The 72,089-nt window shown below is 38.2% G+C and overlaps 1 protein-coding gene across 2 annotated transcripts; it reads right to left on the bottom strand.

The window, feature by feature from the left end:
• Positions 1 to 17,006: 17,006 nt before the first annotated feature.
• LOC100368849 (PHD finger protein 10-like) lies at positions 17,007 to 60,711 on the bottom strand. Of its 2 annotated transcripts, XM_006823281.3 has the most exons (14): positions 60,663 to 60,711; positions 57,718 to 57,848; positions 49,974 to 50,104; positions 40,373 to 40,456; positions 40,108 to 40,244; positions 35,643 to 35,771; positions 28,664 to 28,773; positions 22,499 to 22,625; positions 20,263 to 20,394; positions 19,904 to 20,029; positions 19,399 to 19,507; positions 19,167 to 19,279; positions 18,906 to 18,981; positions 17,007 to 17,220 (listed from the first exon to the last, which is right to left on the bottom strand). In XM_006823281.3, exons 1-14 carry the CDS (start codon positions 60,693 to 60,695, stop codon positions 17,132 to 17,134), a joined length of 1,527 nt encoding a protein of 508 aa, XP_006823344.3. In that variant the 5' UTR covers positions 60,696 to 60,711; the 3' UTR covers positions 17,007 to 17,131. The 2 variants fall into 2 exon arrangements, with proteins under 2 accessions (XP_006823344.3, XP_085351923.1); XM_085495797.1 differs by lacking the exon at positions 19,904 to 20,029.
• Between the last annotated feature and the right edge of the window lie 11,378 nt (positions 60,712 to 72,089).

The following is a 72,089-nucleotide window of genomic DNA, read 5'->3' as shown; positions in this document are numbered from 1 at the left end:
CCTTGCTTGTTTATAGTATGTACATGCCTTTCTTGTTTATAGTGTGTACATGCCTTTCTTGTTTATAGTGTGTACATGCCTTGCTTGTTTATAGTGTGTGCATGCCTTGCTTGTTTATAGTGTGTACATGCCTTTCTTGTTGATAGTGTGTACATGCCTTGCTTGTTTATAGTGTGTACATGCCTTGCTTGTTTAAAGTGTGTACATGCCTTGCTTGTTTATAGTGAGTACATGCCTTGCTTGTTTATAGTGTGTACATGCCTTGCTTGTTTATAGTGTGTACATGCCTTGCTTGTTTATAGTGTGTACATGCCTTGCTTGTTTATGGTGTGTACATGCCTTGCTTGTTTATGGTGTGTACATGCCTTGCTTGTTTATAGTGTGTACATGCCTTGCTTGTTTATAGTGTGTACATGCCTTGCTTGTTTATGGTGAGTACATGCCTTGCTTGTTTATGGTGAGTACATGCCTTGCTTGTTTATGGTGTGTACATGCCTTGCTTGTTTATAGTGTGTACATGCCTTGCTTGTTTATAGTGTGTACATGCCTTGCTTGTTTATAGTGTGTACATGCCTTGCTTGTTTATGGTGTGTACATGCCTTGCTTGTTTATAGTGTGTACATGCCTTGCTTGTTTATGGTGTGTACATGCCTTGCTTGTTTATGGTGTGTACATGCCTTGCTTGTTTATGGTGTGTACATGCCTTGCTTGTTTATGGTGTGTACATGCCTTGCTTGTTTATAGTGTGTACATGCCTTGCTTGTTTATAGTGTGTACATGCCTTTCTTGATTATAGTGTGTACATGCCTTGCTTGTTTATAGTGTGTACATGCCTTTCTTGTTTATAGTGTGTACATGCCTTGCTTGTTTATAGTGTGTACATGCCTTGCTTGTTTATAGTGTGTACATGCCTTGCTTGTTTATAGTGTGTACATGCCTTGCTTGTTTATAGTGTGTACATGCCTTGCTTGTTTATGGTGTGTACATGCCTTTCTTGTTTATAGTGTGTACATGCCTTGCTTGTTTATAGTGTGTACATGCCTTGCTTGTTTATAGTGTGTACATGCCTTGCTTGTTTATAGTGTGTACATGCCTTGCTTGTTTATAGTGAGTACATGCCTTGCTTGTTTATGGTGTGTACATGCCTTGCTTGTTTATAGTGTGTACATGCCTTGCTTGTTGATAGTGTGTACATGCCTTGCTTGTTTATAGTGTGTACATGCCTTGCTTGTTTATAGTGTGTACATGCCTTGCTTGTTTATAGTGTGTACATGCCTTGCTTGTTTATAGTGTGTACATGCCTTGCTTGTTCATGGTGTGTACATGCCTTGCTTGTTTATGGTGTGTACATGCCTTGCTTGTTGATAGTGTGTACATGCCTTGCTTGTTTATAGTGTGTACATGCCTTGCTTGTTTATAGTGTGTACATGCCTTGCTTGTTTATAGTGTGTACATGCCTTGCTTGTTTATAGTGTGTACATGCCTTGCTTGTTTATAGTGTGTACATGCCTTGCTTGTTTATATTGTGTACATGCCTTGCTTGTTTATAGTGTGTTCATGCCTTGCTTGTTTATAGTGTGTACATGCCTTGCTTGTTTATGGTGTGTACATGCCTTGCTTGTTTATGGTGTGTACATGCCTTGCTTGTTTATAGTGTGTACATGCCTTGCTTGTTTATAGTGTGTTCGTGCCTTGCTTGTTTATAGTGTGTACATGCCTTGCTTGTTATGGTGTGTACATGCCTTGCTTGTTTATGGTGTACATGCCTTGCTTGTTTATAGTGTGTACATGCCTTGCTTGTTTATAGTGTGTACATGCCTTTCTTGTTTATGGTGTGTACATGCCTTGCTTGTTTATAGTGTGTACATGCCTTGCTTGTTTATAGTGTGTACATGCCTTGCTTTTTTATGGTGTGTACATGCCTTTCTTGTTGATAGTGTGTACATGCCTTGCTTGTTTATAGTGTATATGCCTTGCTTGTTTATGGTGTGTACATGCCTTTCTTGTTTATAGTGTGTACATGCCTTGCTTGTTTATAGTGTGTACATACATGCCTTTCTTGTTTATAGTGTGTACATGCCTTGCTTGTTTATAGTGTGTACATGCCTTGCTTGTTTATAGTGTGCACATGCCTTGCTTGTTTATAGTGTGTACATGTCTTGCTTGTTTATGGTGTGTACATGCCTTGCTTGTTTATAGTGTGTACATGCCTTGCTTGTTTATAGTGTGTGCATGCCTTGCTTTTTTATGGTGTGTACATGCCTTTCTTGTTTATAGTGTGTACATGCCTTGCTTGTTTATAGTGTGTATATGCCTTGCTTGTTTATGGTGTGTACATGCCTTGCTTGTTTATAGTGTGTACATGCCTTGCTTGTTTATGGTGTGTACATGCCTTGCTTGTTTATGGTGTGTACATGCTTTGCTTGTTTATGGTGTGTACATGCCTTGCTTGTTTATAGTGTGTACATGCCTTGCTTGTTTATAGTGTGTACATGCCTTGCTTGTTATGGTGTGTACATGCCTTGCTTGTTTATGGTGTACATGCCTTGCTTGTTTATAGTGTGTACATGCCTTGCTTGTTTATAGTGTGTACATGCCTTTCTTGTTTATAGTGTGTACATGCCTTTCTTGTTTATAATGTGTACATGCCTTGCTTGTTTATGGTGTGTACATGCCTTGCTTGTTTATAGTGTGTACATGCCTTGCTTGTTTATAGTGTGTGCATGCCTTGCTTTTTTATGGTGTGTACATGCCTTTCTTGTTTATAGTGTGTACATGCCTTGCTTGTTTATAGTGTGTATATGCCTTGCTTGTTTATGGTGTGTACATGCCTTGCTTGTTTATAGTGTGTACATGCCTTGCTTGTTTATGGTGTGTACATGCCTTGCTTGTTTATGGTGTGTACATGCTTTGCTTGTTTATGGTGTGTACATGCCTTGCTTGTTTATAGTGTGTACATGCCTTGCTTGTTTATAGTGTGTACATGCCTTGCTTGTTATGGTGTGTACATGCCTTGCTTGTTTATGGTGTACATGCCTTGCTTGTTTATAGTGTGTACATGCCTTGCTTGTTATAGTGTGTACATGCCTTTCTTGTTTATAGTGTGTACATGCCTTTCTTGTTTATAATGTGTACATGCCTTGCTTGTTTATAGTGTGTACATGCCTTGCTTGTTTATAGTGTGTACATGCCTTTCTTGTTTATGGTGTGTACATGCCTTTCTTGTTTATAGTGTGTACATGCCTTGCTTGTTTATGGTGTGTACATGCCTTGCTTGTTTATAGTGTGTACATGCCTTGCTTGTTTATAGTGTGTACATGCCTTGCTTGTTTATAGTGTGTACATGCCTTCCTTGCTTGTTTATAGTGTGTGCATGCCTTGCTTGTTTATAGTGTGTACATGCCTTGCTTGTTTATGGTGTGTACATGCCTTGCTTGTTTATGGTGTGTACATGCCTTGCTTGTTTATGGTGTGTACATGCCTTGCTTGTTTATAGTGTGTACATGCCTTGCTTGTTTATGGTGTGTACATGCCTTGCTTGTTTATGGTGAGTACATGCCTTGCTTGTTTATGGTGTGTACATGCCTTGCTTGTTTATGGTGTGTACATGCCTTGCTTGTTTATAGTGTGTACATGCCTTGCTTGTTTATAGTGTGTACATGCCTTGCTTGTTTATGGTGTGTACATGCCTTGCTTGTTTATGGTGTGTACATGCCTTGCTTGTTTATGGTGTGTACATGCCTTGCTTGTTTATAGTGTGTTCATGCCTTGCTTGTTGATAGTGTGTACATGCCTTGCTTGTTATGGTGTGTACATGCCTTGCTTGTTTATGGTGTGTACATGCCTTGCTTGTTTATAGTGTGTACATGCCTTGCTTGTTTATAGTGTGTACATGCCTTTCTTGTTTATAGTGTGTACATGCCTTTCTTGTTTATAGTGTGTACATGCCTTTCTTGTGTATGGAGTGTACATGCCTTTCTTGTTTATAGTGTGTACATGCCTTGCTTGTTTATGGTGTGTACATGCCTTGCTTGTTTATGGTGTGTACATGCCTTGCTTGTTTATGGTGTGTACATGCCTTGCTTGTTTATAGTGTGTACATGCCTTGCTTGTTTATAGTGTGTACATGCCTTGCTTGATTATAGTGTGTACATGCCTTGCTTGTTTATAGTGTGTACATGCCTTGCTTGTTTATAGTGTGTACATGCCTTGCTTGTTTATAGTGTGTACATGCCTTGCTTGTTTATGGTGTGTACATGCCTTGCTTGTTTATGGTGTGTACATGCCTTGCTTGTTTATGGTGTGTACATGCCTTGCTTGTTTATAGTGTGTACATGCCTTGCTTGTTTATAGTGAGTGCATGCCTTGCTTGTTTATGGTGAGTACATGCCTTGCTTGTTTATGGTGTGTACATGCCTTGCTTGTTTATGGTGTGTACATGCCTTGCTTGTTTATAGTGTGTACATGCCTTGCTTGTTTATAGTGTGTACATGCCTTGCTTGTTTATAGTGTGTACATGCCTTGCTTGTTTATAGTGTGTATACATGCCTTGCTTGTTTATAGTGTGTACATGCCTTTCTTGTTGATGGTGTGTACATGCCTTGCTTGTTTATAGTGTGTACATGCCTTTCTTGTTTATAGTGTGTACATGCCTTGCTTGTTTATGGTGTGTACATGCCTTGCTTGTTTATGGTGTGTACATGCCTTGCTTGTTTATAGTGTGTACATGCCTTGCTTGTTTATAGTGTGTACATGCCTTGCTTGTTTATAGTGTGTACATGCCTTGCTTGTTTATAGTGTGTACATGCCTTGCTTGTTTATAGTGTGTACATGCCTTGCTTGTTTATAGTGTGTACATGCCTTGCTTGTTTATGGTGTGTACATGCCTTGCTTGTTTATGGTGTGTACATGCCTTGCTTGTTTATGGTGTGTACATGCCTTGCTTGTTTATAGTGTGTATATGCCTTGCTTGTTTATAGTGAGTACATGCCTTGCTTGTTTATGGTGAGTACATGCCTTGCTTGTTTATGGTGTGTACATGCCTTGCTTGTTTATGGTGTGTACATGCCTTGCTTGTTTATAGTGTGTACATGCCTTGCTTGTTTATAGTGTGTACATGCCTTGCTTGTTTATAGTGTGTACATGCCTTGCTTGTTTATAGTGTGTATACATGCCTTGCTTGTTTATAGTGTGTACATGCCTTTCTTGTTGATGGTGTGTAGATGCCTTGCTTGTTTATAGTGTGTACATGCCTTTCTTGTTTATAGTGTGTACATGCCTTGCTTGTTTATGGTGTGTACATGCCTTGCTTGTTTATGGTGTGTACATGCCTTGCTTGTTTATGGTGTGTACATGCCTTGCTTGTTTATAGTGTGTACATGCCTTGCTTGTTTATAATGTGTACATGCCTTGCTTGTTTATAGTGTGTACATGCCTTGCTTGTTTATGGTGTGTACATGCCTTGCTTGTTTATAGTGTGTACATGCCTTGCTTGTTTATAGTGTGTACATGCCTTGCTTTTTTATGGTGTGTACATGCCTTTCTTGTTTATAGTTTGTACATGCCTTGCTTGTTTATAGTGTGTATATGCCTTGCTTGTTTATGGTGTGTACATGCCTTTCTTGTTTATAGTGTGTACATGCCTTGCTTGTTTATAGTGTGTACATACATGCCTTTCTTGTTTATAGTGTGTACATGCATTGCTTGTTTATAGTGTGTACATACATGCCTTTCTTGTTTATAGTGTGTACATGCCTTGCTTGTTTATAGTGTGTACATGCCTTGCTTGTTTATAGTGTGTACATGCCTTGCTTGTTTATAGTGTGTACATGCCTTGCTTGTTTATGGTGTGTACATGCCTTGCTTGTTTATAGTGTGTACATGCCTTGCTTGTTTATAGTGTGTACATGCCTTGCTTTTTTATGGTGTGTACATGCCTTTCTTGTTTATAGTGTGTACATGCCTTGCTTGTTTATAGTGTGTATATGCCTTGCTTGTTTATGGTGTGTACATGCCTTTCTTGTTTATAGTGTGTACATGCCTTTCTTGTTTATAGTGTGTACATGCCTTGCTTGTTTATAGTGTGTACATGCCTTTCTTGTTGATAGTGTGTACATGCCTTGCTTGTTTATGGTGTGTACATGCCTTGCTTGTTTATGGTGTGTACATGCCTTGCTTGTTTATGGTGTGTACGTGCCTTGCTTGTTTATAGTGTGTACATGCCTTGCTTGTTTATAGTGTGTACATGCCTTGCTTGATTATAGTGTGTACATGCCTTGATTGTTTATGGTGTGTACATGCCTTGCTTGTTTATGGTGTGTACATGCCTTGCTTGTTTATGGTGTGTACATGCCTTGCTTGTTTATAGTGTGTACATGCCTTGCTTGTTTATAGTGAGTACATGCCTTGCTTGTTTATGGTGAGTACATGCCTTGCTTGTTTATGGTGTGTACATGCCTTGCTTGTTTATGGTGTGTACATGCCTTGCTTGTTTATAGTGTGTACATGGCTTGCTTGTTTATAGTGTGTACATGCCTTGCTTGTTTATAGTGTGTACATGCCTTGCTTGTTTATAGTGTGTATACATGCCTTGCTTGTTTATAGTGTGTACATGCCTTTCTTGTTGATGGTGTGTACATGCCTTGCTTGTTTATAGTGTGTACATGCCTTTCTTGTTTATAGTGTGTACATGCCTTGCTTGTTTATGGTGTGTACATGCCTTGCTTGTTTATGGTGTGTACATGCCTTGCTTGTTTATAGTGTGTACATGCCTTGCTTGTTTATAGTGTGTACATGCCTTGCTTGTTTATGGTGTGTACATGCCTTGCTTGTTTATAGTGTGTACATGCCTTGCTTGTTTATAGTGTGTACATGCCTTGCTTTTTTATGGTGTGTACATGCCTTTCTTGTTTATAGTGTGTACATGCCTTGCTTGTTTATAGTGTGTATATGCCTTGCTTGTTTATGGTGTGTACATGCCTTTCTTGTTTATAGTGTGTACATGCCTTTCTTGTTTATAGTGTGTACATGCCTTGCTTGTTTATAGTGTGTACATGCCTTTCTTGTTGATAGTGTGTACATGCCTTGCTTGTTTATAGTATGTACATGCCTTTCTTGTTTATAGTGTGTACATGCCTTTCTTGTTTATAGTGTGTACATGCCTTGCTTGTTTATAGTGTGTGCATGCCTTGCTTGTTTATAGTGTGTACATGCCTTTCTTGTTGATAGTGTGTACATGCCTTGCTTGTTTATAGTGTGTACATGCCTTGCTTGTTTAAAGTGTGTACATGCCTTGCTTGTTTATAGTGAGTACATGCCTTGCTTGTTTATAGTGTGTACATGCCTTGCTTGTTTATAGTGTGTACATGCCTTGCTTGTTTATAGTGTGTACATGCCTTGCTTGTTTATGGTGTGTACATGCCTTGCTTGTTTATGGTGTGTACATGCCTTGCTTGTTTATGGTGTGTACATGCCTTGCTTGTTTATAGTGTGTACATGCCTTGCTTGTTTATGGTGAGTACATGCCTTGCTTGTTTATGGTGAGTACATGCCTTGCTTGTTTATGGTGTGTACATGCCTTGCTTGTTTATGGTGTGTACATGCCTTGCTTGTTTATAGTGTGTACATGCCTTGCTTGTTTATAGTGTGTACATGCCTTGCTTGTTTATGGTGTGTACATGCCTTGCTTGTTTATAGTGTGTACATGCCTTGCTTGTTTATGGTGTGTACATGCCTTGCTTGTTTATGGTGTGTACATGCCTTGCTTGTTTATGGTGTGTACATGCCTTGCTTGTTTATGGTGTGTACATGCCTTGATTGTTTATAGTGTGTACATGCCTTGCTTGTTTATAGTGTGTACATGCCTTTCTTGATTATAGTGTGTACATGCCTTGCTTGTTTATAGTGTGTACATGCCTTTCTTGTTTATAGTGTGTACATGCCTTGCTTGTTTATAGTGTGTACATGCCTTGCTTGTTTATAGTGTGTACATGCCTTGCTTGTTTATAGTGTGTACATGCCTTGCTTGTTTATAGTGTGTACATGCCTTGCTTGTTTATGGTGTGTACATGCCTTTCTTGTTTATAGTGTGTACATGCCTTGCTTGTTTATAGTGTGTACATGCCTTGCTTGTTTATAGTGTGTACATGCCTTGCTTGTTTATAGTGTGTACATGCCTTGCTTGTTTATAGTGAGTACATGCCTTGCTTGTTTATGGTGTGTACATGCCTTGCTTGTTGATAGTGTGTACATGCCTTGCTTGTTTATAGTGTGTACATGCCTTGCTTGTTTATAGTGTGTACATGCCTTGCTTGTTTATAGTGTGTACATGCCTTGCTTGTTTATAGTGTGTACATGCCTTGCTTGTTTATAGTGTGTACATGCCTTGCTTGTTTATGGTGTGTACATGCCTTGCTTGTTTATAGTGTGTACATGCCTTGCTTGTTTATAGTGTGTACATGCCTTGCTTGTTTATAGTGTGTACATGCCTTGCTTGTTTATAGTGTGTACATGCCTTGCTTGTTTATAGTGTGTACATGCCTTGCTTGTTTATAGTGTGTACATGCCTTGCTTGTTTATATTGTGTACATGCCTTGCTTGTTTATAGTGTGTACATGCCTTGCTTGTTTATAGTGTGTACATGCCTTGCTTGTTTATGGTGTGTACATGCCTTGCTTGTTTATGGTGTGTACATGCCTTGCTTGTTTATAGTGTGTACATGCCTTGCTTGTTTATAGTGTGTTCATGCCTTGCTTGTTTATAGTGTGTACATGCCTTGCTTGTTATGGTGTGTACATGCCTTGCTTGTTTATGGTGTACATGCCTTGCTTGTTTATAGTGTGTACATGCCTTGCTTGTTTATAGTGTGTACATGCCTTTCTTGTTTATGGTGTGTACATGCCTTGCTTGTTTATAGTGTGTACATGCCTTGCTTGTTTATAGTGTGTACATGCCTTGCTTTTTTATGGTGTGTACATGCCTTTCTTGTTGATAGTGTGTACATGCCTTGCTTGTTTATAGTGTATATGCCTTGCTTGTTTATGGTGTGTACATGCCTTTCTTGTTTATAGTGTGTACATGCCTTGCTTGTTTATAGTGTGTACATACATGCCTTTCTTGTTTATAGTGTGTACATGCCTTGCTTGTTTATAGTGTGTACATGCCTTGCTTGTTTATAGTGTGTACATGCCTTGCTTGTTTATAGTGTGTACATGTCTTGCTTGTTTATGGTGTGTACATGCCTTGCTTGTTTATAGTGTGTACATGCCTTGCTTGTTTATAGTGTGTGCATGCCTTGCTTTTTTATGGTGTGTACATGCCTTTCTTGTTTATAGTGTGTACATGCCTTGCTTGTTTATAGTGTGTATATGCCTTGCTTGTTTATGGTGTGTACATGCCTTGCTTGTTTATAGTGTGTACATGCCTTGCTTGTTTATGGTGTGTACATGCCTTGCTTGTTTATGGTGTGTACATGCTTTGCTTGTTTATGGTGTGTACATGCCTTGCTTGTTTATAGTGTGTACATGCCTTGCTTGTTTATAGTGTGTACATGCCTTGCTTGTTATGGTGTGTACATGCCTTGCTTGTTTATGGTGTACATGCCTTGCTTGTTTATAGTGTGTACATGCCTTGCTTGTTTATAGTGTGTACATGCCTTTCTTGTTTATAGTGTGTACATGCCTTTCTTGTTTATAATGTGTACATGCCTTGCTTGTTTATGGTGTGTACATGCCTTGCTTGTTTATAGTGTGTACATGCCTTGCTTGTTTATAGTGTGTGCATGCCTTGCTTTTTTATGGTGTGTACATGCCTTTCTTGTTTATAGTGTGTACATGCCTTGCTTGTTTATAGTGTGTATATGCCTTGCTTGTTTATGGTGTGTACATGCCTTGCTTGTTTATAGTGTGTACATGCCTTGCTTGTTTATGGTGTGTACATGCCTTGCTTGTTTATGGTGTGTACATGCTTTGCTTGTTTATGGTGTGTACATGCCTTGCTTGTTTATAGTGTGTACATGCCTTGCTTGTTTATAGTGTGTACATGCCTTGCTTGTTATGGTGTGTACATGCCTTGCTTGTTTATGGTGTACATGCCTTGCTTGTTTATAGTGTGTACATGCCTTGCTTGTTTATAGTGTGTACATGCCTTTCTTGTTTATAGTGTGTACATGCCTTTCTTGTTTATAATGTGTACATGCCTTGCTTGTTTATAGTGTGTACATGCCTTGCTTGTTTATAGTGTGTACATGCCTTTCTTGTTTATGGTGTGTACATGCCTTTCTTGTTTATAGTGTGTACATGCCTTGCTTGTTTATGGTGTGTACATGCCTTGCTTGTTTATAGTGTGTACATGCCTTGCTTGTTTATAGTGTGTACATGCCTTGCTTGTTTATAGTGTGTACATGCCTTCCTTGCTTGTTTATAGTGTGTACATGCCTTGCTTGTTTATAGTGTGTACATGCCTTGCTTGTTTATGGTGTGTACATGCCTTGCTTGTTTATGGTGTGTACATGCCTTGCTTGTTTATGGTGTGTACATGCCTTGCTTGTTTATAGTGTGTACATGCCTTGCTTGTTTATGGTGTGTACATGCCTTGCTTGTTTATGGTGAGTACATGCCTTGCTTGTTTATGGTGTGTACATGCCTTGCTTGTTTATGGTGTGTACATGCCTTGCTTGTTTATAGTGTGTACATGCCTTGCTTGTTTATAGTGTGTACATGCCTTGCTTGTTTATGGTGTGTACATGCCTTGCTTGTTTATAGTGTGTACATGCCTTGCTTGTTTATGGTGTGTACATGCCTTGCTTGTTTATAGTGTGTACATGCCTTGCTTGTTTATGGTGTGTACATGCCTTGCTTGTTTATAGTGTGTACATGCCTTGCTTGTTTATAGTGTGTACATGCCTTGCTTGTTTATAGTGTGTACATGCCTTGCTTGTTTATAGTGTGTACATGCCTTGCTTGTTTATAGTGTGTACATGCCTTGCTTGTTTATAGTGTGTACATGCCTTGCTTGTTTATAGTGTGTACATGCCTTGCTTGTTTATAGTGTGTACATGCCTTGCTTGTTTATAGTGTGTACATGCCTTGCTTGTTTATAGTGAGTACATGCCTTGCTTGTTTATGGTGTGTACATGCCTTGCTTGTTGATAGTGTGTACATGCCTTGCTTGTTTATAGTGTGTACATGCCTTGCTTGTTTATAGTGTGTACATGCCTTGCTTGTTTATAGTGTGTACATGCCTTGCTTGTTTATAGTGTGTACATGCCTTGCTTGTTTATAGTGTGTACATGCCTTGCTTGTTTATATTGTGTACATGCCTTGCTTGTTTATAGTGTGTACATGCCTTGCTTGTTTATAGTGTGTACATGCCTTGCTTGTTTATAGTGTGTACATGCCTTGCTTGTTTATGGTGTGTACATGCCTTTCTTGTTTATGGTGTGTACATGCCTTGCTTGTTGATAGTGTGTACATGCCTTGCTTGTTTATAGTGTGTACATGCCTTGCTTGTTTATAGTGTGTACATGCCTTGCTTGTTTATAGTGTGTACATGCCTTGCTTGTTTATAGTGAGTACATGCCTTGCTTGTTTATGGTGTGTACATGCCTTGCTTGTTGATAGTGTGTACATGCCTTGCTTGTTTATAGTGTGTACATGCCTTGCTTGTTTATAGTGTGTACATGCCTTGCTTGTTTATAGTGTGTACATGCCTTGCTTGTTTATAGTGTGTACATGCCTTGCTTGTTTATAGTGTGTACATGCCTTGCTTGTTTATATTGTGTACATGCCTTGCTTGTTTATAGTGTGTACATGCCTTGCTTGTTTATAGTGTGTACATGCCTTGCTTGTTTATGGTGTGTACATGCCTTGCTTGTTTATGGTGTGTACATGCCTTGCTTGTTTATAGTGTGTACATGCCTTGCTTGTTTATAGTGTGTTCATGCCTTGCTTGTTTATAGTGTGTACATGCCTTGCTTGTTATGGTGTGTACATGCCTTGCTTGTTTATGGTGTACATGCCTTGCTACATGCCTTGCTTGTTTATGGTGTGTACATGCCTTGCTTGTTTATGGTGTGTACATGCCTTGCTTGTTTATAGTGTGTACATGCCTTGCTTGTTTATAGTGTGTACATGCCTTCCTTGCTTGTTTATAGTGTGTACATGCCTTGCTTGTTTATAGTGTGTACATGCCTTGCTTGTTTATGGTGTGTACATGCCTTGCTTGTTTATGGTGTGTACATGGCTTGCTTGTTTATGGTGTGTACATGGCTTGCTTGTCTATGGTGTTTACATGCCTTGCTTGTTTATGGTGTGTACATGCCTTGCTTGTTTATGGTGTGTACATGCCTTGCTTGTTTATAGTGTGTACATGCCTTGCTTGTTTATAGTGTGTACATGCCTTGCTTGTTTATAGTGTGTACATGCCTTGCTTGTTTATGGTGTGTACATGCCTTTCTTGTTTATAGTGTGTACATGCCTTGCTTGTTTATGGTGTGTACATGCCTTGCTTGTTTATAGTGTGTACATGCCTTACTTGTTTATGGTGTGTACATGCCTTGCTTGTTTATGGTGTGTACATGCCTTGCTTGTTTATGGTGTGTACATGCCTTGCTTGTTTATGGTGTGTACATGCCTTTCTTGTTTATAGTGTGTACATTCCTTGCTTATTTATGGTGTGTACATGCCTTTCTTGTTTATGGTGTGTACATGCCTTGCTTGTTTATAGTGTGTACATGCCTTGCTTGTTTATAGTGTGTACATGCCTTTCTTGTTTATAGTGTGTACATGCCTTGCTTGTTTATAGTGTGTACATGCCTTACTTGTTATGGTGTGTACATGCCTTGCTTGTTTATGGTGTGTACATGCCTTTCTTGTTTATGGTGTGTACATGCCTTGCTTGTTTATAGTGTGTAGACATTTAGGAAAACACTATATGCACCTACATAATTGTTCGATAATAACCACTTCTCAATTTAAGTTTTCCTGTCCTTTCCTTTTCAAATTTATACATTTATATAATATTTCATAGCATCCATTGTCACTGCGTCAAAGCAAACATACTTCCTAGGTTAGTTGTGGTGGGCATGTTCTAAAGCAGAATTTGAGACAGTGTTGCATGTCCAATTCATGCCTGATTTTACTACATATATTTTTGACAGATAATAACACCTTTAACACAATGGAATAGCTAATATACAAAATAAACTCCAGATACTGGCAGAGTACACATCAAAACAAGAATGTACATATTTTACCCAATGTTATTTTATACTGTTATTTATTTTGCATAAAAATGTATTTTATCTGAAGTGTGTGCATGTTGCATTCATACGGAAAAAGAAAGCCTCGATATAAAAGCTTCAAAATACTTTTAGTTTACCTGGTATGTCATTGTCACTGACTACGAACAACTTATTTGTATTGATTTGATATCTAAAACTCTTCTTTCTGGAGGTTGTGGCTTACTTGGCCAGGTACCCTTAGTAGATCCACTATCAACATTAATTAGTTAATTTTTCACTAGGCTGTCTGTGTCAATATAGTTTAAATGGCTGTTGCTGACGCATAAATTCTGCGGTACTAACTTCTTTCCGTTAGCATTTATACTAGTCCGATTTCTACCACAACATGTTTCAGTGTGCGTTCTAGTTTTGCAACAATTATTTTGAATTAAGGATCAGTGATTTGTGATGTGTCATTTGGTAATTTATGCATTCTAACAGGAATTGGTTATATTCTTCAAGCCATGGTCACATTTGGTACTATAATAAATTATTGCATTAGTCTTGCGATTGGTGAAGGAGCAAACTCTGTTGGTAGGTCTACTGAGGCTGCCAAGCCAGGTTGGACACTAGAGGGCGCCACTTATGGTGGCCATGTGTGGTTCTGCCAATGTACTGAGAGATAAAATCTAGGTCAGGGGAAGCCCCATGACCCCAAGATTTTGTTCCCTTACGTCACGCACCACGTGACCAAGGTAATGTGGCGACGCCACCTCAACTTGACCTTCACTCTGGTTCCTTTCTCTCCGCATCGAGGACTAGACCAACGCTACGGAAAGAGTGGGGTGGTTGGGGGGGGGGGCAAGGAGTCTATGGTGGGTGTGAACTATGTGAATGGGCAGGTTCCGAGAACCCTCTGCCTAAATTGAGAATATTAACTCCCTTAACATCCAATTTGCCATGTGCAAACTCTTCTTATATTATACATACGTTCTCAATGGAGGGGGACAAGGCCGACCTGTAGTCAACGATCACTGCATAGGACAAACCCACTTCGTCAAACAGGTGGACGAAGGAGTTTGCTACCTGGCCAATAGAGGGATTGCATGGATCGATCTCCCTTACGCTACACCAATCAGTGTATGCTCGCCACCTTGAATTGTAGGCAGCGTTGGTGGGATCCCTGTTCGCCTTGGCCAGGACGTTGGCAGCCCGCTCAGACAAGACTTTTGTCTGTGCGAGTCTACTGAGAGCCTCTATGCGTGTAAGAGATACACTGCTGGGCTCGTTGGAAGTGAGCCGTCCGGTTGGGACAGCAGGTCTGGAAGCACTACTGGTGTTTCGACTAGCATTTCCAACAGACATGGAAACTAGGCCTTAGTTAGCCAATTGGGTGCGACCAGTGTCAATATGCAGGTGTGCACCTGTTGAAGTTTTCTCTGGTACCTGACGAACTAGCGGGAAGAGAGGAAAGGCGTACACATCTATGTGGGGCCACAGGATTGATAAGGCATCCCTGGCCCAGACGTCGGCAGGAGTGTTATGTACGTCGGGAGCTTGGCGTTCCGGGGTGTGGCAAACAGGTCTATCTTTGGACCGTCCCACAGCCGAAAAACAGCCTGGAGACTACCCACTGAGTCCTGTGCGTGCACAATAATGCGTTCCAGCAACTCTGCCTTCAGGGTGTGATGTATCATCTCGGATTGAGCTGGCAAGAATGCCCATGGAATGCGGTCGTCCCCAAAACAGAAATTCGCGGTACCGGGGTCTGGGGAATGAGCCTTGGGATCTGGTTGGGGGAGTTTTGTCATCCCACCTTTTGGGGTCTGATCCCGAAACCACACCGACCGGGTAGCATTTGGTCCAGCGTTGCACAAGATTTACCCCACCCGGGGCCTTAATCGTTACCTCCTCTGCAGCTGACCAATGTCCGCCCATCAACACCGTCTGCACACCCTGCGCCCCACTCAGCACTCGGCCGGACAGAGGGAGACGTGCCGATGGGGTTGCTTTGGATCCCGACGCTTGTAATCCCATAAGTGTTGAAGCAACAGTAAGTGGTTGCCTTAGGATCGAGGGTGGGGGTATATACATCGTATCACTAGGATCGATGATACTCCACATCACCCCAACTGCGTGGCTCACTGAGTCGTTACGGATGGAAGACTCTGAGGGACCGCCCAAGGTACCGGCTGTATCTGATGCGAGTGAACTGTCTCCTTTCAATTTAATATTTGAGCGAGAGCGTGTTCGACTGTGCATCGCTCGTGGGTCAGCAAGAAGGGAGTCAAAACCCACAGCGGAGCCCGGACTCCAGGGTAAATTCTTGAGTCCGGTACCGCTGGCTGGCTGAAAGTAGGGGGGAGACACAACGTGTGCCCTGACCCGCAATCGGAGGCTTGGCTACCAGCCTGAGGTCCCAGAGGAGAGCCAGTGCAACTAGCCTGAGCCTCGGCCTCACCCAAATCAGCGGGACAGTCGCAGCTGGGAACGGGGGTTCCCCGGAAGAGACATGTTTTGAATGCGAGCGATGCTTTTGTGTTTCTTCCTGCTTGCCGACTGTGGGGCCGCAAGTGGAGACAGCTCGCTCCGACTGCATCTGATCTACCTGGCCTGCCAGGGACGCAATTTGCCCCGACAGTCCTTCGACCAAAGCTCTCATCTCACAGGCAAACCCGGTGCCGTGCGAGCACAGATCCACAAAGGGACCCGCAACGGGCCTAATAGGAGGAAACACCACCAGGGGCACACCCTCGCTGTAGCCGACTAAATCGGGTAAACCATCGCCTGAAACAACAGACTGTGAGGATGCCCTCTGATCAGCGGGGGAGATCCAAAAATATCAGTACCTCCAACGCTGGGCCTCCTACTCGACGTCTCAGTACACAAAGTATCGGTAGCCGAGCTTGAGGACTTTTCACTCATGCCAACACGCAACACACTTTAACCAATTTTTACTGGATGCGCGACCTTGCTGTGAAAATACTAGCGGCGCAGTCAGTCTCAGCGATTTGCATGGCTCTGGAAAATAGCATTTCCGATGTGGGTTCTATGCTGGTAAATTCTGATTATAACTACTGCACAATCGCTTCAAAAACGAGGAGACAAAACCGGCGGCGAGCCTCTGGTGCTGTCATTACATTTATCCATATCTAAACACATTGGTAAAGCATAAAATGAACACAACATGCATGAGGGAAGCGAAATACAGTTGGAAAAGATGACGCAAATAAAACCAACGACCTGGTTAATTGTGTCGCCAGGTTTTATTTTCTTTGTTGTGAAAAATTATACACACAAAGGGGGAAATTGACACGGGGGTAAAAGAATAAGAAAAACCTATCCTACCAGCCACAGTGTCAGCTACCGCAGGCAGGCTTTCCAGGCAGAGCGATGCGGAGATAAAGAAAGAGTGAAGGTCAAGGTGAGGTGTCGTTGCCACATTACCTCAGTCACGTGGTTCGTGACGTAAGGGAAAAAATCTTGGGCTCATGGGGCTTCCCCTTACCTAGATTTTATCTCTCCGTCATTGGCAGAATCGCTGATTAATGCCTACAGTTCAAAATAGTCGGTAATTGAACATAGTGAATTTAGACAATATCAAAATAATTCAAGTTAGTGTATTTATTTAACATCAATTAATAAACAATACAACTCCAATTTAATTGAAAACATATATATATAGGGTTGCGTTTTAATTAAACTGAATATGGTTTAACCTTTCATGGGAGACCTGTGTGTGTTTGATGTGTGCATATGCTTTATTTGTTCACATCAATTCAGAAAATTGACAAATAAGAAATCTAATTTTATTCATTCCAATGATTAGTACATATCAACAAGTACAAAGACACAATCCTTAAAACATTGAGATGTCAAACTAATAAATAAATAAGCAGAGTGTTATTTCTGTTATTTCCTACGACCGGTTTTTCTACCTGATCTTGTAGTTGTTGGTGTAGATGAAATGTCCTTTCTGCAGCTTTCACATGTCCATTGACCTAGGGAGTAAAGGAATATTCATTATTCACTGGCCTAGGGAGTAAACATAATATTCTTCCCTGGATTGAGTGTTACACTACTCATTTGCAGCAGGAATTACACATTGAAAAGTGAGAGCTAAATCAGAAGCATGATTGGTTGTCAGAGATGTTAACTATTGAACTGTATCATCAAATCATTGTGTAGGAGAAACTAAAAATCAAAGAAAGCTTAGAAAGAACTCCTGTGTGCCGAGAGTATGAAGACACATTAAAATTTAATTCAAAATTACTTGTACTTGAGATATTGATAGAATAGCTGAAAACTAATTATGTAAATCAGGTAACTGATATGAACAGATTTGAGTGTAAAACTAATAAGGCCTGCGTAATGTAATATCTATGTACCAAGTTTCATTGAAATGTGATTAGAACAAAAAAACTATGAATTATTATTAGAGAATTAATATGAACAAATTTCAACCCAAAATTAATCGGGCTTGTCTATTGTTCTAGAGCATTTATGTACCAAATTTTAGTCAAATGTGATGATCAGTAATTGAGATATCAGTGTTAATTAGCATAAATATTTACCAAAAACTAATTGGGTCTCTGCATAGTCCTAGGTTCATTGATGATGAATACTCTATAAAAGTTTCATTAAAATCCAATTAGTGGTTTTTTATATATCAGTGGAACATTCAAAGAAAAAATGTACTAATTATGCGAATTAGGTAATTAATATCCACAATTATTTACCCTAAAACTAATCAGGTCTCTGCATAGTCCTAGAGGATCTATGTAGCAAGTCTCATTGAAATATGATGATTAGTACTTCAGTTATCAGGCAAAAAGCTGAAAATTAACTAATTATGCTAATAAGGTGATTAATGTGCACAAATATTTACCCCAATTCTAATCAGGTCTCTGCACAGTCCTTAAGTAACTGTGTACCAAGTTTCATTGAAATGTGATGATTACTACTTGAAATATCAAAAGCTGAACATTAATTAATTATGCAAATTGGGTAATTAATATGTACTGATATTACCCTAAAAACTATCAGGTCTGTGCAGTGTCCTATGATATCTATGTACCAAGTTTTATTGAAATGTGATGATTAGTACTTGAGGTATCAGTAATTAATATTGCACAGATTTTTACCAAAACCTAAGCAAATCTGTGCATTGGCCCTGAGCATCTATGCACCAAGTTTCATCAAAAATCAATGTATGGTTCTCAGTGGAACAGACACACAGACAGACACACTAACTGCAAAGACTCCCTTTTTGTGCTTCGCACACGGGAGTCAAAAAACATACTCAGTGTGAGATGAATAAGATTGTGAAACAAACACGCATACATGAGTGTCCCATGATATATTAAATTTTAATCAGACCGTGCAATTCAATTATAATATGGTTTAGAATGCCATGAGATTCATAAAATGACATTCATCAAGATCTGGTTACAAATTGGTAGAAATGCTTGATTTGGGTGGGAACTTTTAGCACTTGAGTTCACAAAATCACAAAACTAAGATTTTGTTTTTGTGCCATGTTTGATTCACATTTGTCTAAGAATGAGACCAGATGAACAGACAGATCTAACCCAATCCCTGTTTTTTAGATAATTATAAATATAGAAATGAGTTTGTGCATACCTTATTGCACTGTACTCATCTAATGTGAATACTGTTAGCTTACCTGTTGGTATACTCTTGAGTCCGACACAGAATGTATGGTGACCACGGTCACAGTCGTCACAAAACATCATTTTATCCTGTAATGAAAGAAGCATTATTTAATATTATCATATATCATTATCTGTTTTGTTTATTGCTGACACTGTTAGAATGTAACAGTATTCAGGTCAAGAAAGATAGGTACAAATATACCAGTATATAAATTGAATAAATCTTATTTACATACAAGTACATACATATAAATAACATATGCAATACTTACTTCATGTGTAGGATCACCACATAATGTACATGTTTTGCACTCCATACACTGCCATGGATATGTCTTGATCACATGTACCAAAGAATCATTCATTTGTAAGCATGTAGGGTGACCTGTGAGCAATTATAGTAATGTTATGTACACACTCAACTATGCACCTATTCATTTTACTACAGACAAATATGTACATCATATATTATTATTGCCTACAATATAGGAAAACATAACTTACCACTATTGTCACATTGAGAGCAGTGTACTAATTGTTCTGTGAATTTTTTCTTACTACTGTCCTTGCCTTTTAAACAGATACCACAAACAGCATCAGGTATATCCTTGGGCTGGAAAACAATTATTATGGATTAGCAAAGAAAATAGCAGCATTACTGGACAATCAGCTAAACAAAATTTTCAGCTAATTTTGTGAGATACTTGCAAAAGCCACATGAGAACAGAGAACATGAAGTGCAGAAATTCAGGAAATACAAATGTTAAGGTTACACGTAAGGAAGGAGAGTATAGAAGGAAGAGAAAAGAGCATGCAAAATAGTGTACTATTGATTAGACACAAAAAGTGTCAGAAACTAGAAAATAGTTGAGTTAATTAGATGAGAACAGATTAGAATATAGAATGTAGGAAAGACACAAAAAACAAAACATGGAATCAGCAAGTAACTATATTGGGATCAAAACATATTGGATAAAGTTAATACAACGGAGCGGGAGATATTGGACACCTCTTTCTTGGATGTGTCTGTCTCAACATTCTCCGCCCCAGGCTTTATCTCTGCCTCAAGCTCTTTCCCTGCCTCCAGCTTAGAGACTTTTTTCACCTTATCCTCCTTGCACTCAGACTCAGGAGGCTGACAGCATTATGAAAGAGAAAAACAATGAAAGAACTATTACTTTGAGGAAGTACATAGTACTGAGGAAAGAAGTTAGTTGGGTTTATGTCCCTACTACTGAGAACATCATGGCTATTGTTGCTTAGAGTGCATTTGTGCTGAGCCACAATGAATTTAACCGTAGATGGAGATGACGGCACCTTACACTACTAATGATGGTACAGTGGAGAAGCATGTCATAAAATTATTACCTTGTATTCACCGTTTGTTGTTTTCTTTGCTTCCTGCTTGCTTGATTGACCCATATCAGAATCAGAATCACTTGATGTACTACCGCTGCCAGTACTGCTACTATCACTATTAGAATCATTCGGGTCTTTTACCTACAGCAATCAACATAAAATTACGTTTGTATTTCCTCAATCGTTGACCAACATATTCAAGAACACACTTGTATTCATTTGCAGATGATGAGGTACATTTGTATTCATATGGAAATTGTATGTTTCCACTTGTATTCATATTCATATTGTAAACTCCAGTACTTTTCATAACTTCAACAGTTGTAAGGAGTTAAATTAAAAATCACTCGTTGAAAAGTCAGCCAAGGGTGGGGTAAAAACCAAAGCTTCTCTTGTGAGATGTACTGACTAATGACCTCCACTGTATAGAAATGAACACACTGTTACAAATGAACACATACAGGTATGCAGGTTGTATTCATGTAAATAAACAAGTCATTGTCAATGACACGTCCCCGTTCCGTTCATATTTGAGTGACATATACATTCAAAGCAGATCATGACCGAAATGCACCTGCATATGTACAACACATTGTGCTAAATCTGAACAAAATCCATCCATGCATGACTGAGATCCGGTTCTGGAATTGTGAAAATATGTGATTTTGATGCATTTTCGGCCTTAAAATGGCCATCATTCCGCTATTGTTAAGCAGATCATGAAACAAATGCACATATCTATTTGTGACATGATGTACCATGTGTGTGTGAAGTTTGAACTTGATCAATCCAGACATGTCTTGGATACGGATCCAGAACTGAATTCTTTAACAAAATGGCCGCCAGTCGGCCATTTCGAATTTGATCCGAAAAAAAAAAAAGACGTGCATCAAGGTCCTATTATGTTTAATGTATGTACCAAATTTGAACAAAATCCATCCATGCATAACTGAGATACGGGTCCGGAATAGTGAAAATGTGCGATTTCAATGCATTTTCGGCCTTAAAGCGGCCCCCATTTGGCTATCGTTAATGAGATCATGAAACAAATGCACATACATATTTGTGACATGATGTACCTTGTGTGTGTGAAGTTTGAACTTGATCAATCCAGACATGTCTCGGATACGGATCCAGAACTGAATTCTTTAAAACAAAATGGCCGCCAGTCGGCTATTTCGAACTTGATCCGAAAAAAAAATGACGTGCAACAAGGTCCTATTATGTTTAATGTATGTACCAAATTTGAATGAAATCCGTCCATGCATAACTGAGATCCGGGTCCGGAATGGTGAAAATGTGCGATTTCAATGCATTTTCGGCCTTAAAGCGACCGCCATTTGGCTATCGTTAATGAGATCATGAAACAAATGCACATACATATTTGTGACATGATGTACCTTGTGTGTGTGAAGTTTGAACTCGATCAATCCAAGCATGTCTCAGATACGGATCCAGAACTGAATTCTTTAAAACAAAATGGCCGCCAGTCGGCCATTTCGAACCCGATCCAAAAAAAAAATGACGTGCATCAAGGTCCTATTATGTTTAATGTATGTACCAAATTTAAACAAAATCCGTCCATGCATAACTGAGATCCGGGTCCGGAATGGTGAAAATGTGCGATTTTGATGCATTTTCGGCCTTAAAATGGCCGCTATTCGGCTATCGTTAATGAGATCATGAAACAAATACACATACATATTTGTGACATGATGTACCTTGTGTGTGTGAAGTTTGAACTTGATCAATCCAGACATGTCTCGGATACGGATCCAGAACTGAATTCTTTAAAACAAAATGGCCGCCAGTCGGCCATTTCGAACCCGATCCAAAAAAAAAAATGACGTGCATCAAGGTCCTATTATGTTTAATGTATGTACCAAATTTGAACAAAATCCGTCCATGCATAACTGAGATCCGGGTCCGGAATGGTGAAAATGTGCGATTTTGATGCATTTTCGGCCTTAAAATGGCCGCTATTCGGCTATCGTTAATCGGATCATGAAAAAAATGCATGTGCATATGTCCCATATAAGGTGTGATGTATGAGTGAAGTTTGAACTTAATCGGTCCATGCATGTTCAAGATACAGGTGATCACGGACGCACGGACGCAGGGACGCACACAGGGCAAAACATAAGTCCCCGTTTTCGGACTGCGTCCGAACGGGGACTAACAAAGTGATTTACAGGAATCAGACAAACTGAGAACCCACTAATAGAATTTCCTACACAAAACTTACACTGGGGACATCAACAACAGAAGAATCTTCAGAATCCTCACCATCACCAACAATTAATTCGGGTGGTAATGGCGGACCATATATGGCAGTGTTTATTGGAAAATAATTTAATTCATCTGATGAATACCTGTAACAAAAAAATACCACATGATATGTTAATTTAACACATAAAAACTGCAAGTTTAGGTGATAGCAACACAATAATATGTTACTATCATTTTATGGCTAAGTTTAGTTCATTCAAAGATATGTATACATGTATCTGGGACAGGTACAATTGTCAATAATCGTTTACCAGGAGATAATTAATTTTTGTAACTGAAAATTTTGTTAAAGTGATTTCTGAGTGGATCTTCCTACTTGTGTTATTTCCAAACTTGAATCTAATTAAGGTAGTGAGAAGGGTTTGAATAAAGCATTCTCTGTCTGTTGTTTCAATCAGAACCAAAATTTAACGTATATGATTCGAAAGCATACATATAGAGGGACAAGTTCGCACAAATTGGACAGCCATTGTTTACATAAGTACCATGTGACAACAAAAATGGCGAACCTTGTAAAAATAACTAAATCCGTGATTGCGAGAGCACACTGCGGAATTTCCGGATGAAATTTATGTCATGCATGAGGTATGTAAATCTGTCGAAATGGACATAGTGCGAGTGGTTAGTGCTAGTAGCACTAATCCGAAAAAGTACTAGATCTAGTGCTAAAATGGCACTAGATCTAGTGCAAAAACGGCACTAGATCTAGTGCTAAAATGTACATAGTGCGAGTGGCATTGATATTGCGTTGTCAACGACGTCAAGACATCCCGTGATTCTCTGAAAATAAATTAATATTTACGTAAAATTGTTGTATCTTTCATTCATTGGAAATGTGCTACAGTGGGAAAATTGAGAATGTCATTGTCCACGTTTGTCGTAATACTAATAGACCTTTGGAACAACGCGATCGGCCGGGAAACTAGCTGAAACAGTGATACTGCAGGTCGAACTGCGCAATTTTTACAAATTGTGAATAGATATACTGTATGAAATGGTATTGTGGGGAAGTCCCGGGTCCCAGTAAAGCTTGGTGGGTTGTGCGTGTACTGCGATTTTCACGCAATCCTGTTGTTACATTGTATCATGGAGGAACTAACGGAATATGATGTAACCTCGCCGATTTTTTTATTTTTTTAACGTGATCATATTATGTATGTCTAGACACTTTCTCTGCAATAATATTTTTTAGAAGCCCTTAGGATTTTTTGTTGTAGACTCTCGAAATCTTGTTCTTGTTACAGTTGCTAATAATTAAAACATGTGAAGTAACAAGTTCATCTGTTGAATTTCCGGTTGTGAAATACGTATTTTAACCCTCACAGCTAAACAAACCCAGTGTATGGTCGCGTTAAAAAAAAATGGGACCAAGAAATCGTCCAGGGCGATTTTTCGGCAGTTTTTAAATTTATTTTTTAAAATATTTTGTCGTAATTTATCGGACATTTCAATCGTTCCTGACGCCTAAATCAGTCTATTTAAGTTTTTATTCAAGAGCGTGTTTATTTTGACTAGCGTAAGCTCCGTTTGGACAAAGAGCTGTTATCACTGTAAACAATGTGAAATTATTCTTCTTATGCTAAGTTCATCTTTGAAAACAACTATTTTTTTATTTAAAAAAAAAATCATGCCATTTTCCCACCAAAATCCAAGCCAAAAGAGCGTACTACAACATCGGCAAATCTCTTCCGCGTTGCGTTCAATAACATTAACATATTTAAATGAGCTATGGTGATTTGAACGCGTTGGCATCGTCCAGCATTTTGATTGGTTAATTTGCGATTTGACCTATTAGCTCAACTCATGCAAGAGAAGCGCATGGCGGATACCCTACCGCATCGACCGTTTATATCATTTGCTTACGATGAAACTAAGTTGAATTTTATTTGAATTTCATAAAAATTATCGATTTTTTTTTTTTTTGCGTTATTATAATCACTACTGACTAATAATCAACGTTTGTGAAACGTAGCATGTCCGGATTGAGCATCTGTGATCGCTTGCCGGGATTGTTAATTGTGTTCGTTTTTATTAGAAACGTCGTTTAAAATATACTTTTGTTACCAATAAAATAAAAACAAATGTATTTGAAAAATGACACTGGGCGACACTTTAATGACATTTCAGGTGGTCTACTTTTTAATTCAGCAATAATTATTAATTATTGTTAATTCTGCAATAGTTTCTTTCGTCTTGGGTGGCCCAACTCACGGCGTAGAAAGTCTGTGTAGTTGGATACAATGAAAATGTCCCCCCAAAATAATTGATTATTTTTTTTTTAATATTTTGAACCCCAAATAAGCGCACATCAGCCGTGAAATCCCCAGGGCGATTTTTCGGATGGGCGAATTTACGGCAGAATCCGGTATTATATAAAGAAAGTATTATTATGGACATCTCACGCATATTGCCAATGTTTTATACTGTTTGCAGTTTGCATATGAAAGTGGTTGTTGATGCCCCTCCTATTATTCGACGTCGTTGACAATGCGATAACAATGCCACTCGCACTGTGCACATTTTAGCACTAGATCTAGTGCCATTTTAGCGCTAGATCTAGTGCCATTTTAGCACTAGATCTAGTACTTTTTCGGATTAGTGCTACTAGCACTAACCACTCGCACTACGCCTATTTCGACACATTTACATACATGCATGCATTGTCCGTAATCAAGTCCATTGAAATGTATACCCGGTAATCAAAAGACCTATTTTTCTGATTTCTACGCAGGTTTGTTTTTTTGTTCGCTAATTAGTTCATACTTGGCACCTTTAACAGACTATTATTCTGTGACAAAGAATTTTCTTAAAAAATCCAGACATATTTTGCACTGTCATTATCTTTTGAACAATAAGTGCGAGTTTGAATGTCATAGCCTGATGCACTTGATTTGATGGTGGTCTCAATGAGCCATACTGAATCAAATCTTAAACTCAAGAAAAACACGAAAAACAGTTTGGGATAGTAAAACAATGCAGATTTGATGTATTATTATAAACATACACTAAGAATGACCAAACATATTAAACACTCATATCATAGAACCCATTAATCGTGTCAAATAACGAATAATTTCAAGCGCGAGTGTGAAAATTGAAGAATATGTCTCAGTTTCATACTGCTGTAGCATACGAAAGACATGACTTCCATTGTTATGTAAATGCACGAGGGATAATCCTCTGAAGAACATTCTGTCCCAGTGTACATGCTGACTGTTTACAAACAAGCTAATCCTTCGAGTGTCTCTGATAAGAAATCTAATAAATTATCATGGTGAAACAAAATGTTTGATGTTTGAAGAAAGAATTTGCTGCAACAAGAAGACCATAGTGAGACCCGGGAGCAAGACGACGTAGAAAACATAGACTGGCAAAGTCGGGACTTCTTTTTTGTTTTACAAAATTAAATAATAAATTGTTCTTTTAGCATGATCACGAAAACTAACCTGACCGCTAAAGAAATCCCGACTGGACGCATCTGCAGGTATTTGACTGCTATTAATTATTCATGATGCCATTGATTATTCATGTGTGAAATTAAACATGACCTTTTAAAGGTTGATTCGATTCGATTGCAGACATGGATACTTCCATCCATGTTTACTGAAAACAAGTCGATTTAAATGTTCAATGTATATAAGTAGACTTTCAAAATCGCCGAGACCTCAGAAGTGAAAGGTCACGTACATTAACATAGATAAGATATGACGTATATAGCTGCACTCTGATTCGTTGTCAGCAACTTTTAATTAGCATAATCACCGGAGTGATTCCACTCTGGTTTTCACTCCAATGCAGGGGGTCGGCTGCGTCCAGTCGGGAATTCTTTCGCAATCACGCTAGTTTTTGTGCTCGCGTTAAAAAGCCTAAATTGACAATTATATTTTTTTTTTGTAAAACAAACTTTGCCAGTCTATAGAAAACAATCCCTTCTTTAGTTACTGATCATGAATTACTGGGGAGAGAAATACAAGATGATTGGTAAGTATTGCCCAGTTATGGCTTTATGATGTTAGTAAAATTGAATATGGGCTTGGAAAACTAAAACAATTTAAAAAAATGTTTTTTCGACTTAAGCTTGACAGACAATAATGCTGACAATGGACGTTAGATAAACACGCATTGTTTGCGACAGGAAGCTTATCACTCGTTATATTGGAATTGTCAACAACAGATAAACATTATGCAAATATCCGCGAAACGGCCAGCAGTTGTAGTTATTTGTGTAAGCGTTCAAAACACTAATCTGAGCAGCGTCTTTCCGACAGTTCAATCTTTTGAAAAAACTGGGATGATATATCAAGATCTAAAGTAACCGCTTTATAAATTTTTGAAAAATCAAGAAAAAAAACGAAAATTTTTCTTCTCTGCTAATTTACATATTCACTTGTCATACAAACAACTACCGGTAGTAATTAAACAGAATTGTCAGACAACAGTTTGCAAAAGTTAGATTGTCTAAGTTTAATCAAAAGTGATTCTATTGTATCAAGTATATTACAAAATCAATCAAAGAAAGCTTAGAAAGAACTCCCGTGTGCTGAGAGTATTGAAAACACATTAAAAATTAATTCAAAATTACTTGTACATGAGATATTGATGGAAAAGCTGAAAACTAATTATGCAAATCAGGTAACTAATATGAACAGAACAGAACAAAACAATTATGAATTATTATGCTAATTAGAGAATTAATATGAACAAATTTTAACCCAAAATTAATCAGGCCTGTCTTTTGTCCTAAAGCATTTATGTACCCAATTTTATTCAAATGTGATGATCAGTAATTGAGATATCAGTGTTAATTAATTATGTTAATTAGGTGATTAATAAGCATAAATATTTACAAAAAACTAATCAGGGGTCTGCACAGTCCTTAAGTAACTATGTACCAAGTGTCATTGAAATGTGATGATTACTACTTGAAATATCAAAAGCTGAAAATTAATTAATTATGCAAATTAGGTAATTAATATGTACTGATATTACCCTAAAAACTACCGTATCAGGTCTGTGCAGTGTCTTATGATATCTATGTACCAAGTTTCATTGAAATGTGATGATTACTACTTGAAATATCAAAAGCTGAAAATTAATTAATTATGCAAATTAGGTAATTAATATGTACTGATATTACCCTAAAAACTATCAGGTCTGTGCAGTGTCCTATGACATCTATGTACCAAGTTTCATTGAAATGTGATGATTACTACTTGAAATATCAAAAGCTGAAATTTAATTCATTATGCAAATTAGGTAATTAATATCTACTGATATCAGGTTTGTGCAGTGTCCTATGACATCTATGTACCAAGTTTTATTGAAATGTGATGATTAGTACTTGAGATATCAGTGGACATGCCAAAAATTGATTAATCATTATGCAAATTAGGTAATTAATATTGCACAGATTTTTACCCAAAACTAATCAAATCGCATTAGTTTGGAGCATCTATGTGCCAAGTTTCATCAAAATCCAATGAGGGGTTCTTTAGATATCAGTGGAAGAGTCATGGAACAGCTAAAAATCAGCTAATTATCATGCAAATTAGGTAATTAATATGCATGGGGTTTTTACTAATCAAATCTGCGCATTGGCCCAGAGCATCTATGCACCAAGTTTCATCAGAAATCAATGTATGGTTCTTGAGATATCAGTGGAACAGACTTAACCTGTGTTTCTAGAAAACTTTGTTCTACATTAAATTTCTCATAATCAATAGAATTTAGATGCATATCATTATCTGTTATAGATCTTTTGATATAACCTCAGTGTCATGTTCGCTTAGACGCAGCAACCCCCCCCCCCCCCACACACACACACTTTTTTTTTTACTAAAGTTTGCTTATGGGCAAGGGATTGCAAAAGTTGATGCAGATGCAGGACTAATGACAACATACACGCACTCAGTCATCTTCAATGATAACGAAAAATAAAAACTGACAATTTCCTGGAAAGTCTGACAAATCCATAATGGAAAATACCAGTTGGAATGATTATGCATTGTAAGAAAGTGGGATAAGCAGGTTGTTTACTGATTACAGGATAGCCAATCAGGAACAATGCATTTATCTACTAACTCTTTTCCATTTCACATGAAAAAACAAAAGCTAAACTTACTTTCGGTAATATTCTTGGAATTGTCCTGGTATCAGTGCCACAGGGTAAGCACCAACCTTGGTGGCTTCTTTGGGCATTTTTAACATCCTACCAGTGGGTACCTGAAAAATCTGTAACAAAGCATTAAAAAGTGATACAGGTAATCATTATAGAATTCATATAATAAATAATAACAAAATAAAACCAATAACAATAGTATATTTTAGAATCAGAAAATGTAAGCTACTGTAAAAGCATTCATTTTCACTGGTGTTTAATTTCACTTTTTTGATCTTTGAACTTATTCACTAAGTTTTAAATTCATGAGACTATGAGTTCTATTGCTATTTTATATGTTCACATGAGTTTAATTTAGAGCGTTTTAACTTATCAGCGAAAATAGTGAAAGTAAAACCCAGTTAAAAACTACCTTTACAGTATTGATTCTTAATTTAAATAAAATTTGACAATCTGCTTCCAAACATTACCTTTGGACAGTGATTAGGGCTCAAAACACTTGGCACTAGATTATGGAGAATCAGATTGAGAAGATAAAAATGTTATGTTTCTACCTTCAGTGCACGTAAACAAAACCAGCATGCTAATTGGAAAGATTAGCAGATTCCCATATCAACCCCTGTGTGGCTTTCAGATGCATACTAACACCTATTTACACATAGTACCTAGAAGATTAAGCTGTTATATTTGAAACCGAAATTGTCATCTAACTATAAGGCCATCACTGATTGGCTGCTGAGCTGGAATGACAATTTTTGGTTTCAAATACCCCAGGAAAGTGTTCTATGTTCTTCATGTAATTAGGTGTTGGTATTTAAGGGATTTTTCCACACAAAAACTCAGAATTCGGCTGAATTTTGTTATCGGTTGGCTTGATATAAGCCTAAAGAATCGTAGTTCTGTGAAAGATTGGCATTTTTGTCCTGATTTGTAGTAATCTGTAGGAAAAAGTGAAAATTGGAAATGTATTTTCTGATATGACGTCTATATTAGAAACCGGTGTTCCAGAGGGCTCCGTTTTAGGGCCATTATTGTTCTCAATGTACATGCGTCCATTGGGCGAGTTATTGCGACGTCACGTCACGTCATTTTTACGCTGATGACACACACATTTATTTATTGGTTTCTGAAGATGATCAAATTCGCGCTCAAGTGATACTTCAAACATGTATTCAAGATGTTAGCGATTGGATGTCTTGTAATTTCCTACTTTTGAATGTGTCGAAAACTGAATTTGTGTCCATGTCGTCTCGGAGTTTCTCACAAGACTTGTGTCCTTTGTCTAGTATCGCAATTGGTGAAGAATTGGTTAGTGCTTCGTCAAATGCTAAAAACATAGGTGTCTTGTTTGATTCGCAGCTATCTATGGAAACACACATTTCTACTATTTGTAGATCTGGATATTCCCATCTAAGAAATATTAATCGTATTCGTAAATCATTATCCCAATCTGATACTGAAAAGTTGATACATGCTTTCATATCTTCTCGCTTAGACAGCTGTAATTCATTATTGTCTGGTCTCCCTGTAACTAAGATAAAACCTCTTATTCGTGTACAAAATGCAGCAGCACGCCTTGTCACTCGTGCTCGAAAATATGACCACATTACAGACATTTTTATTAAACTTCATTGGTTACCAGTTGTACAAAGAATCAATTTCAAATTACTTTTACTAGTGTATAAATCTTTATATGGTTTTGCCCCAAATTATCTATGTGAAGTAATCAAATTTTATGTATCGAGTTGTAGTTTAAGATCTGAATCAAAGTTTCTTATTAAAACTCGTCAGATGAGTAGTAAAAAGTCCAAGGTGTTATACAAAGACCGTGCTTTTGAAAATTTAGGTCTTAAACTTTTTAATGAATTACCTCTGTCTGTTCGTTCTAGTTCCTTCAGACATTTTTAAATCCAGACTGAAAATGCACTTATTTAAATGTGCTTTTAATATTTGACTGATTGTTTATTGTATCAGCGCCTTTGATCTTCATATGTTGGAATTGTTGCGCTTAATTAAATAAAGTTATTATTATTATTATAATCTGAAAAACGTGTTTCACAACTTGTCTCTTATTTAGTTTTGCGCTGCATTCAAGCTAGTAAATATCGTATTTATTTTATTATCACGTGTGAGCCAGCTGACTGTGAATGTACCGTATTACCCCGGGCACGCGCCCCTCCCTGGGCAAGCGCCCACCCCCCTGTTTTCACAAAAGTTACATGTTGGGGACATCTTTGGTTAAACGCCCAGGGTGATTTTTAGCCAAAAATGGGGTCAACAATAAAGTTTTATTCGTCAAAAACGAACGCGTTTGATTTATTTAAATAGTGTGTTTGTTACGGTAGTTCCCTTTTTGGAGTGTATGGTGGCCCTGAAAAGGGCCGTTTTGTTTGTGTTTTTGCGTAAAAACTCATTGGAACTTAACGACGTAAGATGAACCACGCAGCATGTGGCGCACACGTTCTGCTTTCTCTTCATTCACGATGAATCCAATATTGCAATAATCCATACCTTGGTGAGTGGTTTGAAGCACTTAGCTTTGGTTTCAAAACGTAGCATTTCGCTGACTGTGAATCCACAGTCCGCTGGCATCGGTGTCGCTGGGTGTATATGATAGAGGGAAGTTGTGCAACCAAATTTGCAGAGTTCGTAGTTTTTCGCCGATAAAAAAAAATAACTAAGGCAAAAACTCACGGCATTTTTGTAATAAAGACATTATTCTCAATAATCTGCCCAAAATAGGAACATTTCTACTAATTCTTGTGTTTTTTCAACGTTTTTCGAAAAACCTGCGATTAGGCTGCGAAAGTAGAACATTCCGGAGGGGGTGAAACGGAAGAGCATTGCCAGGATGGACGCGGGGCTTTTTGGCAACGACCGCAAACGTATCTGTGTCCAGCCATTGGTTGGCCACGTAGAGGTCAAAATACGTGTTCTATTTTTACGCGTTAAGTTTGGCTCTTCCGTTTCACCCCCTCCGGAATGATTTACTTTCGCAGCCTAATCGCAGGTTTTTCAAAAAACGTTGAAAAAACACAAGAATTAGTAGAAATGTTCCTGTTTTGGGTGGATTATTGATAGAGAATAATTTCTTTATTACAAAAATGCTGAAAAACTGTGAGTTTTTGCCTTAGTTATTTTTTTATTGGCGGAAAACTGCGAACTCGGCAAATTTGGTTGCACAACTTCCCTTTATCATATACACCCAGCGACACCGATGCCAGCTGACTGTGAACGGGAGCTAGCATTTTTGAGACATCACGTCGTAAACTTGCTACTTTCTTTCCATCCTTCATCACAGCTATGGCATTACGGTCATGTGGATTATTTTTCTGTCGTTGAAGAAAAAACATTTTGCTGACCTCAAGTCCATTACGATAACCATAATGAGGCATGCCGACGATGGGAACTTGTTGCATCATAATTTTGTCATGTGTGTGGATGCGTGAATAAATCATGTTAATTAGGTCGACCAGAGTTTATTTTCAGTCTGTTTTTTATGTATCGCCATTTGAATATGTTTATGTATCCACATAAGTTTGTAAACATTTCACATGAGTAATAAAAGTTTTTTTCATTTCATAACCCTGTCTGCTATTCTTCAGTAATTACGATGCGATGTATCAATACATGCGTGAACAAAATTATGTTAATGAAGTCATCGCCTTCTTGGATTACAAGCGGAAGTTCTTCCCGGTCGTTTCGACGTGCACTGATCACGGTTTCTAAAAAAGTAACCGTGCATTGATTACAATACTTACCATACTTTGTAGCCAATTTTCGTGAGTAATACAACTTCATTCGCTGACATAAAACATGTTTTATTCTTGAAATTCGACCCTGTGTCTTAGTGTTCCCACAGTTCTTGACCGAGTGCTCACGTTTATTGAAACCTCGCATAAATCAAGAAATAAGTACGTGTACAAAGTGTACGAAAGCATTCCTTTATTTGACCTTATCATACGATCACAAAAACAACTTTTTGAAGTATTTTTTGGGGTGGTCCTCGGGTAAGCGCCCACCCCCAATTTTTCCCAATTTTGTATGTTCAGGCCCCTGGGCGCGTGCCCGGGGTAATACGGTATATACCAAGTTTGAACAAAATCCATCTGTAAACAGCCAATAAATGCTTGATGTTGATGATTTGATGATGGCCATCTTGAATCAAATCGTGAAACAAATTGATGTGCATATGTATAATGTCATGTATGATGTATGTGTGAAGTTTGATTGTGATTGGTCCAGACATTTCTAAGATACAGGTGCGGACGCATGCACACATGCAAGCACGGACACACAGAGCTCAAAACATAAGTCCCTGTTTTCGGAGACTAAAAATAACGCAAAAAATACCTAACAGGCAAAATGTTGCATCCACATTTTGAAAGGAAAATTATACTCCAAAAGCAGTGGAAACTAAACAACAAGAACTGGAAGTGGCCGTTGCTTCAAATGAAGAAACTGTACTAGAGCTCACAGCAAAGATTGAGGCGCTAAAGTGTGAAGTGACATTTCTGAGAAAAGAAGGTGAGAAGACTAGAAATGAAACCACTGATATTTAATTTTGGACCAGTCCTTATCAGTTGGATCAAAACTCTTTACACTGACATATCCAGTTGTGTCATGAATAGAGGGGCAAGTACTGGTGAGGCAGGGTGACCCAATCTCCCCTATGTTGTTTATCTTAGTTCTAGAAATTTTTCAGAATGCGGTACGCTCAGACTCAAATATTCAAGGGATCTCCATACATGATAAGGTAGTGAAAAGTGTTGCTTTTGCAGACGAGTTTTGAGTGGTTTGTCATCTTGTACCCACCTCTTCAAGAAACTTGCAAAATTTTGAATGGTATTTGGGGTGGCTGTTAACAAAACTAAGTGTGAGGCATTTTGGTTGGGCAAGTGGAAGGATCGGAGAGATAAACCCATGGACATGAATTGGAAATCTATGATTAAAGTCATTGATATATCCATTTCATACAACAACAAGAAACTTGCAGCTAAAATGAATTGTGGAGAATGCAAAATTTAACTTTAATAGGTAAAGTACAGATTATTGAATCAATGGGAATATCTCGCATCTTGTATGTGCTCAATCTCAGTGATCCACAAATGAACCAATTAAAAGAGAATAACAAATTAATGTATAGCTTTCTCTGGGGTGGTACTGATAGGGTGGCCAGGAAAACTGTTACTACTACTACTGGTAGTATCAAACAAGGTGGCTTAAAAATGCCAGATATATTTGCTATTTTTGATGTTCAGTGCATGAATTGGCTTAGATGGTATTTTGATCATGATATTCACCATCCTTGCATATGGTTTCTTCAAAGTAAACTTGAAAAAAATGGTGGTATTGAAATGCTACTTAAATGCAATTTTTCTCTGAAATCACTGCCATTAAAACTTAACAAATTTCATTTTAACATTTTTCATTTTTACAATCCTGGCTATCAGTGTCTGACCATAAATTGGAGGAGCACTACCTCAATCAGTGCATATGGAACAATTGCAACATAACAATTGGTGGCTGTAATATTTACTTTAAAGAATTTGTAGATGCTGAATTGATTTATGTAGGTAATTTATTCAATGATGGAGGTAATATACATTGTATGTAGGCAAGGGTGTTTCACAGAATGCTTATCTAAAGTGGTACAGCTTGGTTTCAACATTACTTTCAGTGTGGAAGCCAGCTGATTTGTCAAAGTTTGATATTGAAGGACAAGATCAAATGATTGGTATCAGATTCACTAATGCACATTAATATTTAAAACATTGTACAACCAACTTGATTACTCCTGGTATCATTGGCAAGTATTTCATATCCCCTCGATCAGAGACTACTTTTGCAGTAATGTTAGAAAAGACAATTGCAATGTGGGAAGAAATTTATAGGCTACCATTTAAATTAACAATTGACACAAAACTATGCGAGTTCCAGTGGAAAGTGAATCACAACATCTTGATGACAAATGTCAGGCTTCACAAAATAATGCCAGATGTGTTGTTCAGTCTAGTAAATGTACATTTTGCAACTTAGAGGATGAAACATTATTACACCTCCTAGTCAGATGTCCTTTAGTTAAAATGATTTGGGTAAAATTTTGTAAACTTGAAATGCAAAATATTCAAAATGTGGAATATGTAATTGCAAACACAAGATCAAAACTCATCTGAAAACATAGTTGAACTCTGGTAACCTTGCCCTTTGTTATATAATATTATTTCCTTTATCATAGTTTGTTTCAATAGGAATATGCATTGTTATAATTAATTTTGAATACAAACAAGTTTTGGGGTTGAAACAACTGTGGGGAATCAGTCTACCAAATGTCCTTGATAGATGTAAATATCTTACAAAAACAATGGTGCCTAATTTGTTTAATTATTTTAAGGGACATAATTTCCAGCTTTATTCAAAGTAATTCAGATTTGTTATTATAAAAACAAATGTCCCATCTCAGAAAAAAAGTTCTGCATTTAGACATGAATAGATTCATAAAAGACTAATTTGAGCAGCGTCTTTATGAAACTTCAATCTTTTGAAAAGCTTGAATGATATATCAAGATCTAAAGTAACCGTTTTATCAATTTTTGAAAAATCAAGAAAAAAATGAAGATTTCCCTTCTCACTACCTCAACACATTTATGTCTCTGTGGCTGGGCATTCTTTACTGCTGTTTCAATCCTAAAACTTGTTTGTATTTAAAATTAATTATGATAAAGGAAATAATATTATATAACAAAGGGCAAGGTTACCAGAGTTTAACTATGTTTCAACATTGATACAAGTAAAAAATAAAGTACTGTAAAATCTGTATTAAAAGCTGTGGCTTCTATTAAAATGGTGCAATGCAACAGAGGTGATGCGGCTTCTATTAGAGCATCTATACATACGAGAAATGATGATTTTTTAGGTCTCAATTGTTCCAAAAAAATGTGTATGGCTTCTAATACAGATTATATGGTAATATATTACTCACTGAAGTCTGCATATCATAATAAGCTTGTCTTTCTTCTTTTCTTTCTCTATTAAATAACATGTTGAATTCAGATGCCTGTTTTACAGCTTTCTTAATGTACTCTTTGATTTTTCCAGCATCAACAGCAGGCTGCAAATTTAAACATGTTATAATTTACAAAACATGACAAATCATGTCATAGCGCCCGCTCAGAAAATAATTTAAAACTGATATTGAACTGGGTTTGTGTCAGAGTGAATTTATCTATTGTGAGCTGTACTAAAATTCTGTTATTGTTCAGAATTGATGTAGAACAATTTTAGGGGGATGGGGTGAAAAAATATAAGAAAAGCCAAATAAATAATGTGATCAACATATAAATAACTTGATCAACATATAACGTGATGTGCACTTGTAAAGAATTATTACCTGTCTCTGTACCAACTTTGAACAAAAGTGGATGACACATATCTGAGCTTGTAATGGCTAGAAAAAGCTTGTTTTTTTTTAGATTTGTGAGGACAAAATGGCTGCCAAGCAGTAAAAATGTATTCAATCAAAAAATAACTTCATGTGCACTTGTAAAACCTTATTACCTGTACCAGTTTTGAACTGAATTGGAAGACACATATCTGAAGAAGAACTGGTAACGACTAGAAAACGTTTTTTTATTGATTTTTGAAGACAAAAACGGCCGCCAACCACTCAAAATTTATTCAATCAAAAAATAACTTCATGTGCACTTGTAAAACCTCATTACCTGTACTGAATTAGATTACACATGTGTGAGAACAAGCTGGTAACGCATATACATGCACACACAAATACGACTCAATTTATAAGCCCCCTCCGGATCCCAGATTCAATGGGGGCTAAAAAATACAAACTTTGAAGATAATTAGTCATAAAATCCCCTACAGGTTAATAATAATAGTTTTATGAGTATCAGTAGATTATATAACAAGACATGACATGTCATGTCAGAGCCTCCGCTCAGAAAAAAATTTAAAAACTTGCATTGAACTTAGTTTGTGTCAAAGTGAATTAATTCATTATGAGCTGTATTAAAATTCTGTTATTAAATGTTCAGAATTGATGTTACAATTTTAGGGGGTAGGGTAAAAATTTATTCATTTGGCTTTTCTGAGACAATTTATAACTTGTTAAACATATAATGCGATGTGCACTTGTAAACAATTATTACCTGTCCCTGTACCAACTTTGAACAAAACTGGATGACACATATCCGAGAAAAAGCTGTTAACAGCTAGAAAAAGCTTGTTTTTTTTAGATTTTTGACGGAAAAAATGGCCTCCAAGTCGTAAAACTTTATCCAATCAAACAGGTCATGAATGACACTGAAAGTTGCAACATATAATTTGTCCAGTTTTTGGCATGGATGTAAATTGGCAAACATGATTTCTATGGCATTCTCAGCAAGAACACCAGAGAGCAACAAACAAGTACAACAGGTAAAATGACATGCAAGTATGCAAATCAGATCTGCAAATATGTTGAAGAGTCAGTGTTGTGTCTGTTTGGATAAACTTCTTGTACAACTGTATTCCTAATACAAGAACACTGTCAATCACAGAACTGTTCCAGCGAAAAACTACTGATATTTTAGACAGTAACAGGGCAAAGATACTGTTTGTCATACAAGTACTAGCACCAGATGAGGAACTGAGAAACTGCAATGATCCTTGGTGTACATTACCTGTGTCAACAACTTTACTTCCCATGTACTTCATGTACAGATCTACATGTAGTTTGTGGCCCTGAATTAGTTTCAATATCTCTAAATAAGGACAAGAGTACTTCTCATATGACAATGATACAAATAAAGTGCAAGAATCCAGAAAAATATTATCAAGTTTTTATTATCATACATTAATATTAACAAATCGTGTGAAATTGAACTTTATGTACAGAGAAACACATATTTATGCTTTGGTTGACAGCACTTCTCAAAAAAAAAAAGACGACCTGCAAAACTTTATACAATTGTCAGACATGCAGCAAATAGTATGCTTTTGTAATATATGCAGTTTCAGTGGCTTTGCTTTCCGAGAAAAAAATTCTGGCTCTGCACCTGAAAAAAACAAAAAAACATTTAGTCAAAAGTAAGCAGAGGTTGTAGCATATATGCTCCCATTAGCTGTTAAATTTAATTAAAAAAGATATTTGTGTACTGTCTTTTCAGTACGAAAACATGTTACTTAATATATTTATACCAGCCAGAAAGAAATTGCAAGTTTTCACTGAGCAATTAGGAATATACATGGACAACAATTGATGCATGTCTAGCAATATACTGTTTGAAAGGCTGCAAGATGTAATGAAGTAGCAAACCAATCACTACTCGAGTCTGACTGGCTGGGAAACTGCACAATACATACAAAAATGTATGCAGATGATATATGAGCAGCTCCACCAAATATAACAATCTTAATGTAGTTTATTTTATTTTTATACGACCATAGAACAACTCACTGTAGTTTGTTTTAATGTTGAATAAAAATTAAATCAGACACTGTATAGTGGTGACGTATTGTGTGAAATTGTTGCAAGGACAACACTTTTCTCGATTTGCGTGTCGTCGTGCGTCGATAAAAAATGCATGGAATGGTCGGCAGTATCGATCAAGTTCGTCTAGTGTGACATTCGTGGCTGGCGACAAGAAGCCGTATAATCGTTTAAATAGACGTCAAGGAGGAGTGAAAGGCCATAATTTGGTGCTACAATAGACGTCATGAAATGTTGGAAAATTACAGTCAATCAAAAAAACTGTTCACATGACAACAAAAAATATTCACTATATTTATTATGCATTATTTTTTTGTTGGTAGCAAATGATCACGGTACGGTAGCTTACTTGTTTTCGAAGTGTTGTAATTGTTGATTAGTACTCAGTAGTGATTATATTAACATACAAAAAATAAATTCGTTGAATTGTTATGAAATGCAAGTAAAATTCAACTTAGTTTTATCGTAAGCAAATGTTTTCGGTTACATGTTAACGCTCGATGAGACAATATCCGCCATGTTATCCATGCCCACGACGCGTGTTTATTGACCAGATAGGTCAAGTTGCTAATCAACCAATCAAAATGCTGGATGGTGCCCATGTGCTCAAATTACCATAAAGCATTTAAATACGACAGTTCAGCGACCTCATGGTGAAAGCAACACGAAAGACCAGATTTACCGATGTTTTAGTGCGATCTTTTGGCTTTGTTTCTCATGGGGAAAAAGGCGTGATTTTTTTAATCGAATTTAGAAAAATAAATAAACGTACCGTCCCAAATAAAAATGTGCCGGGTGGAATTTTTCTGTGGAAAAAATAAACGTACCGGTACGTTTATATTGGGACATTTAGCGTTGTGGGCAAGCTCTCCTGAGTAGCGACATATTTTTAACTTCGCCTATTGCGTGATCAGTAGATTACGTAAATAAACCAACACTTTCAATGAGTACATGCCGACCCAACTAAACTTGTTTATGGCTGTTTATGAACAGCGAGGACGCATCTCATAGAACAATAGCTGTGGAAATCATAAACAAATGTAAATGTTGCGGAAATCAAGCATGGCGATAATGATTTTGAGCGATGCAGAGTCTGGCAAGCGTCTCAGAGCAGCATTGCGCCAACACCACCACGACGTTTGAATCCCGGTGAGAGCACTGCAAACCTCTTAAGTCACGAGGTAAACTTTCAATTTACACAATACATAATCAGTTCCTACAACCATAATAAAAAGGCAGTTTTTCTGGCGAAACTCTGACCAGGTTAGCAATAGTTTCTCACGATCACCAAACCTGAGACACAAACGATAATACAAAGTGTATAAATACCATAACAAGCACAGTTTCTTACCTTTGAAATTGACGAGACACAATTTTGTCCATAGAAGCGTTGCGCAAATAAAGATACAATTCCAGGATACAATATCCTCACAAAATTGACTGATTTCCACTGAGACGAGAAGCGTCATCAAAACTCGGATTAAACTCGGGTAATTTCGGGAAAAGTCTGATTTTGAAGGAAAAATGTTAAAAATCAAGGAAAAACACAGTGAAACTTTGAAGAATCGAAAAAATAACTTGATGTGCACAATAGCACCATCAATTTCTGTCTCTGTACCAACTCTGAACTGAATTGGATCACACATGTGTGAGAAAAAGCTGGTAACATGAAAATGTGCACACACATTGCACAGACACGACCCAAATTAATACCCCCACCCCGGATCGCAGATCCGGCGGGGGCTAATTAGCTTTGTCACTCTTGGGATAAAGTTAAATGAATTCATTTAGTGGTGACTGAAATCATGATTTCACAGAAAAAGGTCACAAAGCATCCCACCAGTAGAAAATACAACCTTCTTTCTATCATTAAAATTAATTTAAAAATATTTGCGAATTAGATAATGTGAATTAGGTTTATGAATTAAAAAAAAAAATCACATGTTTGCTTTGTACTCACTGCTTCATATTCTTTATGCTTATTTGTAATACTCTGTCGTTCTCGTTCATGTAACACAGAGGCATAATCCTTGTATTTATCTGGATAATCCTTGGCCATTAAATCCAAAACTTCATCTGTCTTCAATGCTGTTAATCCTATTAGGTAACATATTTCATTATTGTAATTCAAATAATAGTGACATCCTCTGAGTTCTCTGACATACCGGTAATAATGAAACAAAGTGGTCTATCACATGTACTTATAACAACCCTACATCTCTTACCAAGATTTACTTGAATCTCTGAGACTACTCCTTTTTCTCGTAAATAATTCCTTTCTTTTGGATCAATATCACGTCTTTCAAGATCTGGCACAATTAAAACAAAAAACATGGAATGAAATGAAGTACTGGTAATAGATATGTAGGCATTGTTAGCAGAAAGATGATTTTGCATCTGGGAGACAAGTCAAGTTTAACATAGTCTAATTTATTGAAAATGTTCATATAGTTTTTGCTTGATGCTTCTTATTCAATACAGGAATGAATTTAACATTTACTTTTAGTGTAGTTTATGTAAAAGATCAGAATAGCTGATTTTGACTATTTGTTTTATATGTTTAAAGAACGTGTGGACAGTTAGAAGGTGTCATAACAAGCAGTCTGTCGGCTGAGATAGCTCCGCTGTTAGCAATGCACAATTCAATTAAAGACGGAAGATATCATTAGAAAATATGTATAGCATCAAACAGGGATCTTGCCACGCTGGTCGACGGTGGTTAGCCCGACCGGCACTCATAATTAGTGACCACCAATAAATGCTTCCGACCAGGATTATTGTCCGATTGTTATCATAATTATGTGCCAACCGACACGCATCCTGCCAGTCGTGTACTATAATTTGTAAACAATAGACCTAGTCGCACGTAACATAGCGACTAATCAATTTGGTGAAATTAGTATCTCTTTGTTTGTAAGTAAATACTTTCTGCGATAGACACAGTCTTTAGATTGAAAGCTAAAATTCTTTTAAAATCAATTTCACCTCGATATAACATGGTCAAAGCGGAGTTCACGATCTGACAGTTTATGCTACTCAAAAAAAAAATCGACGTCTTTACTGCGTGATTTGGTAAAATACATTTGAACTGTTATCATCGCGAATCATGTAAAAACTTTTCTTTCAAGACCTATTTTACCTTTTAAAAATTGCTAATCACCTCTTTCGATAACCATCATGCAGTTTTCAACTGAAATCGATGTCAACACATCGTGCTACGACTTTACAATGTAATTGTTATGGTCACTACCATTCGAAAAACTTCGGATTCTACGGGCATTACCATGCAGCATTCTGATTGCTTAATGGATTTATTGACCCATCAAAGGACACATGCCGTTCAACTAATACGTCACAAACCTCATAGCAGGCTGTGTTATTTACCGAAGCATCGAGTGATCAAAAATATCCACTCCTGATAAGTCAAATTTTACTTTTATTTCATATCAAAAAAACGAAGTAAAATTTTTTGCTTGACATCATGAGTAAGAAGGATTATTGGTTATAATCGTTGTATAACATCGCGAAGTAAGTTATGTCACGTTGTAATTTTGAAAGTTCAGAAGTTTTATTTGTTCGTTCATTATTGTGAATATACTGTATACGTTTTAGAAGTTGATGATACGAATTTCACAATAGACATTGATATTGCAACAATAATTTATTTGTTTCTGTTTTTTAGTCCGCAGCATTCGCATTTCCAATATACTTAATTTTTAAATTCAAACTCTTCTAAATTGTGAAACATAATGTCTTAATTCGAAAAATATTTGCATTGCGACCGAACTTATTAATATTCATTGCTAATTAATATTCATATAGCTCATTAATATTCATGACCTACCAGCACTCATGTTGGGCTGGCGAGATCTCTGATCAAAGCAGTTGGACTTGCTGTTTTCAACAAGAATTCAAAAATATCACTTTTCACCAAAAATGACAAAAATAATCATCAAAATTAGATAATTGAAGATATCACCACGAAATTAACAAATCTGAAAAAGGTCCACATGTAGTACCTATATAAGTAATATAACATAGTTGAACTCTGGTGACATTGCCCTTTGTTATATAATATAATTCCCTTTATCATAGTTTGTTTCAATATAAATATGCATTGTCATAATTAATTTTGAATACAAACAAGTTTTGGGGTTGAACCAACAGTGGGGAATCAGTCAACCGAATGTCCTTAAAAGATGTAAATATCTTACAAAAACATTGGTGCCTTATTTGTTTAATTATTTTAAGGAACATAATTTCCAGCTTTATTGAAAGTAATTGAGATATTTAGAATAAAAACAAATGTCTCATTGCAAAAAAAAGTGCTGCATTTAGATGTGAATAGATTCATAAAACATGCAAGATAACAGAAAAATTTAGCTGGCTTTAGTTCAAGTATTTTGTACAGGTGTCTGTCAAAAATGAATGATTCACTGAGACAAATATGAACTGCCTCATTGTGTGACTACTGTATTATATGAAAAGTAAAAAAAACACCCTTTATGAATAGCTATCATGTTGCAAGCTCTGCTTTGTATGCAAATCAACTTAAATAGTTGGTGTCCAGTGGAGGGAGAAGTCAACAGTACCGTTAAAGTCCTATTATAAACCGCGGTTTATATTACAATGTATCAATTTAAAAATTGGGATGAAAAGCTCAAGTTCGGGGTGCGGTTTCTATTACGTACATATTGCAATCACTAAATGGGCGTGGTCATTTTTTGTCCACAACACATGCACAAAACAAACAATACACCGTACAATCTCTTGAATAGGTGTCGGGAAAGAGTATAAGGCCTTATTTTGGTTCTAAAATAGGCGTTACGAAATGTTGAAAAATTACAGTCAATCAAAAAAAAATTCCACATGATACAAAAAATACTCAGTATTTTTAATGTAATATGCATTTATTTTTTTAATTTTCTTGGTAACGAAAAGTATATTCTAACAGAAGTTTCAAATAAAAACACGAATGCACTGCTTAGTAGCAAATGATCACATAACGGTAGCTCGATCCGGCCATGCTGCGGGTCACAAGTGAATAACTTACTTGTTTTCGAAGTGTTGATATTGGTGATTATTATTTAGTAGTGATTACAATAACGCACGAAAAATAAATTCGTTGAATTGTTATAAAATGCAAGTAAAATTCAACTTAGTTTCCCCGTAAGCGAATGATTTCAGTCACATGTAAACAGCTGATACGATATCTGCCATGTTTTTGAATGCTCACGTGACGTATATTTGACCGGATAGGTCAAGTCGCTAATTAACCAATCAAAATGCTGGATGGTGCCCACATGTTTAAATTGCATAGCTCATTTAAATATGTTAATGACAGTTCAGCGACCTCATGGTGAACGCAACACGGAAGAGATTTACCGATAATGTAGTGTGATCTTTTGCCTTTGATTTCCATGGGAAAACGGCATGATTTTTTTTTTTAAATCAAGAAATTATTTGTTTTCGAAAGATAAATTATTCTTCAATGCTCAGTTTAACACTTATACGGTGATAAAAGCTGATTGTCTAAAACTTACGAAACACAGACGTATTCAGAAAGAGTATTGACGAGGTCGCCGCCAGAACAAAAGCAGTTTCATTGCCTGTCTGACATCTTATCACCGCTGAACAATAAATAGGTGTGAATATTTTTAGGCATATTGTCGAAACAAATGAATAGGATTAGGAACAATGCCGTTTTGGAACAGCTGGTTGAAACAATGAAGTCAGTCACGGTCTTGTTGAATTGGGGGTGCGGTTAGTAATAGGTACTTTTCAAGTTTTCAATTTTTGTTAAGAACTCTTTAACCCCGAAGCCGGAATTGGGGGTGCGGTTACTATTACGTATGCGGTTTGCCTCATGAGAAACTACATCTTCAAACACTGCAATCTCTGAAGTGCGTTTTTAAACTAGTATTATAAAAACTCTATCATTCTGTTCTAATAGCTGAAACATATTCCTGTGAGTTTTCATTTGTCGAATGAACTGTTTGTCAAATACAGAATACATATATTTTAGAATAATTTTCTTTTTAAAATGTGGATGAAATGTTTTGCTTTTAATGTATTTTTTATGTATTGTTGTTGATTTGATAACTTTTGACTAAACAGATTTTCTATTAGCTTCAGATCTTGATCAAAGTTTGGCACCCAGTTCATAGCAGTGCTTATATTGATTTTCTGACATCTTGTTTTCTGTAAAGATTTTATTGGTAGGTTTGCAAATGTGTATCAGACTGTGCAATCTCTCCATGAGTTGGTTTTGAAACCCAGTATGGGATTCTGAGATACATTACCAAGGATATTATTACAAGATAAATCATTTGCTTCATTGAACACATACAACAATGCATATTTCCACTGAGATCAGTGACCTTTGATGTGTATCACCAGTGATCAGTCAAGTAGAAACAGTCAAAATATTTTATCAGATTTTCTCAATTTTTGCATGATATTTTCATACAGGACATCTGTTGTTCAAACTCAGGGAAGACTTTATACTGATGAATAAGGTGACCAAGTTTGATAAAGTTTGGAATAGAATTAGTAAAGTTATTATGCACACAATAACAATTATTAATGACGACAACAACAACAACAACGACGACGACAACGCCGGACAAAATTTTCCCCTTAATATACCTTTCCCTTCCATCTTTGATGGTACGGGCAAGGTAAAAAGCAATCGGACACTTTCACTTTTTACCAAAATTATTCACTAAAATTAGAGAATTAAAGATATCATCATGAAATTAGGCAGAGGGTTCTCTGAACCCGCCTATTCACATAGTTCATACCCACCATAGACTCAGTCAAAATGACTATTTTGAACTGTAGGCATTAATCAACAATTCTGCCGGTGACGGAGAGATAGAATCTAGGTCAGGGGAAGCCCCATGACCCCAAGATTCTCTCTTCCTTACGTCACGAACCACGTGACCAAGGCCATATGGCAGTGTCATTAACGGCTGTACAATCAATCTGGTTCCTTTCTCTCCGCCTCAAGGACTTAGACCAACGCTACGGAAAGAGTGGAGTGGTTGGGGGGGGGGGGCAGAGTCTATGGTGGGTATGAACTATGTGACCAGGCATGTTCGGAGAACTCTCTGCCTAAATTCACTACGTTCAATTACCCGCCATAGACTCCGGTCAGTCAAAATGACTATTTTTAACTGTAGGCAGAGTCAGACGCCGATAAGTGGCAGGTTTTCTGAGCAAACAGAAAAATGATGAAAGTCTGTTCCCAGTCCGGGATGAAAACAAACTACAATAAACTCTACACCTTAGTTAAGACCCAAGAAGGGTGGTGTCTTACCTTGCCTGTGCTGTCCCCGAAGCAAAATGCTGCTATGGTGACAGGGTTCGGTGTGCCCGAGAAAGCTAGGCCCCAACCCGATTTCAGGGGTAATAAGCTTGAAGTAAGGACTCAAACAGTTCTGCATGAGGGCGTAGGTCGAAAAAGCGACACCTGGGAGCTTCCAGAAAGTGCTAGTGGTACAGAAAATCTGTCCGCAAGAATGCTGAGACTGACTTATCGCCTATGCGCAGGGGCCCCTGTAGTCGTTCGGGCTGGGTCAGTAATCAAAGTCTGACCCGCTACGACAGGGCCTAACCTGAAGAGACCCTGCTCAATAGATTGGGTATCTCTTAGGTAGTAGTTGATAAAGACGTTCTGGGTTCTCCATAAGCCTGCCCTCAGAATTTGTTTGAGGGAGGCCGGCTTATCCTGTTTGCCAGGGCCGTAACACAAAAACATGTGTTTGAATCAATGTCTGAAAAACCAGGTACAGTTCTCGTAGCAATTCAACGCTCGAACTGGGCAGAGAAGCAATTCCTCCTGATCCTCCGGACTGACAATATTTGACAGCCGGGGAATGATGATTGACTGAGGATCATGTCCTGGGATTTGATTCTTGGCGAGAAATATGATTTGTGTCTTTAGCACAACTTGATCGTCCATAAAGGCGGCACATCCGTCCATGAAAAACAGTGCGCCTAGCTCTGACCGGCGCCTACCTGAGGCGAGGGCCAGTAGGAAGACTGTTTTCCACGTCAAAAACTTGAGTAGTGCTGAAAGGAGGGGCTCGAAGGGTGGTCTGCTTAGGGCTGATAACACAACCGACAAATCCCAATTAGGTGGGTTGCCTTGTACGGGTTCTCGGCCTCTGATTATGGAAAGCAGTAAACAGTCTCCTAATAATAGTACAATTGGCTAGACTTGACCCCAAATAGTTTTCTATGCCGGGGGATAAGGCTGACCTGTAGCCAGCGATCGCTGCATAGGACAAACCTACTTCGTCAAACAGGTGGACAAAGAAGTCTGCTACCTGGCCGATAGAGGGATGGCATGGATCAATCTCCCTTCCACTACACCAATTAGTGTATGCTCGCCATTTTGAATTGTAGGCAGCATTGGTGGAATCTCTGTTCGCCCTGGCCAGGACATTGGCAGCCCGCTTAGATAGACCTTTCGTCTGCGCAAGTCTACTGAGAGCCTCCATGCGTGTAAGTGGTACACTGCTGGGCTTGTTGGTAGTGTGCTGTCCAGTTGGGACAGCAAGTCTGGTATGTCCGGCAACACTACCGGTGTTTTGCCCATAATTTCCAGCAGGAGCGGAAACCAGGCCTTGGTCGGCCAATTGCGCCACCAGAGTTAATATGCAGGTGGGCTCTTGTCGAAGTTTCTCCAGTACCAGGTAATTTAAGGGGGAAGGGAGGAAAGGTGTACGCATCCATGTGGGTCCACGGGATCAATAAGGCGTCCACGGCCCAGGCTCCTGGTGTCAGCAAGAGTGTTACATACATTGGGAGCTTGGCGTTCCGGGGTGCAGCAGACAAGTTTATCTTTGGACCCTCCCACAGCCGAAACAGCCTGGAGGCTACCCACTGGGGTATCTGCCACTCCGCCTCGACTGTTCCTCACCCCTGATAGGTGGTGTGCGGTTAGCTCCACATTGTATTCCAGGCACCAAGGGAGAATTTGCTCTGCTAGGACCGACAACAATGGGGAACGCGCCCCCCCTTCTTGTTGATGTAGGAGACTACCGCTGTGTTGTTTGTGCTCGAGCCAGTTGTTATGGTGTTCCAGAACCCACTGTGGGGGCCATATTTCTTGGACTTGTTTGTCCAATAGATGCGCTCCCCACCATTGGAGGGAGGCGCCTGTTACCAGTTAGCTGTCCAAGGGGACCCCGTGTCCGAGGTAAGTCAGTGACGACCACTAGGACAGGGTTTCCTTCACTTGGTCCGGGATCAATAATCGCCTGTCTGGTTCCTGTAGGTGAGCTCAGTGTTCCAATAACAAGCGTTGGACCGGGCAGCTGCGTAGTGCGGCCTGGGGAACTACCCTTCAACGGAGGTCATCATTCCGATGAATTGCATTAGTTCTCGGAGGGACACTTAAGGAACACTGACTAGGCATTCTGCTAGGTTGCTTAGCGCTAGGCAATGCGCTCGAGATGGGCAAACCAGGCCTACGTCAGTGTCGAACTCCATGCACAGAAACACCAATTGTTGAGTCGGGTCGGGATGGGACTTTTTCTGGTTTACTAGAAAGCCCAACTGGGGAGTAAATCACAAAAATGTGCTCCAGTGAGGTGCCCATGAATTCTAGAAAATTGATGGGTCACAACTCTGCCTTCAGGATGTGTCTCAGACTGAATCGGTGAGAATGACCATGGAACGCGGCCATCCCCCTTTACCTGGTTAGCAAAACAGATTCATGGTACCGGGGTCTGGGGAAGTAGCCTTGGGGTCCGGTCGGGGGCTTTTGTTTTGTCCCACAAGTTGGGATCCGAATCCGAAATTGCCCCGATAGGGTAGCGTTTGGTCCAGCGAAAGGGGTTATACAAAAGATTACCCCAGCGAGGAGCTTTTGGCGTTACCTCCCCATGGCTGACCAATGACCGCCCCTCAAAACCGTCTTTGTGTCATCCGCCCCACTCAGCTGGACCAGGAGAGACGTGCGGGCGGGGTCGATCTGGATCCCGCTGCATGCGATCCCATAACGTAGAAGCGACCGTGAGTGATTGCTTTAGGATCAAGGGTGGGGGAACATACATTGTGTCACCTGGATTGATAATATTCCACATCATGACGCGGACTAACTGCCTCCTCTCAACTTAAATACGTGGGCGAGAGCGTGTTCGAGAGTGCGTCTCATGAAAGGGTCGGTTAACTCTGGGAACGCCTGTGGGACGGTGAGAAGGGGGTCGAACAATGTGTACACTGTCCCGGATGCCCTGCCCCGAGATCCGAGCCTTGGCTACCAGCATCCCCGTTGGTGTTCCGTGCCCGAGGTCCCCCAGGAGACTCGGTGCCACTAGCCTGAGCCTTGGCCTCCCCCAAATTAGCTGGTTGGGTGTGTGTGTTCACGGCTGGGAACGGGGGGTTCCCTGGAAGAGACGTGTCTCGAATGCGAGCGGTGCTTCCTGTGTTTATTCCTGCTTGCCGACTGAGAGGCAGCAGTGGAGACAGCTCGCTTCGACTGCATCTGGTCTACCCGGCCTGCCAGGGACGCAATTTGCGCCGACAGCCCTTCAACCATTGCCCTCATCTCAGAGGTAAAACCGACGCTGTGTAAGGATGGATCCACAATGGGATCGACAAGGGGACCCAGAACGGGCCCCATAAGAGCAACAATCTCTAGGGGCACAGCCTCGCTGTTACCGGTAAAGTCGGGTATCACATCACCTGCAAAAACAGACTGTGAAGATGCCCTCCAATCAGCATGGGGAGACCGAAATACATCATTACCTCCACCATCGGGTCTCTTGCTTGACGTCTCGGTACAAGAACCGGTAGCCGAGCGCGAGAACTTCTCACTCATGCCAACGCACAACTCACCCTTACCGGTTAAACCTGACACGCGACCTTTTCGCAAGCAAACAACGTGGTCAGTCTCAGCAATCTTAACGCAATGCTGGAAAAAATCCCAGGCCCCAGAACTCCAAACATCACAAATGCCCTCTGGACGAACGCCTGAACCCCGTACGCAAATAATACACCGATAGCATTTAGCATGTGGGTTCCAATCTTGTATGTTCTGTGTACAATTGTTGCAAACCCGCCTCAAAAACTGAGGGGATAAAACCGGCGGCGAGCTTCTGGCACTGCCAGTGCATCTATCTATTTCTAAATACATTGTAAATAAAAGACGACATGCATGAGGGAAAACGAAGTACAGTTGTAAAAGGTGCCGCCGCGAAACCAACAAGTGGTTACATAGTGGCGCCGGGTTTTAATTTCTTTGTTGTGGAAAATTATTACACACAAAAGGGAAAATGACATAAGGGTAAAGAAGACAAGAAAAACTTATCCTACCAGCTAGAGTGTCGGATGCTGCGGCAATAACCCACGCTAGAAACCTGGACAGGAAAAAGCAAACGAGCCAGGCAGAGCCGCTCAGAATCATTCCCGGTGAGGCGGAGATGAAAGAAGAGTGATTGTACAGCCGTTAATGGCGCTGTCATATGGCCTCGGTCATGTGGTTCATGACGTAAGGGAAAGAGAATCTTGGGGTCATGGGGCTTCCCCTGACCTAGATTCTATCTCTCAGTAGACATTTTGACTGATTGGAGTATATGGTGGGTAATTGAATGTAGTGAATTCAACAAATCTGAGAGAGGTCCACATGTTGTACCTATATAAGTAATATCAAAGCAATTGGACTTGCAGTTTTCAAGAAGAAGTCGAAAAAGTAAAACATTGACACGAACCACGACGGACAATCATTCATATGATAAGCTCCGCTCGACAAAGTTGGTGGTAAAATGAAATGTAGGTAATGCATGTATGCAACAAATTATTATTCAATGATACCTGGATATTTTCGCTTGAATGACTTGACTGCTAAAAATTCACTGACTTGTTCTTGTAACATATACATATCACCATCTTTGTTTGGAGGCCACTGATATTCATATAAATTTTCAGCTGGGAATACCATCTCTCTGACAGTTAATTATAATAATAGCATGAATTATAGATTCAATGTAGGATAGTATAGACAGTGGAAGTCATCTATTAATGTACCTGTTCTGTGTACCACCCAAGGCACTATATTGACAGGTGGTTTTTATATAAAGGTTGCATTATTTTTTATGAATCACATACTATTGGCATAATTCATATCCATACAATAACAAGACATGAAATGTCACAGTCCCCGTTATTTGATTATAAAGTACAGGTAGTACAAGGAACATCTGCAAACAGGTGAATAAATATGTACTCTTTGTGGGTACAACTCATCATGAAGTGATTTCCCATAATCTAGTTTTGTACTGACAACTAAAAACTTCCACTGATCCATGTTCAGAATCTCAGAGTACACAAGTGCAACAAAACTATTTGTCATACATGTATACTTGCTCAAGAAACTGCATTCATAAATCTGAGTGAACCTTGATGTACGTGACTTCTTTGTTAATCAAGTCTTAGTATATTACCAGGACCTGAGTTTGTTTCAACATCACCACTGGGCATCAGAATCATTCTCATGTTGTCAAATACAATTTGTTATTAATACAGTAAGGTTTATTATATAAAATGTATTCATTGTACATAGAACAACATCTGTTAATTTAAACAATTGTAAAAGCTATGTTTTCAGAGCAAGTACATGTAATAATTAAGAAAGCCAGTAGTGATAAAGGTTGGTCTGCTCATAACCTTCAATGGAGAAGTAACAATAATTGTTCGAAGTCTTTTTAGTGCAGTGATATTATTGCATTTCAATCATTATTAATGGGTATAAAGTACTGTAAACCATTTAATTTTCACTTCTAGATATATTCAGGATTTTATGAAATTTGTGTACAACATTTCAATAAAGTCCCTGAAAAAATTGCCTTGCGAAATTGAAGCAGTTCACAGCACCACTGTAAAAAAAAAAAAAAAGTTTAAAATGAGTATTGTCCAAGATATACACATGTGGGTTCATAAGACATATGTACCAATTTGAGTGGTTCTAGAGATTAGTATCACAAGATTTTACTCTCCGTGATTCAATAACAGCCCTATGTATAATGCTGTGTTGATCAGGCGAACTAATTGACAATGGCCCTACAGGTATCGCTATGCAATCACAGTAGTTTTGTATTCTTGCATTTCGACCATGGAAAAATATTTGTTTTTGAGAGTGGCCGAGTTATTAGAAGAAAAACAGAAACTATTTTTTTTAGTATAAAATTCTAGTAACTGAAATGCAGGATTGAAAAAGAACAAGACAATACGCAAGATTGATGAACCTTCAGCGAGCACTCCTGAAATTTCAGATCATTGGTACCATGTTTTTTATTGCTCAATCACTTGACCCTGTATGGCACAAGATTGCAAGCTTCTATCATAAAATTGGGTTATTTATTTGATGCAACGAAACATGCATTCACAGCAGACGGAAATTCGTTTGAGATGTTACTGGATTTTTGTATTCAGTTTTCCATTTCAACCACCATCATCACTTAGTAAGCTGAGATCGCGCATTGGGATACTGACTGTGCATAAATGCGCAGTGTAGTGTCATCAGAAGACTGAATGTTTGAGAATATTTTGCACCATTACGCCATTTCAAATATTATATTAATTCACAGACAACAAAATAAAGATTTTCAATAACATACAAGTTTTCCCACAATTGATGATTGTATGGCAATTACATGCCTTCGCCAGTTTTACTTTGGAAGAAGTTTGAAACATAACAGAAAAGGGGCTACATGGCTACATCTTGTTTTTTTTTGAATTTTAATCAAGCATGATTTTTTAATTTTTTTTTTTACACATGTCTATTTTAGAAACAAAAACAATAAATGTGTAGGTAGGCATTTTAACAATTGCACAATTAATATTGGATGAAAACGTCATTACCGATATAAATCATTCTGTTCAAACAAGATCACATTTAATTTAGTCAGTTTTCATAATGAAATACATAATAACATGTACTTATAAATTTGAATAAGGTTCAACAGCCTTTTCATTTAGTGCCAGATTATACACCATAAAACCTCTGGTTTAGGTGTCACACTCAGAGAAGAGTGAAAGGCCTTTGGTTCATAGGGACTGCGAAATGTTGGAATTGAATCCCCCCCCAAAAATCACATAATGTAATATGCATTATTTTTTTATAATTTTGTTGATAACGAAAGTAAAGTATGTTCTAAAAGAAGTTTTGAATAAATACAAACACGAATACATTGCTTAGTGGTTAGTACCGGTAGCGAATGATCACGGTAGCACAATCTGGTCATTCTGTGTTTCGCAAGTGAATAACTTACTTGTTTTCCAAGTATTGCAATTGTTGATTATTATTCAGTAATGATTATAATAACGCACAAACAATTAATTCGTTGAATTTTTATGAATTGGAAGTAATATTCAACTTAGTTTCATCGTAAACGAATGATTTCTGTGGAATGTAAATGCTCGATACCATTCAATATCCGCCATGTTCCCATTTACACGTGGCTCATTTAAATATGTTAATGATGGCTCAGTGACCTCGTGATGAACGCAACGCGGTAGTAGAGATTCACCGATGTTGTACAAGATCTTTATGCTTTGATTTTGACGGGGAAAACGGCATGATTTCTTTTTAAATCCAAAAATTAGTTGTTTTCAAAGCATTCAAAGAATAATTTAACATTGTTCACAGAATATAACAGCTCATTGTCGAAACGAAGCTTACCCATTCAGGCTATTCACAATAACATCATACTCTTGGATAGGTGTCAATGACTACGGTAAATGAAATATCCAAAATATTAAAAAAAAAAAACTGCCGAAAAAACGCCGGGCGATTTCATAGTCTGTTGCAGACTACTCGACCGACCGTCCATACACGTGTTGTCACTGTGCATCCGCCATGTTGAATCGCAGCAGATCGGCAAAATCTTCATTACAACTAACAGTTTAATGCTCACAACATAAAAAATACGAATATAATCATAGGCAACCTACTATTATATAATGAATAAATTGATCGATACAGGGACACCCCCCCCCCCCCCCAAGTTGTGGATATTTCGGAAATCGTGACACAAGCAAAAGACCGGATAACGATTTACCGTAGTTGAAAACTATGTTCCCCATGTACAATAATTTGACAGTTTACGAACTAGTTTCGTAGATTGGAGACAATTGTTTGCTTTTTTGGCTTTTCACAAGAATATAAAGCTGGCAATCATCATAATATTCACGTCCGTACGTCACGGAATGTACACCGATCGTACCCCAATATACATTCAATTTTGTTGAAACTGGAGAACTTACCTTTGCAAACACGTCTCTTATGCCGCCTTCTTGAAGTTCTTGAAATCAAATAAGGTTACTAGTTCTTTTAGTAACTAGTGAATGAGACCACTAAGCCGAACAGAATACATGTATAAACAGTACTATAATAAATTGCACGCAATGGAGAAATCATGTGCCGTAGCGTTACTCACAGATCTAATCTACTGTAAAATATTTTATTTCAGCTGGATTATCATTCGCTGAAAAGACTTTTTCTGGGTGTTTTTGTATTGAATTTATTTTCATTGATTTTCGACAAGTTGACTGTGAAATATAAGAAAAGGGTATATTCGCTGGATTTTATTTTAACTGAAACATTCCTTCAGCGAAAATAGCAAAAAAATGTTGCAAGCAAAAATAAAGTATTTTACAGTAATTAATTTATTCTGAGCATGCGCAGACGTTCTGTCAATGTTGCCGGGAGAGGTAATTTTTGATGAAAATCGTGAAAAAGACCCACTTGGGATTTTCAGATCTGGAACAAAAATTACGTGCATACTCGGCAGAGACTTGTTCATCAACCTGCCAAGTTTTACTGATATCTGCTGTAGAATTTCTGAGAAAATGTTGGAGACGGAAAACACATTTATGAGAATTGATCAAAATCAAATAACTTTTGGTTTATGGAAATTAAAAATTGTTTTTTTTACAGAATACTAATTATTATTTTGGTCTCTGAACAAAAACAAATTTCTGAAAATATTAGTCACATATGACAAATGGTCTTTATACACAGGTTGCTCCTATGTTATGTCTTGGGACTGCCTAAAAGTGGTCACTATAGACAGATGGTCTTTATACACAGGTTGCTCCTATGTTATGTCTTGGGACTGCCTAAAAGTGGTCACACAAGACAGATGGTCTTTATACACAGGTTGCTCCTATGTTATGTCTTGGGACTGCCTAAAAGTGGTCACTATAGACAGATGGTCTTTATACACAGGTTGCTCCTATGTTATGTCTTGGCACTGCCTAAAAGTGGTCACACAAGACAGATGGTCTTTATACACAGGTTGCTCCTATGTTATGTCTTGGGACTGCCTAAAAGTGGCCACACAAGACAGATGGTCTTTATACACAGGTTGCTCCTATGTTATGTCTTGGGACTACCTAAAAGTGGTCACTATAGACAGATGGTCTTTATACACAGGTTGCTCTTATGTTATGTCTTGGGACTGCCTAAAAGTGGTCACTATAGACAGATGGTCGTTATACACAGGTTGCTCCTATGTTATGTCTTGGGACTGCCTAAAAGTGGCCACACAAGACAGATGGTCTTTATACACAGGTTGCTCCTATGTTATGTCTTGGGACTGCCTAAAAGTGGCCACACAAGACAGATGGTCTTTATACACAGGTTGCTCCTATGTTATGTCTTGGGACTGCCTAAAAGTGGTCACACAAGACAGATGGTCTTTATACACAGGTTGCTCCTATGTTATGTCTTGGGACTGCCTAAAAGTGGCCACACAAGACAGATGGTCTTTATACACAGGTTGCTCCTATGTTATGTCTTGAGACTGCCTAAAAGTGGTCACACAAGACAGATGGTCTAATTACACAGGTTGCTTCTATGTTATGTCTTGGGACTGCCTAAAAGTGGCCACACAAGACAGATGGTCTTTATACACAGGTTGCTCCTATGTTATGTCTTGGGACTGCCTAAAAGTGGCCACACAAGACAGATGGTCTTTATACACAGGTTGCTCCTATGTTATGTCTTGGGACTGCCTAAAAGTGGCCACACAAGACAGATGGTCTTTATACACAGGTTGCTGCTATGTTATGTCTTGGGACTGCCTAAAAGTGGCCACTATGAGATGTCGAATTGTTCGAGTTACGGACATCGAGTTACGAAAACATCAAATTACAGAAATGATCCATATTTTTGAAACAATGCCCACTTTTATTAAACCACGTCTTAATTGTAACTCGTTGTTCAATTAACTGTTAACCAAACTTCAAGTTACGGGCAACATATATTTTTTGTTTTGTTTAACTTTCAAATGTTGTAATTCAACCTTTAATTAACAGTTATTCAAACTTCGAATTATTAACTCAAAATTTAATTAACAGTTAACATAACTTCAACTTTGAGTTACGGCAACGTAGATTTTTATTATTGTTCAAACATCCATACACTGTCTTTCCTTATTGACCATGCATTAAGATTGCTTGTTTCAACTTTTCAAGTTTTGGGCTTATTCACCTGTACTACATTGTACTACTTCTTGTCGACATCCTGCTGGAGCCTGGAAACCACCACAGACCGTATACATAGATACTTCCTCGTCCACGTCATTCCATAGTTTCATCATCTCCAAGTCGCTCTCTTTTATCATATAACGATTCATTGTAAATTGAACAATGCACGACTTTCGTCCGTGTCTGGTTCAACGCGTCAAATCAGACAAACAGATTCTCAAATCTTCACATTAGTCAATTCTGTCACGTTGTGTTGCAATAATAACAATAACATTGTTGCGGCATTAGAAACGCGCACAGCGACCAAGCCCAAAGGTTAAAACAAGCAAGCTTATTGCGTGGTCAACAGTGAAAGGCGGTATGTAGATGTGAATGTATGACGCCGACTTTTTAATATTCATATAGATAGACATGTGCTCGTTTTGTACGTGAGGTCATTATATTTTAGAACTAAGCCACGCTTACTGATTCGTGCCTTGCTAATTGAAATGGAGATCGAAAAAATTGTTGACATTGAGAATATGAGTTTTCTTGTCAAACAGGGGACTTCTTACGACGGGATGCCAGTTGGCCCTCAATATCCGAGCATAGAGGAATTATTGAAAGAAGTGTGTGACAATTCTGTAATCATCATGGTGTACACCCTCTAATAAGTGGATCGTATTGTAAATGAAGCTGTCTGTGAACAAAATTACGAGACTAAAACATTACACGATACATTGGATACATCGATTCCGCTTGCCCTTGATCTATTAATCGTTGGGCCACGACAGTCCACAGCGTATCGTTGTTCATTTCAAAATCCTATTTTCTAAAGGGCGATGTTGCCACCACAAGCATAACTTTGAAAACTACAGCTAAACTTTAAATTGTGATTTCGTGCCACCAATTCATCAGTTGAACTTACGCCAAAAACCAAAATGTCACGGTTAGATTCCAGAAAATATTAGAAATTCACTTGGCCGTCATTAGCTAGGGACCACATTGCCATAACCGCGGCCAAAGTTATGATAATTGTTAATTAAAATTTGAGTTAGGCCAGACCTTTATTATCCCTTGTTTCGCGAACCCGTCGAATAAACAGCCGAAAATGAAATAAAAAATAAAACTTTATTTCAGTGTAATTTCTCACGCCCGCCGACTTGTAAGCGCAAAAAGTGGGAGTATCATGATTAAAGTATCGAAGTCTGCACAGATGAGAAACAAGATTATACATGGAATAAAATTTTATTTCATTTCTTCTCTCCGATCAATGATCTCACTCAATATTCTTTGAGAATCACAAAAATCTAATGGAAAAAATTTTATTTTTTTCCACCCTCCTCAAAAAAATTGCCTTATAAAAACTCGAGAAACAAGGAATAAAAAAAGTCTGGCCTTACTTAATATGGACATTAAACACCAAAAATTTGTATGTTGTCCGTAACTCAAACTTTGATTAACTGTTAATTAAATTTTGAGTTACCAACTCGAAGTTTGAATAACTGTTAGTTAAAGTTTGAATTATCAAATTTGAAAGTTAGACAAAACAAACATTATATGTTGCCTGAAACTCTGAGTTTGGTTAACTGTTATTTGAACTTCGAGTTACAGAATGTGGAAGTTCAACAAAAACCAAAATGTATGTTGCCCGTAACTCGAAGTTCTGTTAACTGTTAATTGAACATCGAGTTACAATGGTTTTAAAAATGTTGGCATGGTAATTTCTGTAACTTTATGTTTTCGTAACTCAATGTTTGTAACTCGATGTCCGTAACTCGAACAATTCAACATTTCGGTCACTATAGGCAGGTGGTCTTTATATAGAGGTGGTAACTAACACATGTTTGATTGTATACTGTAAAACATGTCTTTTTAGCTAATTTAGCTAATCTGTAATTCAAGATGTCACTAATTTAAAATGAAATTGTAGACATTTTCGCTAAATTAAGATTCAGTTAAATCATGCATGGAGGCAAATTCGCTAAAATAGCATGCAGCTATTTAAACATGTTTTACAGTAGTCATTTACAAAACCCATCTATGATCTTTGACACACAATGGGCAATGTGGTCTTCCTGATACTTACCCACCAATCATAGAGTCTTCACCTACATCACTGCTACGGTTGCTTTCACGAGACCCAGCACGTCGTCTTTTCAATGGTCTAATACTCCTTGATGAGCTGTCATCACCTGAATCAACAACCTCAATCTCTCTCTGTGGTAGAAAATAAAAACACTTGAAAATCTGTCAGAACGTCACACTTAACAAACTACCCGATACTGTGGAATTAAGAAATGAACTACTCTAAATACATTAATTTTTGCTTAGCTTTAATTGCAATATTTTTCACTGATAACTGAAATCCGCTACATTAAATCCACGTGAGTATGTAAAATTACTATTCTTTCACTGGAAAGTTCTGAATTTAAAATTCAGCGAATATGATAAATTTTTGAAAATGGTGAAATTAAATATGATTCTACAGTATACTGATATATTGATCCAGAAAATGAAACACAGAACAAAGTTTTGAACAGACTTGAAAATTCACACATGGAACATGCATGTTTTTTTTTACAGTAGCCACATATTTGAAGAAATATAACATAAAACTATCTATTGTGACTGAATGGGCAACCTTCTTTACATGTGTGATAAACAATGATTGCCCACAGCACAATGTGCCTTCCTAGTGGCAAACATGAATTAGTTTTGATCTGTCCGAAATATGTACTATACTGACTTTGATGTGTTACAAGCATCTCAGGCATTATCTAGTTAAACTTCAGTACTTTCTGTGCTCATTGATTTGTGCTCAGACTAGTAATACAACAGACTCGCAACGTCTATTGTTTAAGGTGTTAACCGGCTTAATTGTACATGCTATGTGTGCCACACTCTGTAGCATTGGCATAGACACCGTCGAAGTTTACACTGCACATTTTGCCCTTCTTCGGAAATTGCGTATTTCTTCATAAAACGGATCCAAACATTTTTAATGCAATGGGAAATGCGTTCTGGATATTTTGACCTTTGCATCTGTGTAAGAATTTTAAGAATTGAGCAACAATTAGGTGAGTTACAAGTAATTGAATAGTTTTTGAATATATAATGAGCAACTTAGAAACGATTTTTCTTGCTGTTGGGGATTTTGCGGAAGGTTTCCAATATTTTTTTCGGAGAGACCAAATTGCTGCGTTTTCAGCGATCATACCACTTTGTGTGTTACCCGTTTTGTTTTCGTCTTCCGTGATTCTGAAACATCGGATAGCTAGTGTCATGTACATGATATCTCTCAGCGTATCAGCGTGTTCAGCAACTGTTTCAATGGTCTATTGTGTGTCAGTATTGTTGCTATTTCGAGTTTCACTGATTTTGTTTGACTTCCGTCATAGTTTTGTATAAAAATAGCCCAGTATATTTCTATTTATTCTTAATTTCTGGAAATGGAAAACATGAGATCGCTCAGGGGTTGCCGTGGCAAGCATTACTTTAAAAGAAAACGCCACGTTGCGAGTCTGTTGCATTACTAGTCCGAGATTTGTGCAACAATCAGCACTTTTGCTAATAATATCTTGCGCATATCGTCCTTCAATTCACACTAAAAATCCATTCACTGCAGAGATGTACTACTGAGGATTTTCATTTTCTCTCGACAAATTTAATTTGTGTTGATAGATTGGTGCTGCTCATAGTTTTACCATGAAAATAATAATGTTATACATGTACCATTTTAAGAATGAAATCAAAACAACCTCAAAATTTAAATATTGTATTGTTGTACATGTATGTTATATTATATGTTGTATTTTAAAATTTAATTTTCCTGAAAAATAAAAATTGAGCTAATAGTTCGCAATATAAAAAATATCAGCATCGTTTTTTTATGACGCAGTACGCACATACATGTTTGGGAAGTGTACGGGTCTCTGCTTCAAAATATCCGGGTAGGAGATTTGGTTTATTTGCTCTGGTGTTTTGATTTTCAATTTTGGTGATTGACTAACTATGCCGAACCTATTTTAGGTGATTTTTTATTATCCAAGAAACGTTCCGAGCGCCTGTTTACCCATACACTGTTTTTAAGAACAGTGCTTTGATAAGCTTAGCCCTGCGTACAGTGCTGTGTGTACGGGAACGCGTTTGGTTGACAGATGTCCCCATCACAGCCCTGCGTACCTCCATAGACAAAGTCTGGGAGCGCATCGTAATTGGTGCGCAAGTTAAAAATAAGTAGTTTCCCAGCCGAAATCTTTTGAAATGACGATAGTTATCCGTAACAACCATTACAAAGTTATCTGAAACTGAAATGTTTTTAAATAACAACTAGTAAAGACGGTCAAATTGTAAACGCGGAGGAATTATCCACCAAACGCCGCCATTTTTTATTTCATTCACGCGAGAGAATGCGTTTGTTTTTAGGGCAAAGTAGCCGATTTCATCCACAATTGGACTCCGAACTGGAGTTCTGGATATATCTTGTAATCGATCATCATTTTGGGTACCTGGTCATGTTATTTCATTAAAAAAGTTATATTTTTCAAAGTCCCGGACTTTGTCTATGGAAGTTCGCAGGGCTGTGGTGGGGACATCTATGAACCGAACGCGTCTCCGTACACACAGCACTGTACGCAGGGCTATGATAAGCTCTGCTCATCCCTAAATACGAACTGCAGCAAAACCACGAGTCACAAAGCAATGACAATGGCATCGACGCCTTTCATCCGAAGTCTGCTAGCTTGGAGATGCCGCTGGTAGTTCAGCAAACTAGTATGCACAACAAATCGCTATTGCCATAGACTGCTGCTCCTAAACTCGTGAACCAAATGGTGCCTGTTTTTTTTTGTGTCCGTGGGACAAAGACAAATGGCCAGACCAACTTTAGATCGAATTTCGATGAAATAGTTGGAATTTTATATTTTAAATCGATCAACAACAATAAACTATTTTTCAAGCTGAGGGGAATAAGAGTACGGAGTCTATAACTTATCATAAATCGATCGATCACAGAAGAAAACAACATTTTACCTGAAGCACGGACGCCGCCATTTTCTTAACCATGCTGAACGTTGGTGGCGCACATTTATCTGAAACGTATCACAAATTTTGTTCAACCAGACACTAGAAAATATATGTATTTATATGTATTTTCTAGTGTTTTTGGTTCAACAAGCGATATCAAACTTTATTTTAAATTGCGAAAAAAAAATAGAAATTAAATTTCTGTATTTAATACTTTATTTAAAGCTCATGATAAATAGTTGACATAGTAAACAAATCAAAAACATATGTAGTTATTTTTAGTTGCTTTATTTTAACTATTTTTACCTTACTGTATCCACAGCAGATTACAGTTGCGTAATAAATAAACTATTATTATTATTATTATTATTATTATTATTATTATTATTAATATATAGTTCAATTTTCTAACCTTGTATCAGGTATTTCAATCCAGCGAAAATGTTTACTATAGTACATAGGTGACAAATTAAAATTAAACTTATATCTGTGTTTGTTTCATTGGTTGGACCCCAGACTAGTAATAATGTAATACTAGTTTCAGGTTGGACAGTATATAGAGGAAGGGCAGCGGGCATAGGTTGTTTGCGTACTCCGTAATTAGTAATGTATTTGCGTACTCTGTAATTAGCAATGTATTTGCATACTCTGTAATTAGTAATGTATTTGTGTACTCTCTAATTAGTAATGTATTTACGTACTCTGTAATTAGTAATGTATTTGCGTACTCTGTAATTAGTAATGTATTTGCGTACTCTGCAATTAGTAATGTATTTGTGTACTTTGTAATTTGGTAATTAGTAATTAATGGTCCGCCATAAATTTAGAATTTTATTGCAATTCACACTGATACGACATTATCCATATATTTATGAGTGAGATATCAGTGAAAAATGCCTCATGGTTACAATTAGTGCTAGGTGTACTTTACTGATATTTGTAGCTTAATGTTAACACGGATAATACAATTAATCTTAATACATAAGATTTCATATATATTGCACTATTTGTAATTGGAATTCAACAAAGTATTATAGTTATTTATTACAGAATTATCCAATTCAGATAAATGTGAAAGTACACTTGAAGATCTGAGTATAATTCAATACAAAATACAAGTACATACAATCGCGGAATAAACTTACTTACAATCATCCTGCTCCTTAAAAAAATCTAGTAAAGACGCTTAAATACTAATGATAATAGTTGTAGGTCATGTACAATCACGTCTTATGTCATAATATAATGCTACTACATCTTTTTCAATCTCTCAATTATTTTTGTATTTTTGTTTATGATCTGGTATACAGTAATCCAATTAAGGCATGGCATATAGCTTGCCATGAATGATCTCTTAATTAAATTACTCTCACTTAATGTGAGGGGGTATATTATAAACAATATAAAGATAACCAAATTATTTTGCAGCAAGAAACTTGTAGTTCTCAAGAAGTTGAAGAGCAGTGGGCAAAACAATGGGATGATATTTATATATATATTTTACTTGTATGGTACTAATCACAGCAGGGGTGTACGTAATCTATTTATTCAATTACCCCATATGATTTGTGTAGTTCTAGTTTCAATAACCTGTGAGGTGAGGGTAATCAATTCTTTTGGAATTTTAATGTCTGCCTTTATCCTACATTGATCTAATTGGCATCTGGTGGATAACACAATGTGAGCGGAAGACGTTTCACATGGAGACAATGAAATAATTGGTATCTGGTGGATAACACAATGTGACCGGAAGACGTTTCACATGGAGACAATGATCTCTAATTGGTATCTGGTGGATAACACAATGTGAGCGGAAGACGTTTCACATGGAGACAATGATCTAATTGGCATCTGGTGGATAACACAATGTGAGCGGAAGACGTTTTACATGGAGAGAATGAAATAATTGGCGTCAAGTGGATAACACAATGTGAGCGGAAGACGTTTCACATGGAGACAATGATCTAATTGGTATCTGGTGGATAACACAATGTGAACGGAAGACGTTTCACATGGAGAAAATGAAATAATTGGCATCTGGTGGAAAACACAATGTGAGCGGAAGACGTTTCACATGGAGACAATGATCTAATTGGTATCTGGTGGATAACACAATGTGAGTGGAAGACGTTTCACATGGAGACACTGATCTCATTGGTATCTGGTAGATAACACAATGTGAGCGGAAGACGTTTCACATGGAGACAATGATCTAATTGATATCTGGTGGATAACACAATGTGAGCGGAAGACGTTTCACATGGAGACAATGAAATAATTGGCATCTGGTGGATAACACAATGTGAGCGGAAGACGTTTCACATGGAGACAATGATCTAATTGATATCTGGTGGATAACACAATGTGAGCGGAAGACGTTTGACATGGAGACAATGATCTAATTGGTATCTGGTGGATAACACAATGTGAGCGGAAGACGTTTCACATGGAGACAATGAAATAATTGGCATCTGGTGGATAACACAATGTGAGCGGAAGACGTTTCACATGGAGACAATGATCTAATTGGTATCTGGTGGATAACACAATGTGAGCGGAAGAAGGTTCAACATAGAGACAATGATCTAATTGGTATCTGGTGGATAATACAATGTGAGCAGAAGACGTTTCACATGGAGACAATGATCTAATTGATATCTGATGGATAACACAATGTGAGCGAAAGACGTTTCACATGGAGAAAATTAAGTAATTGGTATCTGGTGGATAACACAATGTGACCGGAAGACGTTTCACATGGAGACAATGATCTAATTGGTATCTGGTGGATAACACAATGTGAGCGGAAGACGTTTCACATGGAGACAATGATCTAATTGGCATCTGGTGGATAACACAATGTGAGCGGAAGACGTTTCACATGGAGACAATGATTTAATTGGTATCTGGTGGATAACACAATGTGAACGGAAGACGTTTCACATGGAGACAATGAAATAATTGGCATCTGGTGGAAAACACAATGTGAGCGGAAGACGTTTCACATGGAGACAATGATCTAATTGGCATCTGGTGGATAACACAATGTGAGCTGAAGACGTTTCACATGGAGACAATGATCTAATTGGTATCTGGTGGATAACACAATTTGAGCGGAAGACGTTTCACATGGAGACAATGATCTAATTGGCATCTGGTGGATAACACAATGTGAGTGGAAGACGTTTCACATGGAGACAATGATCTAATTGGTATCTGGTGGATAACACAATTTGAGCTGAAGACGTTTCACATGGAGACAATGATCTAATTGGTATCTGGTGGATAACACAATGTGAGTGGATAACGTTTCACATGGAGACAATGATCTAATTGGTATCTGGTGGATAACACAATTTGAGCGGAAGACGTTTCACATGGAGACAATGATCTAATTGGCATCTGGTGGATAACACAATGTGAGCGGAAGACGTTTCACATGGAGACAATGATCTAATTGGTATCTGGTGGATAACACAATTTGAGCTGAAGACGTTTCACATGGAGACAATGATCTAATTGGTATCTGGTGGATAACACAATGTGAGTGGATAACGTTTCACATGGAGACACTGATCTCATTGGTATCTGGTAGATAACACAATGTGAGCGGAAGACGTTTCACATGGAGACAATGAAATAATTGGCATCTGGTGGAAAACACAATGTGAGCGGAAGACGTTTCATATGGAGACAATAATCTAATTGGCATCTGGTGGATAACACAATGTGAGCTGAAGACGTTTCACATGGAGACAATGATCTAATTGGTATCTGGTGGATAACACAATTTGAGCGGAAGACGTTTCACATGGAGACAATGATCTAATTGGCATCTGGTGGATAACACAATGTGAGTGGAAGACGTTTCACATGGAGACAATGATCTAATTGGTATCTGGTGGATAACACAATTTGAGCTGAAGACGTTTCACATGGAGACAATGATCTAATTGGTATCTGGTGGATAACACAATGTGAGTGGATAACGTTTCACATGGAGACAATGATCTAATTGGTATCTGGTGGATAACACAATTTGAGCGGAAGACGTTTCACATGGAGACAATGATCTAATTGGCATCTGGTGGATAACACAATGTGAGCGGAAGACGTTTCACATGGAGACAATGATCTAATTGGTATCTGGTGGATAACACAATTTGAGCTGAAGACGTTTCACATGGAGACAATGATCTAATTGGTATCTGGTGGATAACACAATGTGAGTGGATAACGTTTCACATGGAGACACTGATCTCATTGGTATCTGGTAGATAACACAATGTGAGCGGAAGACGTTTCACATGGAGACAATGATCTAATTGGTATCTGGTGGATAACACAATGTGAACGGAAGACGTTTCACATGGAGAAAATGAAATAATTGGCATCTGGTGGAAAACACAATGTGAGCGGAAGACGTTTCACATGGAGACAATGATCTAATTGGTATCTGGTGGATAACACAATGTGAGTGGAAGACGTTTCACATGGAGACACTGATCTCATTGGTATCTGGTAGATAACACAATGTGAGCGGAAGACGTTTCACATGGAGACAATGATCTAATTGATATCTGGTGGATAACACAATATGAGCGGAAGACGTTTCACATGGAGACAATGAAATAATTGGCATCTGGTGGATAACACAATGTGAGCGGAAGACGTTTCACATGGAGACAATGATCTAATTGATATCTGGTGGATAACACAATGTGAGCGGAAGACGTTTGACATGGAGACAATGATCTAATTGGTATCTGGTGGATAACACAATGTGAGCGGAAGACGTTTCACATGGAGACAATGAAATAATTGGCATCTGGTGGATAACACAATGTGAGCGGAAGACGTTTCACATGGAGACAATGATCTAATTGGTATCTGGTGGATAACACAATGTGAGCGGAAGAAGGTTCAACATAGAGACAATGATCTAATTGGTATCTGGTGGATAATACAATGTGAGCAGAAGACGTTTCACATGGAGACAATGATCTAATTGATATCTGATGGATAACACAATGTGAGCGAAAGACGTTTCACATGGAGAAAATTAAGTAATTGGTATCTGGTGGATAACACAATGTGACCGGAAGACGTTTCACATTGAGACAATGATCTAATTGGTATCTGGTGGATAACACAATGTGAGCGGAAGACGTTTCACATGGAGACAATGATCTAATTGGCATCTGGTGGATAACACAATGTGAGCGGAAGACGTTTCACATGGAGACAATGATTTAATTGGTATCTGGTGGATAACACAATGTGAACGGAAGACGTTTCACATGGAGACAATGAAATAATTGGCATCTGGTGGAAAACACAATGTGAGCGGAAGACGTTTCACATGGAGACAATGATCTAATTGGCATCTGGTGGATAACACAATGTGAGCTGAAGACGTTTCACATGGAGACAATGATCTAATTGGTATCTGGTGGATAACACAATTTGAGCGGAAGACGTTTCACATGGAGACAATGATCTAATTGGCATCTGGTGGATAACACAATGTGAGTGGAAGACGTTTCACATGGAGACAATGATCTAATTGGTATCTGGTGGATAACACAATTTGAGCTGAAGACGTTTCACATGGAGACAATGATCTAATTGGTATCTGGTGGATAACACAATGTGAGTGGATAACGTTTCACATGGAGACAATGATCTAATTGGTATCTGGTGGATAACACAATTTGAGCGGAAGACGTTTCACATGGAGACAATGATCTAATTGGCATCTGGTGGATAACACAATGTGAGCGGAAGACGTTTCACATGGAGACAATGATCTAATTGGTATCTGGTGGATAACACAATTTGAGCTGAAGACGTTTCACATGGAGACAATGATCTAATTGGTATCTGGTGGATAACACAATGTGAGTGGATAACGTTTCACATGGAGACACAGATCTCATTGGTATCTGGTAGATAACACAATGTGAGCGGAAGACGTTTCACATGGAGACAATGAAATAATTGGCATATGGTGGAAAACACAATGTGAGCGGAAGACGTTTCACATGGAGACAATGATCTAATTGGCATCTGGTGGATAACACAATGTGAGCTGAAGACGTTTCACATGGAGACAATGATCTAATTGGTATCTGGTGGATAACACAATTTGAGCGGAAGACGTTTCACATGGAGACAATGATCTAATTGGCATCTGGTGGATAACACAATGTGAGTGGAAGACGTTTCACATGGAGACAATGATCTAATTGGTATCTGGTGGATAACACAATTTGAGCTGAAGACGTTTCACATGGAGACAATGATCTAATTGGTATCTGGTGGATAACACAATGTGAGTGGATAACGTTTCACATGGAGACAATGATCTAATTGGTATCTGGTGGATAACACAATTTGAGCGGAAGACGTTTCACATGGAGACAATGATCTAATTGGCATCTGGTGGATAACACAATGTGAGCGGAAGACGTTTCACATGGAGACAATGATCTAATTGGTATCTGGTGGATAACACAATTTGAGCTGAAGACGTTTCACATGGAGACAATGATCTAATTGGTATCTGGTGGATAACACAATGTGAGTGGATAACGTTTCGCATGGAGACACTGATCTCATTGGTATCTGGTAGATAACACAATGTGAGCGGAAGACGTTTCACATGGAGACAATGATCTAATTGATATCTGGTGGATAACACAATGTGAGCGGAAGACGTTTCACATGGAGACAATGAAATAATTGGCATCTGGTGGATAACACAATGTGAGCGGAAGACGTTTCACATGGAGACAATGATCTAATTGGTATCTGGTGGATAACACAATGTGAGCGGAAGACGTTTCACATGGAGACAATGATCTAATTGGTATCTGGTGGATAACACAATTTGAGCTGAAGACGTTTCACATGGAGACAATGAAATAATTGGCATCTGGTGGATAACACAATGTGAGTGGAAGACGTTTCACATGGAGACACTGATCTCATTGGTATCTGGTAGATAACACAATGTGAGCGGAAGACGTTTCACATGGAGACAATGATCTAATTGATATCTGGTGGATAACACAATGTGAGCGGAAGACGTTTCACATGGAGACAATGAAATAATTGGCATCTGGTGGATAACACAATGTGAGCGGAAGACGTTTCACATGGAGACAATGAAATAATTGGCATCTGGTCGATAACACAATGTGAGCGAAAGACGTTTCAAATGGAGACAAAGATCTAATTGGCATCTGGAGGATAACACAATGTGAGCGGATGACGTTTCACATGGAGACAATGATCTAATTGGTATCTGGTGGATAACACAATGTGAGTAGAAGACGTTTCACATGGAGACAATGAAATAATTGGCATCTGGTGGATAACACAATGTGAGCGGAAGACGTTTCACATGAAGACAATGATCTAATTGGTATCTGGTGGATAACACAATGTGAACGTAAGACGTTTCACATGGAGACAATGAAATAATTGGCATCTGGTGGATAACACAATGTGAGCGGAAGACGTTTCACATGGAGACAATGATCTAATTGGTATCTGGTGGATAACACAATGTGAACGTAAGACGTTTCACATGGAGACAATGAAATAATTGGCATCTGGTGGATAACACAATGTGAGCGGAAGAAGTTTCAACATGGAGACAATGATCTAATTGGTATCTGGTGGATAATACAATGTGAGCGGAAGACGTTTTACATGGAGACAATGATCTAATTGGCACCTGGTGGATAACACAATGTGAGCGGAAGACGTTTCACATGGAGACAATGATCTAATTGGCATCTGGTGGATATCACAATGTGAGCAGAAGACGTTTCACATGGAGACAATGAAATAATTGGCATCTGGTGGATAACACAATGTGAGCGAAAGTCGTTTCAAATGGAGACAATGATCTAATTGGTATCTGGTGGATAACACAATGTTTGCGGATGACGTTTCACATGGAGACAATGATCTAATTGGTATCTGGTGGATAACACAATGTGAGTAGAAGACGTTTCACATGGAGACAATGAAATAATTGGCATCTGGTGGATAACACAATGTGAGCTGAAGACGTTTCACATGGAGACAATGATCTAATTGGTATTTGGTGGATAACACAATGTGAGCGGAAGACGTTTCACATGGAGACAATGATCTAATTGGTATCTGGTGGATAACACGATGTGAGCGGAAGAAGTTTCAACATGGAGACAATGATCTAATTGGTATCTGGTGGATAATACAATGTGAGCGGAAGACGTTTGACATGGAGACAATGATCTAATTGATATCTGGTGGATAACACAATGTGAGCGGAAGACGTTTGACATGGAGACAATGATCTAATTGGTATCTGGTGGATAACACAATGTGAGTGGAAGGCGTTTCACATGGAGACACTGATCTCATTGGTATCTGGTAGATAACACAATGTGAGCGGAAGACGTTTCACATGGAGACAATGATCTAATTGATAACTGGTGGATAACACAATGTGAGCGGAAGACGTTTCACATGGAGACAATGAAATAATTGGCATCTGGTGGATAACACAATGTGAGCGGAAGACGTTTCACATGGAGACAATGATCTAATTGATATCTGGTGGATAACACAATGTGAGCGGAAGACGTTTGACATGGAGACAATGATCTAATTGGTATCTGGTGGATAACACAATGTGAGCGGAAGACGTTTCACATGGAGACAATGATCTAATTGGCATCTGGTGGATAACACAATGTGAGCGGAAGACGTTTCACATGGAGACAATGATCTAATTGGTATCTGGTGGATAACACAATGTGAGCGGAAGAAGGTTCAACATAGAGACAATGATCTAATTGGTATCTGGTGGATAATACAATGTGAGCAGAAGACGTTTCACATGGAGACAATGATCTAATTGATATCTGATGGATAACACAATGTGAGCAGAAGACGTTTCACATGGAGACAATGAAATAATTGGCATCTGGTGGATAACACAATGTGAGCGAAAGACGTTTCAAATGGAGACAATGATCTAATTGGTATCTGGTGGATAACACAATGTTTGCGGATGACGTTTCACATGGAGACAATGATCTAATTGGTATCTGGTGGATAACACAATGTGAGTAGAAGACGTTTCACATGGAGACAATGAAATAATTGGCATCTGGTCGATAACACAATGTGAGCGAAAGACGTTTCACATGGAGACAATGATCTAATTGGTATTTGGTGGATAACACAATGTGAGCGGAAGACGTTTCACATGGAGACAATGATCTAATTGGTATCTGGTGGATAACACAATGTGAGCGGAAGAAGTTTCAACATGGAGACAATGATCTAATTGGTATCTGGTGGATAATACAATGTGAGCGGAAGACGTTTGACATGGAGACGATGATCTAATTGATATCTGGTGGATAACACAATGTGAGCGGAAGACGTTTGACATGGAGACAATGATCTAATTGGTATCTGGTGGATAACACAATGTGAGTGGAAGACGTTTCACATGGAGACACTGATCTCATTGGTATCTGGTAGATAACACAATGTGAGCGGAAGACGTTTCACATGGAGACAATGATCTAATTGATATCTGGTGGATAACACAATGTGAGCGGAAGACGTTTCACATGGAGTCAATGAAATAATTGGCATCCGGTGGATAACACAATGTGAGCGGAAGACGTTTCACATGGAGACAATGATCTAATTGATATCTGGTGGATAACACAATGTGAGCGGAAGACGTTTGACATGGAGACAATGATCTAATTGGTATCTGGTGGATAACACAATGTGAGCGGAAGACGTTTCACATGGAGACAATGAAATAATTGGCATCTGGTGGATAACACAATGTGAGCGGAAGACGTTTCACATGGAGACAATGATCTAATTTGTATCTGGTGGATAACACAATGTGAGCGGAAGAAGGTTCAACATAGAGACAATGATCTAATTGGTATCTGGTGGATAATACAATGTGAGCAGAAGACGTTTCACATGGAGACAATGATCTAATTGATATCTGATGGATAACACAATGTGAGCGGAAGACGTTTCACATGGAGAAAATTAAATAATTGGTATCTGGTGGATAACACAATGTGACCGGAAGACGTTTCACATGGAGACAATGATCTAATTGGTATCTGGTGGATAACACAATGTGAGCGGAAGACGTTTCACATGGAGACAATGATCTAATTGGCATCTGGTGGATAACACAATGTGAGCGGAAGACGTTTCACATGGAGACAATGATTTAATTGGTATCTGGTGGATAACACAATGTGAACGGAAGACGTTTCACATGGAGACAATGAAATAATTGGCATCTGGTGGAAAACACAATGTGAGCGGAAGACGTTTCACATGGAGACAATGATCTAATTGGTATCTGGTGGATAACACAATTTGAGCTGAAGACGTTTCACATGGAGACAATGATCTAATTGGTATCTGGTGGATAACACAATTTGAGCTGAAGACGTTTCACATGGAGACACTGATCTCATTGGTATCTGGTAGATAACACAATGTGAGCGGAAGACGTTTCACATGGAGACAATGATCTAATTGATATCTGGTGGATAACACAATGTGAGCGGAAGACGTTTCACATGGAGACAATGAAATAATTGGCATCTGGTGGATAACACAATGTGAGCGGAAGACGTTTCACATGGAGACAATGATCTAATTGGTATCTGGTGGATAACACAATGTGAGCGGAAGACGTTTCACATGGAGACAATGATCTAATTGGTATCTGGTGGATAACACAATTTGAGCTGAAGACGTTTCACATGGAGACAATGATCTAATTGGTATCTGGTGGATAACACAATGTGAGTGGAAGACGTTTCACATGGAGACACTGATCTAATTGGTATCTGGTAGATAACACAATGTGAGCGGAAGACGTTTCACATGGAGACAATGATCTAATTGATATCTGGTGGATAACACAATGTGAGCGGAAGACGTTTCACATGGAGACAATGAAATAATTGGCATCTGGTGGATAACACAATGTGAGCGGAAGACGTTTCACATGGAGACAATGATCTAATTGGTATCTGGTGGATAACACAATGTGAACGTAAGACGTTTCACATGGAGACAATGAAATAATTGGCATCTGGTGGATAACACAATGTGAGCGGAAGAAGTTTCAACATGGAGACAATGATCTAATTGGTATCTGGTGGATAATACAATGTGAGCGGAAGACGTTTCACATGGAGACAATGATCTAATTGGCATCTGGTGGATAACACAATGTGAGCGGAAGACGTTTCACATGGAGACAATGTTCTAATTGGCATCTGGTGGATATCACAATGTGAGCAGAAGACGTTTCACATGGAGACAATGAAATAATTGGCATCTGGTGGATAACACAATGTGAGCGAA

Source organism: Saccoglossus kowalevskii, chromosome 2, assembly GCF_978046115.1.
Source record: "Saccoglossus kowalevskii chromosome 2, keSacKowa6.1, whole genome shotgun sequence".
NCBI classification, from domain to species: domain Eukaryota; kingdom Metazoa; phylum Hemichordata; class Enteropneusta; family Harrimaniidae; genus Saccoglossus; species Saccoglossus kowalevskii.
This window is presented reverse-complemented; position numbering and strand designations above follow the sequence as displayed.

Excerpts from the sequence above, each read along its gene's own strand:
- LOC100368849 (XM_006823281.3), bottom strand. The coding sequence starts at position 60,695 with ATGGTTAAGAAAATGGCGGCGTCCGTGCTTCAG. Across the intron at positions 40,457-49,973 it reads ATTCAAGCGAAAATATCCAG|ATCTTGAAAGACGTGATATT; the intron begins GTATCATTGAAT and ends TAATTGTGCCAG. Across the intron at positions 19,280-19,398 it reads CTCTCAATGTGACAATAGTG|GTCACCCTACATGCTTACAA; the intron begins GTAAGTTATGTT and ends AATTGCTCACAG.